At 37.2% G+C, this 63,328-nt stretch overlaps 2 protein-coding genes across 4 annotated transcripts in view; both read left to right on the forward strand.

Moving 5' to 3' along the window:
• The window catches only part of LOC113078076 (ecto-NOX disulfide-thiol exchanger 2-like), a 21,676-nt gene extending 11,350 nt beyond the window's left edge, over window positions 1-10,326 (forward strand). The window contains exons 4-7 of one of the 3 annotated variants that reach the window (XM_026250366.1): window positions 2,939-2,992; window positions 3,824-3,926; window positions 6,268-6,353; window positions 9,755-10,326. In XM_026250366.1, the coding sequence (XP_026106151.1) occupies window positions 2,939-2,992; window positions 3,824-3,926; window positions 6,268-6,353; window positions 9,755-9,886 (375 nt within the window). In that variant the 3' untranslated portion in view covers window positions 9,887-10,326. Of the gene's footprint in view, window positions 1-2,938; window positions 2,993-3,823; window positions 3,927-6,267; window positions 6,354-6,445; window positions 6,681-9,754 lie in introns of those variants that run through there. The other 2 variants (XM_026250368.1, XM_026250367.1) reach the window with 2 other exon arrangements.
• Window positions 10,327-25,790: 15,464 nt separating this feature from the next.
• LOC113078075 (multidrug resistance-associated protein 5) lies at window positions 25,791-59,388 on the forward strand. The gene is made up of 29 exons (XM_026250365.1): window positions 25,791-25,989; window positions 27,811-27,988; window positions 29,057-29,212; window positions 31,950-32,097; window positions 34,336-34,569; window positions 34,777-34,950; window positions 36,119-36,266; window positions 38,761-38,909; window positions 39,011-39,118; window positions 40,361-40,708; window positions 40,931-41,002; window positions 42,781-42,905; window positions 43,001-43,073; window positions 43,596-43,799; window positions 45,222-45,347; window positions 45,650-45,761; window positions 46,485-46,669; window positions 47,801-47,947; window positions 50,605-50,734; window positions 50,828-50,981; window positions 52,099-52,227; window positions 52,965-53,151; window positions 53,289-53,378; window positions 54,435-54,627; window positions 54,731-54,890; window positions 55,859-55,937; window positions 56,027-56,140; window positions 57,214-57,378; window positions 58,399-59,388. Exons 2-29 carry the CDS (start codon window positions 27,819-27,821, stop codon window positions 58,531-58,533), a joined length of 4,215 nt encoding a protein of 1,404 aa, XP_026106150.1. The 5' UTR covers window positions 25,791-25,989; window positions 27,811-27,818; the 3' UTR covers window positions 58,534-59,388.
• The last annotated feature ends 3,940 nt before the right edge of the window (window positions 59,389-63,328 follow it).

Here is a 63,328-nt window from a genome sequence, read left to right on the forward strand (position 1 = left end):
ATGGATGGATGTTGAATGGATGGATGGATGTTGGATGGATGGATGAATGGATGTTGGATGGATGGATGGATGGATGGATGTTGGATGGATGGATGGATGGATGTTGGATGGATGGATGTTGTATGGATGGATGGATGGATGGATGTTGGATGGATGGATGTTGAATGGATGGATGGATGTTGTATGGATGGATGGATGTTGTATGGATGGATGGATGTTGTATGGATGGATGGATGTTGTATGGATGTTGTATGGATGGATGTTGGATGGATGGATGGATAGATGGATGGATGTTGGATGGATGGATGTTGGATTGATGGATGGATGGATGGATGGATGGATGTTGGATGGATGGATGGATGTTGGATGGATGGATGGATGGATGGATGGATGTTGGTTGGATGGATGGATATATAAACTAAAATAAAATAATATATATTAGTTTAATGTTGTAGAGCTTTCATATTAGAGTTTTTTAGCATTATGTCAATAACCAAAATTATGATATTATATTATTATAAAAATTTTAAATGTAAAATTCCAAAAATTTAAAATGTTCTAATTTTATTTTAAAAAAAATAATAATAATAAAATTATCCAATTAAAACCACAGGTTTAGAGTGTATATTACAGTAGAATGACTAAATATTATTTATATTAACATAATTAAAAAACTCAAAAAAAAAATTATGTTAATATAATTAAAATTAAATTGTTCTAATATCATTTTTAAAAAAAATTACAATTCTACAATTGTATAATATTTTTTTAATAGCCATTTAAAATATTTATTAAATCCACCCAATTAAAACTAAAACTGTTTTAGAATATTTTTTGGTGAATTTTATCCTCGCTCTTGAGCTGATCATCTCCATAGTTATAGTCACAAAGAGTTTTGAATCATCTTTCTAATAATATTTCACTTTACAATGTCATCTCTTTTTTTTTTTTAGTTCTGATCGTTACTGATCTATTAACACTGTATTCGATACATGCTGACATGCATTTGCTCTCTCACACTGGTGTGTTGTGCTCTTGATGGTGTTGTATATCACGCAATCTTGAAGTGAGGAAGAAAACACTCCTTGCAAAATCATGCACCTTCCACACCATTGGCATATAGCTTCTGTTGATGGATGAGCAAGCCTATGTGGGATCCACAACACATTTTGAAAGATTTTTCCATGAAATGCAAAACAATCTTCCGTTTGGTTCTCTTGAAACGTTCAGGTCTTATTCAGGAAAACCTGGTCACTGTGCTGCCTAGGGGACCGTTCCCAACAAACGTGAAAAAAACTGCTCATTCGAGTATGAAACTCAGGAAAAGTGTCATTTAAATCAGATTGAGTTTCAAATTTAACTTCCAAAAGGTAATGACAATTTGAGAAGGCTAAATGATGCATGCCCTTAATTTGATAGCATGTTATCTTGTACAGACAGATGTTGTTATCTCACTTTTTTTCGTATCTGGTACCGTAGAGCGGATCGTTTTAGGTTAAGTTTGGGCTTTATCACCTCCGAGACTAATCATTTTGGAAATGGTTGATCAGCTACTCATCATTCAGAGCAGGAAGAGAGGAAGAAACGTCTGCATGTGTTTGATTGGCAGTCTGCGCTGGAGGTTATCTCAGCACCGCTGATCCGTGCTGAAGGAGGGTTCGAGGCATCAGCGTGTGCATTGATGAATCACCTGAGACAGACTCATTAATGGAAGAAATGAAAATCAATTTTAACGCAGCCATTCCTCCTATAGATCTGTTCCCGTGGCTTGCGAGAGCAGTTTATTGTTTTCTGCTGGATGAATGTGTTGTGTATGTCATACATCAGTCTGTACGTGTGTGTCTCAGTGTTTGCTCCTCCGTCTCTCGCTGTGATAAACTTCATTAATATTTGTTTTAGAGTCCTAGAATATCTGTCACAAGAGTTTCCAAATCTGCTCAATGCATTAAAAAGCTCTAAACCACGAGAGGCCTTTTACTTAACGGAAATATGATAAAAGATGCAAATGTTCAGTAAATAACTACAATGCATTATGAGTAGAAGTTCTAAATATTTAGATAATTATTTATTCTTTTTTTGTATTAGGACCGCCTAGAAACAGCTTATTATTATTAATAAAAAATGTATATATGTATTATATGTATATTTTTTGTGTACAAGGACCCCTTAAACAACATATTGTTATTATTCTAATTATTATTTATTAAATATTTATTTATTTATTTATTATCTGTGTATACTTGGACCCATTTATTTAGTAATTAAAATTATGTTTTTAATTTAATTTAATTTAATTAGAAAGAAAATGTCTTTGGTGCCTGGCCCTCCTATGCTTCTTACATGATTTTTTTTTTTATTATATTCTAGAGCCCCTCAGTATACTGCCATGAGTCATAAAAAAAGCCATTTAATATTCTGATATCTAGATGTGGCTTAGGTCTTTCATGAGATTTCTTCACCTGTTTTATCATAGCTAGACCAAAATCACAAATCAGAAAAGTAATAATGCCGCGTGATTTGAGATAGCTTTCATGCATGTAGCCCAGATGGTGCTAATCCAAAGTGTAATACATGGATCTGTGGTTAGTTCAGATCCCTAACCAATAAGCATGAGCAATAACAATAGTGATGCTTGTCTAAATATTCCGTCAGCATCAGTTTGCGTTACTAATCTCAGCCGAGCGGCTTGAAATGGCTTGCTTCACTCTGCGCTTCATTAGAGTTTCACTGAGCAGGACGAATGCTTTGGAGCTTTGCTGCTTATTTGGCATTTAGAGAAATCCATTTGCAAGCGTGACCTTTGGCTCTCAGCGTGTCAGGCCTGTGATTCGGCTCTCTGCCCCGCGGTGTGTCCCGCGTCCTTTAGTTTCCCCGTGTGTGAGCGCGAGCCTGTGACATATTACTCGCTGACAGCTCTCTCATTCTTTTAATTGTGTAGCTGGAGAAGGCCGAGCGGGAGGACAGAGGAGATGAAAGCACCAATCACAGCAGCGTAAGTCTCTGACTCTCATCCACATCCTCATCACACCTCGTACAGGCACAATCCTCTGTGTGCTGAGGCTTTTTAAGGGTGGAAAAAAAAATAGAATGTTAGAATATTATATATAACATTAGAGTTCTATGAGTTTTAGTTCTCCTTTAAAATTGTGAATGTGGCTTGTCACCATCAGGTTTTTTTTTTTTGCATTTAAAATTCTAAATTAATTTAAATTTAAAACTCTATATATATGCAATTGTGAATATCTATTTTTTTTCTGTATTTTTCAGCATCATTACTTCAGTCTCCAGTGTCACATGATCCTTCAGCAATCAATCTAATATGCTTGTACACCATTGTCAATTTATTTTTAGATTAAATTTATATTATGCAATTTGAAATTTGGTGTTATTGATAGAAAATCACAAAAATATGATTTAAAATTGTTTTAGAGGTGCCACTGACACCATGCTGAACCATGGTGAAGCACCTCCTTTTACTGACTATTCATTGATTAAAAAAATAAATAATAATAATTCTATTATTCTGCACCAGCCTTTTGTTCCTTCCACTCTGTTGCTCTTTCTCTCCACATTTTCCTGTCTGTGCATCACCCTACACCCAGCTCTGTTGTCCCTCTCCCCTCCTCCATCCTCTCGCAGAACATGACAGATCATTACAGGCCAATCGAGCGCTGGAGAACTTTATTTGTCGCAGGATAAATCACTCTGACACAACTGGGCGAGGAGACTGCAGCCCCATCAGAGGGCCGGGGTAATGAGGGGAGGGACAGACGGCCTGTGAGAAGAAAACAACTTTCTCTTGTGTTGTTATTTCCTTCTGTAGGAGGCGGCGGTGGCCGTGGTGTCCTGCAGCCAGGAGAAGGAGAACCAGCCGGAGAAAGGCCCCCCCAGCCCCGTCAAATCAGAACGAGAGGCTCTGCTCGTGGGTAAGCGTCAAGGAAGGCACAACGGGCAACTGGGAGTTTTTCACATTTGATCTAATAAGACACAAGACTGTAAAAAAAAAAAACCTGTTCTCATTATTTTCATCATCCACAGCTATGTCTACTAGGGTGCAGGTGTTAATTGCCCGACCAAATGAGCCTCAAATGAGTCACCTCGGATGCTTTTTAATGAGGAACTTTAACATGTCACCCACAGCACAGTTGGAGAGTGTGTGTGTGTGTGTGTGTGTGTGTGTGTGTGTGTGTGTGTGTGTGTGTGTGTGTGTGTGTGTGTGTGCATGAGAGGGAGGCTGCCAAAATCCATGGCCAAAAATTCTGCCTAGGTGGACAGCTCGCTATATTTTGAGAAACAGCCAGAAAGGGAGAAATAATTGACTCTGGACTGCTGAATTATTAAAACGAATGCACACCCTGAGGTGGCCACGCAGTGAAGAGGCGCTAAAACGTCAAAGATCCCCGAGTCAATCACGTTTACAATTTGTTTACGCTAAAAAAACATTTTTCAAGCTTTCGGAATGAGAAATTGATTGTCACGGCATAAGAGGAAGATATAATGCAGATGCGGAGGCGTGTAGTAAAGAACCTTCGGCATTCTCTGCATGTGTAATTGGCTTGGCACCGCATGTTTGCCAGGGATTTATTTGTATTTTATTTGGCTTATTTTCCAGTCCAGTGACCGGAAAGATTGCTGACCGAGCTGTTGTCCAGCACATTGCTCTCTGGTGAAGAAAGCTCTAGCTCCTCCGTCAGATCTCTTTTAACTCATGCTGTGTTTGAGGAGGAGCTCCTGTCAGAACTAACAGGGGAATTAACCATGCCCACATCCAGATATAACAGAGTCCAAATGTGCGTTGAGCATGCAAAAGCGTCTGAGCTCTTCTAATCTTGATATCATTCACCCTACATGTGCGTGCTAATGCCACAGTATAGTGAAAAACATAGAAAACCTGATGCACAATTGTAATAATGTCTTCCTTCAAGTCATCAAACATGTTTTTTGCTTAAGTGAACATAAGAATAACTTTTAATGCATGTAATATTTCGACTTATTGGACTGAAACATCTGATGTTTAATTGATTATGCATGCATAATTTAAAGAGCCATGTGATGGCCAGTGTACAGTATGTATATATGCAAATGAGAACAGAATATAGCACACAAGTCATATAAGCTGCTTTCTGTTATTTTTTAAGGTTTACAGCATCTGTTCAGTGCTGATTTTATAGTCTATGCTGAATTCTCATTTTGTGGGAAAAAAGCACACAGGTTTGAATGGCATATGAGATGACATTTTTGGATGAAGTCCCCATCTCATGGAGTTTGTTTAAGCACATACAGCATTATATCTTCTAGCAGACATGCATGAATAAATAAAACATTGCGTTATGTTATAAAAGGTCCATTTTCTTTCACATAACCGTGTTTGGCTTCAGATCAATGTGGAAATGGAAAGACGTGGTAATCCAAACACACTGCAATGAAACCATTTATAATATATAGACTATATCTATAGTCCATCGAGACTAATGGAGTATTGACTGTGCGGCACCTGTGCGCTCCTCTCTGGAGATCTGCCTTGCTTTCCTGATCAGACCATAATGCGTTCAGAATAATTAGTTATCAGCGCACACCTATCGCATTCGAGCCAGAAGTGATAATAGCAGCCGTTATTACTAGTCCATATGTTTGAGTGTGTGAATGAAGCACTCGGAAGGCAGAAGAACAGCCTTGATTATGCCAAACAGCTTAAAAACTGCAATTAAACACTCATAATCATTTAGAAAGTTCAAGAGGCAGAGTTAGCCGATGAGGACATCCACTTCTGGGAAAACAACTCAAGGACTTGGAATCATTCGCTGACGCAGAAGTGCTCTGCTCCAAAACCAAGCGAGCCGCCTACTTAAACCGCATTTAGACACCGTCTTCTTAAGATACTTCATTTGGGCTGAGATCTGAGGTGGTATTGTATTGTATGCAGAGCAAGCAATGCAAAAAGGCGACTAGAATAAATGCATTCAAGCTGGAGGAAATGTCAATACTTGTCAACACAATATTTATTAATAAAATATTTATATTTTAAATAAATATACAAATGCATACAAACTTAGATATTTAGCTAATGTGTTTATGTCTATAAATATACTTTACTCTAAATAAAGTCATTTGTTATTTATATATTATGTGTGTGTGTGTATGTGTGTGTGTGTGTGTGTTATATTTTAATCAGTCATTTATGAGATTCTGAAAGGTTTCGGAGCAGATTTTATATTTATACTGTACTGTAAATGTGTCAGTGATTAATCTTTGGCTTTTCTTCCACAGGAATCATCTCAACGTTTCTTCACGTCCATCCTTTTGGAGCCAGCATTGAATATATCTGCTCCTATTTACAGCGGCTGGACACAAAAGTATGAAACACACACACACACACACACACTTTTATTTTTACTTCTCATTTTCAGTTAGTTATAATGATGCTATTTAATTTATTTCGCTTCAGTAGTTTTCTTCTTGATAGCAGCTGTTCAATCTTTCCATGATGACAGATACTACACTTCGTCGAACAAACTGCAGCCTAAAACAACAACATCTTTGAAGTTTATGTTCAGAGTTTTATTCGTGACAATTATAAGAACGCAGCTGCAGTGCTTACTGACAATTAAATGTGCTGTAAATGTGTCAGATTTAGCAGTAAATTGTGACTATCATCACTCTGGCGTCTCCGGGGTCTTTCTGAATCACTGTCTTGAGTCACGAGGCCCACACAAGAGAACAACTAATCGCTGGATTCAACTAAGTTTGTGCTGTTCATGACAAAATGTTTGGATTATATGCAAGTTTTTCTTGTGAGGCAGTTGAGATCAACTTAAGTAGCCTCTTAACTCTTTGTTGTTGTTTTTTTGGACCTTTGATCAGTGGTGGATGAAGCACACAAATCAGATACCCTAGTGAAATATGACTTTTGTTTTCAGTTTAATGAGTAAAAGGAAACAGAGAAAAGAAACATTTGATTGCGTCCGAAACAACAAGAAGAAATCGAATCAAAATCCAATGTTTAAATCCTTTTTTAACCAATACTGAACACCGTACTGTAATTCTCTGTAATTTGTGCACATATTTATTTACAAAAAAAGTAAAAGTATTTACAAGAGCAATATTTCATAATAGACTCCACAACTATTGAGCTGTTAAGAACAAAAAGAAGAAATAGAATAAAAGCACAAGATCAGAATAATGGCAGTGACAGGTATGCAATACAATTTCAAAATGTATTATATAGGCCTAAAATTACATACTGTAAAAATATAAACCAAGCATCTTTGTTTACCTCATCCAAATAAGAGGTTGCATTGTTATTTCTACTAATCTCCACATTTTTAATGATATCCATCATTTTGAGAGATAAAATGCAAGACAGAAAACCATTTCAACTAGTGCATCTGTTGTCCTGTTTTTAAACTGTTTTTACTATGGGGTTATGGTATGGACAAGCGTATGTTATGGACAAAGACCACAGGTGCATTTCATTGATGGCATTTTGAATGCACAGAGATAATGTGATGAGATCCTGAGGCTCATTGTTGTGCCATTCATCCACGACCATCACCTCCTGCTGCAGCATGATAATGCACAGCCCCATGTTGCAAGGATCTGAACACAATTCCTGGAAGCTGAAAACATCCCAGTTCTTGCACGGCCAGCATACACACCGGACATGTCACCAATGAGCGTGTTTGGGATGCTCTGGATTGGTGTATACAACAGAGTTTTCCAGTTCCTGTCAATATCCAGCAACTTCACACAGCCATTGAAGAGGAGTGGACCAACAATGGTGATCACAAAATATACTGACTGGATTTGGACCCCCCAGTAAATAAATAAAGTAAAACTGCTCATTTTAGAGTGGTCTTTTATTGTGGCCAGTCTAAAGCCCACCTGTGCAATAATCATGCGTCTAATCAGTATCTTGATATGCCACACCTGTGAGGTGTTCAAAGCAGAAGTGCTCACGAACACTGATTTAGACAGATCTATGAACAATATTTGAGAGAAATAGGCCTTTTGTGTGCATAGAAAAAGCATTAGATCTTTGAGTTCAGCTCATGAAAAATGGGGCAATATATATATATATATGTGTTTACTTACCATTTTCATAAAATTTTTATTCGTGATTATAACATTTACACACACACACACAGTTTACTCACTCTGACTGAACATATTTACTGCTGCACACACACACACACACACACACACTGAAAGTATGACGGTCTGCCTGCCATTCTAATGTTCTGCTGAGTAAACAGCCCTTGAGCACAGCTCTCTTTCTCACAGCAGGACCACACACACAGATCTCCCACGTGTGTGTGTGTGTGTTTGTGTGTGTGTGTGTGTGTGTGTGTGTGTGTTTTCATCTTCCTGTTCTCAAATATATTCCTTAAGCTTTTCCTGCCAAAATGTTTAATGCTGAAATAAAACGCTCATCTCACTATAGTGCAGTGTTGATTACTCTTTATTTTCCGTCATCTCTCAGGCTTTATCTCGCTTCCTCGCTCTGCTTTTGCTGTCACACAGTGACTAATTTACACTTACAGATGGAGGGTGAAAATGAGCCTCTATATCTTTTTTGATTTGAGTTGAAGCCCTCCGGCTGTGGATGCCCACGCGCTCGCTCTCCGCAGCAACTCCTTCCATCAACACTCCCGCTTGTTTTCACTAAAAACAATGCGCTCCAGTGGGAGGCTTTAATTGATAAAGATAAATAACACACACACACACGCACGTGGGTGTCACAATCATGTGAAGAACACAATTCACATCATGTTTGTTCTGAGATTCATGGTGTGTTTATATGCAGTGGGGTTAAGATAATCTGAAACCACATCAAAAATTCAAACCTGGGAAATTTTAGTCAAATGCAAGGGAAATATTAAATGAAAATGGAATGTATACGATTCTGCAATATTTCTAGGTCAGATGTGGCTTGTTAATGAGTATCAAAGGAGTAAGTCAGGTTGCATATAAATTAAGCGCTTAAATACTGATTTATAATTACACAAATAATGCGTACATAATTTTACTCATTCCTAATTTTGTTAAAAACGAACACAGTCAGGGAGGGGATGAAAATGGGTCCAATTTTAAATGCAGAAATGTGAAGCATATAATTTTATGAAAGCACTTACATGAATTGTTCTGTTATTATTGTTCAACAGTTTGAGCAGTCACTAAATTTATGTGAGCATGCACATTGTTCTTGTGGCTGTGCTATTGAAACAGTGAGAGTTTACAGAGTTTCTACAGGTTTGATGAAAGTAACTTTAAGTCATTTTAAGACCCATTTACAGATTTAAAAAATAAATAATTTACCAATTTACAGATTGGCCTCATTCACTTCAGTTATAAGTGCCTCATTCTAACTCAGATTTTTGCTTTAATAAAAAAAAGGGCAAGTTGTAATTAATATTTGTGGTAATCAACATTGTGCCATTTAACTTGAATTTTTACCCTCAACATGTCACCAATGGATGGACTTAAAAGATTGCAATCATTACAATCACAAGCTTTATTAACTTCCACAGTAATGTGTTGAAGGATAGTGTCATATCATTATAACAGAATGTGTGACTGTAATACAGTATCACAGAGCTGATTTAATACAGTCTGTATCATTAAACCATGCATGTCCAGTAAAGCTGCTTTCAAACCATCTGTGATGTGATTTACAAATGACATGAATCAATTATTAGTCTCAGAGCTGCGTGATTGGTTCGTATGGGTCTAATGGTGGATGTTCTCATTGTTTCAGATCAGCACCACAGAGGTGGAGACTCTTTTGGGTCGGCTGCCCTGCACGTTCAAGCAGGAGTTGACGGGAGTCGGGGCGAGTTTGGAGAAACGCTGGAAGTTCTGTGGGTTTGATGGCATTAAGACGGCGTAGAGACACGGGTTTGGGTTCCTGCTAGAAAAACAAAAATGGGTGATGGACCCGGAGGGGTCTCAACCAATCACCTGCCAGCTCTCCGCGTCCGTCCGGCCATCCCATTGGGACACTATTGTGGAAATCTCCGAAAAAAACACTCAAGACCCGGAGGTGTGTGTGCAGTATGTTTCAGCACATGAACGGACCGTGCACTTGTACCACACAACGGGTAAAAATGAGGGTTTGCTGAACCGAGGACTGGAACTGTCAACATACATTTTCTTGTTTCACTTCTGATTTGTAAAAAAAAAAAAAAAAAAAAAAGGAAAAAAAAACACTTTTCTTTTATCTTCTGTATAGGCGGCAGAAAACAGTTGCATAGAATCCTGTAAATGTACATTTGAATAACTTGCTATTTTTAAATAATAAAAAGACGAAAGGAAATCTGGAAGCAGGCTAATTTAATAGTTTAAAAGTGTGCTTCTAAAATCTTCAAAAGTTCCACTCTGTGCACCTCTGAACCTAATTAAGAGGAATCATGGGATAAAGAGACGGGATTTCCTCTCACTTTGGCTGCATTTATGCCACACACGTCCGTTCAAACCTTCAGGCTTTTCCTGCTTTAGCTGGTGACCACAGAAGCACTCCTCCGCTCTTCCCCACGTGATCTGAGCCGGTCTGCAGAGTTTCCCTCTCTAATGGTTTGTTCTTTCATATGAATCTTCTTTAGATATGGTGTTTTGCTGTGTAGTGGCTGTGTGTGAACACGTCGAGCAGCCCTTAGCTTGTGAAGTCTAATTAACAATCAGAGCGCTGTATGTGTGTGTGGGTGTTTGTCTGTTAGTCAGCAGCGAACGTCTCGTCTCGTCTCGTCTCCAGAAGACTCTTCCGGCGGCACACTCAAGCATCCCTAATGCTCTTCTGTTGTGCAATTTGTAAGGTTATTTTTTCACGTATTGCTGAGGGGAACTAAAGCTTTATTACACATGATTGGTTCCCACTGCCCCTTTTCCATTTTCTTGGGCCATGTTTATGAAAGATTAGTTTCTAATGCTTGTCAGACATTTGGCCTCTCAAACATGAATTAATAATGGCTAATGATTGTTTCTTCCATCGTAGAATGAGCCTTAATTCATTATTATGTCTTTTTGTCATGCATTTTTAATATAGACACTCCAGGTGGACTGAAATATAAGTGAACAGAAGATGAACAAGTAGAGCATTTTTTACAAAAAGGACTCTCTCTTAAATATGAGTATTTCAGTGGTCTCTTTAAAAATGTCCCATCATTGCAACTTAATAGAAGTTTAATCAACAGCATTTGTGGAATACCACTAAAATGTGTTTTTAACTCGTCAAATCAAATTAAAGAAATACAAATCAGAATTTTGGTGAGGCACTTAAAGTGAATGGGGCCCATTTTTGAAGGATTTAACGGAAGCTGATAATGTTATAAAGTCACCTATATTTTGGATTGCATGAGCTTTAAAGTTTTTATGTTTTAAGGTTGTTAAAAAGTTGCATGCGTGTGTGTGTTTATGGTATCATTAGTTGGCCCCATTTACTTCCAGTGTCACTGTAACCCAGATTTTGCTTAAAAAAATGAACTATATATATAATTTAATTATAACAATTCAAACAAATCTTTACTATCACTTTCTATCAAGCACATACTTGCTGAATAAAATTGAATGATGCTGAAAATACAGCTGCACATCACAGAAATAAATTACATTTTACAATATATTCACATACAAACAGTTATTTTAAATTGCAATAATATTTCACATTACACTGTATTTTTGAGCAGATAAAATGCATCTTTGATGAGCATAAAAGACTTCTTTAAAGGGGTCATGAAGTGCCTTTTTTTATTATTTTGTACTGTTGGCTGAGGTGCACTGAAGATTTTTACATCAAAAACCATAAAATAAATCTGCTCTTTCCTAATGTTGGGATCAGAAGGAAGGCAACAGCTTGGCACTGAAACAGCGTCTTGTTGTTTTCAGAGCATCTTTATTGTTTGGTTTCTGTGTAGCCCTGCATATGCCTCTCTCGTTATTTACTGAATAACGGTGGGCGGGGCTAAACAGGCAGTGATGTAGAAGCAGGTGTTGATCATCTTCTGCGGAGGCGGGGTTTAGCTACACTATTATGTCATAAACACAACATGTCGTTTTAGCAGACTGGCTTCAATATAAGCTGAACCCAGAATATTCCTTTAAATGCATCAGATCTATTAAAAGCAAGAATATGTTCGTCAGCGCACTCTCATCCAGCTATTACCGGATTACAGGTTTTTAAACTTGGACGAGGCAAACAACACATGCACAGATGCAGGGTCAGCGAAAGGTCATGCAGCGAGCGTACAGTACGTGTCCTATTTTCCTTTCCTCGTTCCTCTATTTTGGGAAGCTCCAGCCGCTCCATCAGAGCACTTAGCCGGAGAGCCATGTGAGTCAGTTCACCAGCATTTATGTGGACTCCATCACTGTCATTTTTCTGACAAATGGCTGTGGTTTTCACCTCGACAAGCCACAGGTATTTTACCATTATTTTGTGTTGCTGTGATTTTTACGTACTTCTGTTCCCCGGTAGACTTTATTTACCCCCGTCAGGAATCCTCCATTTTTTTCAGATGTTCTGAACATCACACAAAACCCTAAACAGACTAATTATCTCTCTCTGTGGAGCCCTGGAGATGTTTCTCATTCGGCTGCCTTCTTTATGCAACACCACAGAGTCCTGAATTCAATTCTGAAGCAAAGACTCTTCCTCTGGAAGCTGGAGTGTCCTTCAGCACCTGGCCTTGTTTTTGAGCTCGCTTAAAGAGAGAGCGGCTCTGAATCCAAAGGGCAGCGATGTCAAATCATAAAAACACCCAAGAGTCTGGCTCATAACCCATAATCCCCTGAATGCCATGCTTCTCACATCCTTGGATATAATTGGATATGGAGTGATCCAGCTTCCGTGGATCTCTTTTTGGGGGGCCGTATCTTGATGCTTTAGCTAATTAATTCTCTCTTACCTGACTTCCTCCATTCAAAGTGAATCCAGGCAATTAGAAAGAGCGACTCCCTGGAGCGATGGTATGAGAGGGAGGTGATCGGCTCGTAAGGAGAGCAACAGAAAGCTCCTCATTACTCCACAGACGTGTCCATCTGGTTTAAGGAGGACCCCGTGGAGGTTACAGAGGGTCGTCACTTCCATAATAATGCTTATGGATAATAAATCAGAACCAATACATGGATCACAGCAGTTCATGAGCTCCCTCTTCTGGACAGAATTAGAGACCTCACAGTGAAATAAATGTCTTCTGGAGAGCAGATTTCAGTAATGTCTGTGATAAGACGAGGTATTAAGAGATCAGTTCAAGCAGGAACCGCTGATTAGCTTGAACTACGCTATATAACTGTCCGAATAAAAATTGCTGGTTATTTCAAATCTATTTTGGTGTTTTAAAGGGATAATTCACCCCAAGATTAAAATTCTGTCACTTTTTACTGTTTACTCACCCACTGTTAACGCATTTCTATTGTATGGAGTGAAAAAAAATGGCAACAAAAAATTGTTCAACAAAAGAAAGAAACTCATACAGGTTTGGAAAAACATCATGGTAATATGTAATAATATTTAAAAGATACTGTTTAAAATTGTGGGGACAGTAAGATGTTTTATTTGATTGATTTATTTATTTATTATTTTCTTTTTTGGACTAAGTCGCTTCTGAAAGCCAAGGCTGCATTTAATGATTCAAAAACAGTGAAATATTATTACAATTTAAAATACTTATTTTATATTTAAACATATTTAAATATATATATATATATATATTCCTGTGGTGGAAAGTGATATTTTCAGCATCTTTACTCCAATCAAGAGCTTGCAGTGATGTCAGCTGCCCTTGGCCTTTTAGTTTAATTTCAGGTCCTGATGTGTTTGATTTGAAATGTCAGCGGTCGTGATACCTTTGAGTAATGAACTACTGTCACAATCATCTTCATTACGCCGCTGACCTTTCAGAAACAAATGGAGAAATAGATTGCCTCCGTGCCAGTGATTGAGTGAGTTCACAACTATTTCTAAACATGAAAATAACTTCGTTTTGTTTTCGCTCCCAAAAGCACCTCTTGTTTTCCTCTTTACTAAATATGTTTAAATCTAACTTTCTCCTTGTGTTTACTGGGAAAATTGAGCTGCGTGCCTTTAAATAGATCTTATCTGTCATCAGCTGTTTCATGAAGTCTTTGAATAAAGCAGAACGTCAGAACTCTCTCCTCAAAATAATGAGTGGCTTGTTTTCCACTAAAAGCCTGTCATCTCGCACTAACAGCATGTAAAAAAAAGTATAACAGACTATTAATTAGATAGCGTCGCACTTTTACTCATGTCTCCTCACTCGAGCACTAGATTTGCTGTAGAGGTGATGCACAAATAATATCATAAAGAGTGCAACAGCAGGTCTAAAGCTGCAGCGCTGCATATTTATGAGCGAACAAAAGTTCAGTCTTGTTTGTTCTGCCACCCATGAAACCTGCGGCATGTAGAGCAACTGTCACTTCCACGAAAACTTTAACACCGTTCAAATGCACCCGTGTTTTAGCATGCATGTCTTAATGAGGAAGTCACATTGACTTAGTTCACTTTGTATAACAGTGTTGCCCTTAAGTCACATTTATTAAATCTAAATTAGAGAGGACTTTGCTTAATGAGTTTTGATTTGTGACCACACGGCCCTATAAAGATCTTAAGGATATGCAAAGACGAAATTGTCTGTGACTGTCACTTTACGCTTGAGCTGGTTACTCGCTTCTGCCCATAGAGTCTGGTCACCTCCAGTCAGTCCTCGTCCTTCTCCAACTGTTTACAGATACACACCGTCTGAATCTTTAAATGAGACTTTTGACTTCCAAACAAGTTAAGCTTTATTGACTGTGACACTAATGCCGACTCGTTCCTCCGTAAACTTGTCAAATAGTCAAACCAAAATTATGTTTGCAGTAATGCACTTACAGCTAAGTTTCTGGCACATTCTAGAGCTTAAAAACAGCAACGTTTAGCCCGTTCAGACATTTGATGATTAGACCTAAACTCTGTCATGATGACGACGAAAACCTCATTAAAAGAAGCAAAAGAAAACCTTAATGTAGTGTTTTTGTTTGTATAAAATAAAATGATGTTAATATGCGAGACATTAAATATACATACATACACATACTTTGAAAATGGTGTTAAAGTTTGGTATAAAACATAATTCAAACATATAAATACGAATATAAATAGTACATTTCTCTCTCTCTATAATGATTAGTATTGTGGCTGCAGACTTCCACTGTAAAAGTGCATGATGGAAAACAAAGTCTGATTTTTAACTTTTAATTTTTCAAACTTTGGGGACAAGTCGAAATGATTCTCGGAGCATGCCACAGATTATATGTACAGCTGAATTTATACTGAACTAGAACATTCCTTCAAGCTCACACAGAAAACTTCCTACTGCAATATAAACCTTTGCCATTATCTTCTCTAAATGCGTGCTCGAATCTGTCCAGCCTCGTGTGAGTTACACTGTATTTCCCAGACAGTCTTTTCAGTTCTGTCTACAAAAAGGGGTGAAAGACAAGAAAGAGACATCTATTTTGAGACTGGATTTGGTTTCGGAGACATATTTCAGTCTCTCTGTTGATAGCGGCTGTGGCCTGGCCACCCTGAGCTGGGAATAGACAGATAAAGGCTTTATTCTGTGGAGCGATGGGATGGCACTGGTCCTCTGTTCTCTCTGACCTCTGACCTCATGCTGCAGGAGCGATGGGATGCACCGCAGGTCAGAGAGGACGGAGCTCTGCATTGTAATGTGCATCAGCTGTGACGCTTCTCTCCATCACCCGCTCTCAACGAGAAACAGGAAAAGATGGTGATAATGAACAACTCTAATATTGGCACCAAAATAAATACGTGCTGTGGTGTGAAACAGGCTTGAAGCACGCTGCTGGAGATCCTGCATTGTTTTTCTGACTTTGCACAAGGCCAGATTCACTTACTTTTGACATGCTGGTATTGTATGTTCGATAATATTTAATGAACTTGGGCATTAAAGGGATAGTTCACCCAAAAATGAAGATTATGTCATTAATGACTCACCCTCATGTTGTTTCAAACCCGTGAGACCTCCGTTAATCTTCTGAACACAGTTTAAGATATTTTAGATTTAGTCCGAGAGCTCTCAGTCCCTCCATTGAAGCTGTGTGTACAGTCTACTGTCCATGTCCAGAAAGGTAAGAAAAACATCATCAAAGTAGTCCATGTGACATCAGAGGGTCCGTTAGAATATTTTGAAGCATCGAAAATACATTTTGGTCCAAAAATAGCAAAATCTACGACTTTATTCAGCATTGTCTTCTCTTCCCGAACTAACCCTTTAAGTAAGATTATTTGGCTGTTCATCAGTGTATCCATTCATGGCTCTAAACAGTGTGTTGCTTTAGACGTATGTCTTACGAAGGAAACTGATAGGGAGCTTTGGATGCACTTCATTGATTGTCTGCGTTCAGCAGATTTCCCTGCTCGGGAAAGTGAAACCATCTAAGTGAGTGATATCTGGACTGTTAATGTAAGACTCTCAGCAGGGTAACAGACAGCAGCGGACAAGCTTCATAACTACATTAAGGTGAGTGAGTGGCCTTAAATACATGACTCTCTTTAACCATAGTAACTGAGCTCTCCACATGCAATACAGACAAGGAGCTGTAACTGATTACATTTAATCTGGATTACGTAATCAGATTCCAAAAATTAAGTACCTGTAATTAGATTATATTACATTTTAATCAGATAAATTTAATTATGGATTACATAATTACATATTCACACAAAGCCAGTTAATTATTCATAATTTATTGATTCTTGGTATATCTTTTTTTTCTCGCTCTCTACCACAGTCTTGAAATCTTGATGTCAATTGATGTTTACTGCACTTCATGTAGTTGATAAAAAATGGAATGTGTTTTATTTTATACTTTATTATTTTTTTAATCAATATGGTACACAATAATCCCATTTAAATGAATGGGATAGACAGGTCAAAAGTAATCAAAAAGTTGTTTAAAATACATTACCTAAAATTTATAATCTAATAGATTAATATCTATTAGTTAATAACTAACATTTTCATCATATAATTTGGAATCAAGTAATCCCAGCACTGTTTAAATACTTTATATTTATTCATTTTTGAAGCCTATTTTTACCACACAAAAAAATTTCATTACAAATTTCAAATGATTGCGAATCATTTGATTAAATCTGGGGATCGCGAATCATTTGAATAAGTTCGGGAGTTCGTGGCGGGATCGCGAATCATTTGAGTCAGTTTGGGGATCGCGAATCATTTGAATAAGTTCGGGAGTTCGTGGCGGGATCGCAAATCATTTGAGTCAGTGCGGGAGTTCGTAGCGGGTTCGCGAATCATTTGAGTCAATTTGGGGATCGCGAATCATTTGAATCAGTTCGGGAGTTCGTGGCGGGATCGCGAATCATTTGAGTCAGTTTGGGAGTTCGTAGCGGGTTCGCGAATCATTTGAGTCAATTTGGGGATCGCGAATCATTTGAATAAGTTCGGGAGTTCGTGGCGGGATCGCAAATCATTTGAGTCAGTGCGGGAGTTCGTAGCGGGTTCGCGAATCATTTGAGTCAATTTGGGGATCGCGAATCATTTGAATCAGTTCGGGAGTTCGTAGCGGGATCGCGAATCATTTGAGTCAGTTTGGGAGTTCGTAGCGGGTTCGCGAATCATTTGAGTCAATTTGGGGATCGCGAATCATTTGAATCAGTTCGGGAGTTCGTAGCGGGATCGCGAATCATTTGAGTCAATTTTGGATATTATTTTTTAAATCAATATGGTACACAATAATCCCATTTAAATGAATGGGATAAACAGGTCAAAAGTTATCAAAAAGTTGTTTAAAATACATTACCTAAAATTTATAATCTGATAGATTACGTTATAGCTAAAATTTTCATCATATAATTTGTAATCAAGTAATCCCAGCACTGTTTAAATACTTTATATTTATTCATTTTTGAAGCCTATTTTTACCACTTTTTTTCATCAAGTAATTTTCATGACAAAACATTTGCCTAACTTTTCAGGAATGTTATGCAGAAGAAGAAAAAGTCTTTAAAATTGTGAAATAATATGATAGTTTGGAGTCAAAATTTATAAACACTGAAAATAAAAATGCTACAAATTCTTCATACAGAATTATTTTGACATTGAGCTGAAATGTGACACAAGTTTTGTGAAATTCACACAAAACCCAAAAAACTAAATGTAGATTATGCAAATGAAACTTTTTTCATTTTCAGGTCCCCACACTTTTGATTGAAATAATATTAATAATAATAATACAGACCAATTTGTGCATCGCTATGACCAATTCATTGAAACAATCGAAGGAAACACATCTTTTTGACTTGAATGCAAGTTTACGCACATGATGAATAAATGAAATATTTTAAAGCAGAGCGAAACTATTATTTATCTGGAAAACATTTCAAAAACATTGCACAGCTTTAGGCAATTCTCATGTAAACAGTGTGTTAGATGCCAACAGAGGTCACTGCAGCACTTGTAATTGTATGACACAACCTGAGAATGGAGAACTGCAGTTCAATCAAAACCTGTGTGCTTGACTGTAAATGGGTTTCTTTACTTGTTGCCAGGTGTGGTTCTAGGGTGAGTGGAGATCTGGGGCTTAGCCCAGAAAAATCCATGTATGTGACTTTTTATTTTAATAAATCAGAAAGATTTACCTTTTTTAAAATATACAAAAACAATAAAAACAAATTTAAAACATTTTATTTAAAGTATTGAGGAAAATACATTTGCTTTTTGCAAACAAAAATTAAGAATTGCAAAACAAATGAAACCGCGCAAAAGAAATTATTTTTGCAATACATATTTTCCATGGTCATATTTATTAATTTATTTGCAACGCTGCTTTTATTTTGCGTGTCAGTCTAGTTTGAGCTTGCTATACCATTTTTCCTTTGAGCTTCACTTTTCTGCACGTCTCTCTTTGTGGCACTGTTTTGACGTGGGGGCGGAGTCAATGGACGGGGGCGTGTACAACATGCCTCCATGGAAGTTACGTCATCGGCCCGAGACGCAGCTCACTCACTGATCCAGGTCCTGTCATGATGAGCAGAGACTTTAAAACATTGATGTTTTCGTTTTATTTACTTTATTAACAAATGTATGTGTATTAGCAGCGTTTGCTCAAGTTAAATAAGTTGTTAACATGAACATCTGCTGTTTATTTCTCTCAATGTGCACACTTTTATAGCATTATCTGTATTGGGATCGCAAATCATTTGAGTCAGTTCGGGAGTTCGTAGCGGGTTCGCGAATCATTTGAGTCAATTTGGGGATCGCGAATCATTTGAATAAGTTCGGGAGTTCGTAGCGGGATCGCGAATCATTTGAGTCAATTTGGGGATCGCGAATCATTTGAGTCAGTTCGGGAGTTCGGAGCGGGATCGCGAATCATTTGAGTCAATTTGGGGATCGCGAATCATTTGAATAAGTTCGGGAGTTTGTAGCGGGATCGCGAATCATTTGAGTCAATTTGGTACACAATAATCCCATTTAAATCAATGGGATAAACAGGTCAAAAGTTATCAAAAAGTTGTTTAAAATACATTACCTAAAATTTATAATCTAATAGATTACGTTAATAACTAAAATTTTCATCATATAATTTGTAATCAAGTAATCCCAGCACTGTTTAAATACTTTATATTTATTCATTTTTGAAGCCTACTTTTACCACTTTTTTTCATCAAGTAATTTTCATGACAAACAACTTTTCAGGAATGTTACGCAGAAGCAGAAAAAATCTTTAAAATTGTGAATTAATATGATAGTTTTTTATTAAATAAGATTAATAATAATAATACAGACCAATTTGTGCATCGCTATGTCCAATTCATTGAAACAATCGAAGGAAACACATCTTTTTTACTTGAATGCAAGTTTACGCACATGATGAATAAATGAAATATTTTAAAGCAGAGCGAAACTATTCCTTATCTTGAAAACATTTCAAAAACATTGCACAGCTTTAGGCAATTCTCATGTAAACAGTGTGTTAGATGCCAACAGAGGTCACTGCAGCACTTGTAATTGTATGACACAACCTGAGAATGGAGAACTGCAGTTCAATCAAAACCTGTGTGCTTGACTGTAAATGGGTTTCTTTACTTGTTGCCAGGGGTGGTTCTAGGGTGAGTATTTGTCATCTATTGTTTTGAGGTTGTTGTGTTTGAAGGCATGTTATAAAGTTTTTTGGTGTTAATAAAAAAAAAAAAGGAAAAAAAAGCAGCTCACTAGTGACGGGATTTATGACTCTTTGAGGGGATCCGGATCTTCACGATCCGTTCCTTTCAAAGAGCCGTTTAAAAGAAGCCAGCTTGGGGGCATCTCAGTTTATCCTGGAAATAATCACTGGGAGGAATGATGAGGTGAGATTTGTAGTCAAATAATTAAAACTCAGATATGACACACCAATACTTATGTTATTCATACAATACCTACTCACAAATAAACATCAAAAACAAAGCCGGCTGCAATTAATTTCTGTGCAAAACAGCTTTTACTACAAACACTTCCACACAAGAACATTGTTATCACACAAGAACATTTTAATAGAAAAAAAATTATTTAAAGTAGATAAAATTAGAATAAATAAAATGGAAATGTCTACATACTACATACTATTACTACTGTAAACTTTGCAAATAGGACATCAGCCCCTTCAAGTCAATGAACAATAACAAAGTGGGCTGCAATGAATTTCTGTGCAAACAGCGTTTAGTGAAAAAATTCTATACAAGAACAGTATCACAAAAGAACATTTTAATGTTTTTAAAAGAACAAGTTTTAAATGAACACAAAATGCAATGTAAATAAATACATAGCAGTTCCTTACTTGCTTTTTCTGCCTCTCTTTTTTGTCCCTTTTTTGTCCAAATTTAATATCATCACGCTATAAAGGGTTGGCCTATTCTGGGTGCGCCCCTCCCCCTATAACTGTTCTGTCTCGCGGAGGATCTCATTTGTGTGCATCTGTGTGAAACACGCATAGGAAAAAAAAAAACGACAGAAAGAACGGTGCCCCTACAGCCGCGACTCGGCTCCCATCGTTCATGTTTATGAGCCGTTCAAAAGAATCGGTTCGTTCGCGAACGCCACAACTCTACAGCTCACTGATCCAGGTCCTGTCATGATGAGCAGAGACTTTCCAGTGGATCGTTTATTCTTATTCAGTAGCATTAAAACATTAATGTTTTCGTTTTATTTACTTTATTAACAAATGTATGTGTATTATCAGCGTTTGCTCAAGTTAAAGAAGTTGTTAACATGAACATCTGCTGTTTATTTCCCTGGATGTGCACACTTTTATAGCATTATGTGTATTGGGATCGCAAATCATATGAGTCAGTTCGGGAGTTCGTAGCGGGTTCGCGAATCATTTGAGTCAGTTCGGGAGTTCGGAGCGGGATCGCGAATCATTTGAGTCAATTTGGGGATCGCGAATCATTTGAGTCAGTTCGGGAGTTCGTAGCGGGATCGCGAATCGTTTGAGTCAGTTTGAGAATCGCGAATCATTTGAATCAGTTCGGGAGTTCGTAGCGGTATCGCGAATCATTTGAGTCAGTTCTGGGGTTCAAAGCGGGTTTGCGAAACATTTGGGTCAGTTTGGGGATCGCGAATCATTTGAGTCAGTTCGGGAGTTCGTAGCGGGATCGCGAATCATTTGAGTCAGTTCGGGAGTTCAAAGCGGGTTTGCGAAACATTTGGGTCAGTTTGGGGATCGCAAATCATTTGATTCAGTTCGGGAGTTCGTAGCGGTTTCGCGAATCATTTGAGTCAGTTTAGGGTTCGCAAATCATAGCTGTATATTTTAACTAATTTAGTAGCTATTTATAATTACATTTTCCAAGCTTGTTTAGGTGTGAAATGTGAACTCGTATTTTTTGTTTAAATCATTTGCCTTTTAACAGTATCAAGTATATTCAAAAACTAAACAAATCGTTCCTAAAAAGTGCACGCATCCAGGCTAATGTAAAGTTACATGATGAAGTCATACTAGTGCGCGTGTGCATTTTGAGTGCTTTCTTTCAGTGCATTATTCGGTGTATTCAAATGCATTTATGAATGCATGAGAATAATCACAAAATTCAGGATATGAACCCTTTGTGCCAAAAGGGTTCTTTCTTGTCATTATAGAACCTTTTTAGCATAAAAGGTTCTTTGGAGTTGAGTAAAGAACCCTATGGTTCTATATAGAACCCCAATGATCCCTTTCTTCTAACAGTTTGTTGTCATGCATTACAGTAAATGTTAATTTCATAGCAAACACCAACTAAAACTACTTCAAACTACTTGTATCCAATTGTTTTATAAGTGGCTTACAGTGTTAATGACCTCATATTAATTGAATGAACATGGAATATTTGAACTTGTTGAACTACAAAAAAGCTAAAAGGGTTTTTTAAAAGTGTTGCAAAACTTGTTGAACTTGCATAGCCTTATGTAACTTAAAATCTTTGTGTTATTTGTCAACTTTTGCTGTGTTTAATTATCTTTTACAGCATGTACTGGACTCTTGTACTGCAGATAGCCATCTATGTTACTTAGAAATAAACTTGCTACCATTTGACGTACATCATATGTCAACAGAGCCCATAGGTCATGACTTATACATTATCCAAAGCATTACTGAGGTAGTAACATAATCATCTACTTTATTAAACAAAGTAATCAAGGCTATCCTGAGTGTCAACGTGTAAATATTAATAATACAACTTTATAAAATCTTTAACAAAAAATTTTTTGACAACCGTTTTATGAGAAACTCTTTTAATGTTGGAACCAATCCTCCATCAAAATGGCTTAAACCTCATTGTATATCGTGGCATGTTATTTGGATATAACCATATAAACATGTTATTTCTAATAAAGAGAAAGAAGTACTTTACAAAATTATTCACAGATGTGATCCTGTAAATGCAGCTGTTAGCAGATATATTCATAGTGTTTGGGATACATTTACTTTTTGTAACACATCAGTTGAAAATATTGAATATTTATTTTTCAATTGCCCTTTTCCCATTTTATTTTGGGTTGACTTTAAAATAGATATATAAAAAAACACAAAGCCCTTAATTTAGAACCTTATGATATTTTACTTTGTTTTAAAAACTCCTATTTCCCTGAAAAAAACAAAATTACATTATTAATCTGTTTTTAGCAAAGTTTTATAGTCAAAAATAATTCAAAAGAAACCATCATATATTACATTTTGTAACACTGATCTTGAAACCTTTTCTAATACAAGATCAAAAAATAAGAAGTTTATAAAAACAATACAAATTCTAAAACTTTTTAGACTTAGATAAAACTGCTTTTGATATGGTAAACCACCAGATTCTCCTGTCAACCCTGTTTGAAAAAGGCATTTCAGGAAACGCACACCAGTGGTTTGAGTCTTACCTGTCAGATGGGTCCTTCAAGGTGTGTTGAAGAGGTGAGGTGTCCAAGTCGCAACACTAGCTACTGGGGTGCCTCAGGGCTCAGTTCTTGGACCACTTCTCTTCTCTGTCTACATGGCATCACTAGGTTCTGTCATTCAGAAACATGGCTTATCATTTTACTGCTATGCTGATGACACTCAGCTCTACTTCTCATTCCCTCCTTACGATTCAATGATAGCTGCTCGCATCGCAACATGTTTAACAGACATTTCTCTCTGGATGACGGACCATCACCTTCAGCTCAACCTGGCTAAGACAGAACTGCTTGTGGTTTCAACAAACCCATCACTTTATAAATCTTTCACCATCAAGTTAGGCTCATCAACCATAACTCCTTCTAAAACAGCTAGTAACCTTGGAGTTATGATTGATGATAAGCTGAATTTCTCAGACCACACTGCTAAAACTGTCCGGTCCTGCAAATTCTCTTTATACACCATTAGGAATATCAGGCCCTTTCATTAAGAACATGCTCTTTGTTCAAGTCCTTTTTCTGTCCAGGCTGGACTATTGCAATGCTCTCTTGGCAGGTTTTCCAGCCAGTTCTGTCAATCCTCTACACTTAATCCCAAATTCTGATGCAAGATTACTCTTTAATGAGCTGAAAAGAATGCACGTCACACCTCTGTTCATCAATTCACACCAGCTACCAGTAGCCGGCATTAATTAATGTTTGCCTGCACCCCTTTACCTAAATTCATTACTTCAGACTTAACTTGCATTCTCTAAGTGAATAACGCATTATTGTGCATTTCAAAGAGGCACAAAATCACTTTCACTGACTTTTTCATTAACTGCATGTGTGCATGTGTGTAATTATATATATATAAAAAAAAAAAAAAACTTTCTACGTGTAGGCATTAGGCTAACCGAGAATTGTCATTAGCACTTACATATAGTTGCTCTTTTGTTCATTTTTGATTGCTTCTATTGTCCTAATTTTTCAGTTGCTTTGGATAAAAGTGTCTGCTAAATGTAAATGTAACTGCCCTTATATTATATAACACTTTTTTTATTTTTTCAGGAATTTTTTTTTCGTTTCTTAGTGCTGTCGAAAAATGTACTGTGATAAAAAAATTTTTTGTGTGTGTGTGTACTGTGTATATTTATTATGTATATATAAATACACACACATACAGTATATATTTTTTAAATATTAAAATGTATATATTTATATTCAGATAATTTATATTATATATATAAATAAATATATTCAATATATAAGCATAACATATTTTTCTTAAATATATACATGCATGAGTTTATTAATATAGGCCTATACATAATAAATATACACCCTAACCACACATATATTGTGCAGTCCTAAACAAAAACTTTTATTTTTGATGCGATTAATCGCAAGAAATAATTTGACAGCAGTACTTTTTATGTTTGTTCATTTTATGTTGTTTGTTGTTGTTATTATTCTGTTTTACGTGCTTTAAACATTGTACAGCATTGACTTATATTTGCCTTGGATCCAAAATCCAGCAGCTGGATTTGTATGAAACGCGAGTCTGCGATACCAGGATGACATAATTAAACAATTGTACACCATTTTGAATCGAGTTTTTATTTTTATTTTTTATCTAAACAAACGCAAATCTTTTACAGGTCGTTATCCAGGGTTATTACACGGCTCTGTGGAATACTTGATTCTGATTGGTCAGTCGCGACATTCCGAGGTACATTATCCGTTTATATTATATATTATATACATTATATATTATCTTTAATCAAAAATGTAAACCTACCCTCCCCCTCAAAACGAATAATGATTAGTCGTTTTGAGGGGGAGGGGAGGTTTACATTTTTGATTAAAGATAATAAGGGCACATGTATTAAAATAAATAAATAAAACGATGAAAAGCACGGATACGTTATTTATAATAAAGAGTACAGAATTCCAGTAAATAAGACAATTTTGATTTCATGCCAACTTTACAGAATTATCATTACGTAACATAATTTGTCAGGAACATTAAAATTCACAGGAACGCGGATAATTCCGTCACACTGCTCGCTCTACGTCACGTTTCATAAACATTCAGCAATTGCTACTATAAAAATAATAAGAAATAAAGTGTTTGTTGTCAAACACCACTCGTCTTCTTCCATATGCAGCAATGCTCTTCAGATGACCGGCCCAAAATAGTCTGCTAATCTTTCTGCGTGCTGTTGCAAAGATCACCACGTGCGCTTTCCTTCCCTTACAGGTCCATTTACCATAGCAGCGGCCAAGCAAATCCCCGATTGGCTGCTCAGGCGTGACGCAGGATACATTTAGGGAATTCCGTCAGCTGTGCGGCGGCGCGCTTCAAAACGCCGCGCGGGTCGAGCTGTGCGTCAAACTCTCCGCTGCGCCTCCTTTGAACGCGGTGAAACTTTTCCACCAGATCAGAGTAACGTTACGAGCTGTTTAAGAAGATGTGTCACGTGCAGCGAGGGACACAGAGAGCGCTGGCTTTCTGAATAAATCATTTAATAACCTGTGGGAACATCCTGAAGCTGAAAGTGTTTGAAATGTAAGTGACCTTCTTCAAACTCCAACTTCACACTATATATATATAACATTTGTTTTGTGTTGCTTTTACACTAAAAACACCTTAAATAGTGGGAAGTCAATATCCATGCTCACTATTGATTTGATCATGATTTGAGATAAAGGTAGAGTTCTAATAATCCATATTAAAATTTCCCATATGAGAATCCCAATGGAGAACATCTCCAGAAATGGCAGGGAACACAGAATTCTTGCTGGCCGGATCATGAACAGGAAGAAACAGAGAGGGCAAAGATGGGAAAAGTGAGCCGGTGTAATGCACAATTTTTTTTATTCTACAGTTTTTAATTATTAAAGGTCATTTAGTTCCACTGGATCGAGTCTGGGCACAATGATGGTGGTAAATTATATTATTATGGCTTTGCTTTCCTTTCAAACTGTGTGCAAATGCACAAATATTCATAGTAGTCTGAAACTGAAGGTAAACATGAACAATGCACCTTAAATAAGCCCACAATTTGTAAAATTGAAATGGGTTCATGTATGCAACGTTACCTAAAAATGAAAATGTTTTTCCTAATCTGACTAACATTAGATGATTTAGTCATTAAGTTGAGAACCGGATTAGTCTGATTCATGAATGAAACATTTCATTTGTGTTGCTCAATACAGTTTTTGAGTATCTGCCGATACTGATGTCAAATCCATACCAGGGCCGTTTTTTTTCTTCTTTTTTGTCTTAATCAGTTTAGAAAATCTACACCTTATTACCTTGCTAACTACACACCGCTCCTTAATAAATACAGAAAAAACATGACTAGGTAACACTTCACAATAAGATTGATTAGTTAACTACTATAGTTACAACACAAACTAAGAATGAACAACACTTCTACAGCATTTATTACCTTTAGTTAGTTTCAACATTTACTTATGTATTATTAAAATCAAAAGTTGTGCTTGTTAGCATTAGTTAAACAACATTAAATTGTATTGTTCGTTGTTTGTTCATGCTAGTTAATACATCAGTTAACATTAGCTATTCTAACCTTATTATAAAGTGTTACCAGTGACTGTATATACTTGACCGGATCAACAAAAATGGTTCATATCATCATAAATACCCCAAGGACAGCAAGAGTCAGTTTTCAATGAATAATGACCTAAATTTCAACATAATAATCATCACAATCACAGATCTTTTTCTGATACATTTATGGTGCTTGTGTGCTTTAAAAAAAATATCTGTTCATTATAATTGCACGAATAGCAAGAACAGATCCTAAATATTCTGAAATGAAGTCACACCGGTTTGGAATGACTAATAATGAACGGATTCTCATTTCTGTGTGAACTAGGGTCTATCCCTTTAAAATTACAAAGCATTTGCATTATCATTGTTCACATTCATAGTCTCCTATTGCATTAGTGATTTTTACCGAACTCAGGCTCTTTCTTGTACAGAGTGTAAATAATGAAAGTATGTGCTTATCTTTCTTTATCTGACGTACACCGAGCAGATACAGAGAGTCACGGTGTTCCTGGATTTACCTTATCGTGTCTCATTCCCCAGATGGATCAGTGACAGGGTCAACACACACACACACACGGCCAGCTCGAATGTCTTCCGTCTCAGTATCCACGAGCCTTGAGGCCACCCGCGGGCGACTTTAAATAGATAAACACTTGAACTTTGCAGCCATAGCGTTAGAGGAAGGTTTGTGTCACTGCACTAATATTAGTCAGCAGATCCAGACGTTCCCAGTGCTGGGAGTCGTGAGCATGGATGGGAGCTGTATTTTGTTTCGTTTGGAGTGTTGTTGAGTGTTTTTCTGTTTGTTAGAGACAGGTATGTTCTCCGATGCTTTGGAGGCCGTAGGAAGGGTGGAGGGGTTGACGCTGTCCCCTCCACAGAGTCTCCCAGACCCCGATGATGAGGTGGAACTGGGCACCGAAATAAAAAGACGAGGCAGATATCGCCATAGCTTACAAATACTCAAGCCCTTTCGGATCACGCACAAGTAAGTTCTCATATAATAATTATAAAACAATTAGCAAATCGTTCTTGCTGGTGTACAGAATGAAGAATTGACAAGTCATTTCCAACAGTATTTTAATGCTTAAAAAGTGAAAGAATCACTTGGCAGGACTTCATTAAAAAAAAACACACATACACAGTGTGTGTATATATATATATATATTGTCTGAACTGTTGATTTTATCATTTTTTTGTGTATGTCTAGATTACATAAATGTATTTTGTGATTTATAATGACAGTCATGCCACAGAACAATTTTCACAATTATGGGCGAAATCTGTGTTGTTTGCTGTCCAGCCAAATTATCTGAAACGAAACAAATGATAGTTACCCCTTTCTTTGAGGACAATAAATTTGCTTTTAGTGTCAAAATAAAGCACTGTACAAATAAAAGGTGACTTCACCTTTAATGAACCTTAAAATGAAGCTACGAGCTGCTTTTATCATCCTCCACTTAATTAATAAAAAATTGTTTATGTACATCACTGCAAATTGAACTCGCATTAAACATGACAATGAGTCGTTGACACCGTTGCTTCAAACCAAATTGTAAAAGCTTGTGTTGATAAAATAAATGTATAGTGTATTTTAAAATGTTCTCTGTTAAGTTCAGTGTGGAAAAAAAACTTAACTTACACACCTACCTCACTGCTTACACAGACCTGTTACAATGGAGCCAAAACTAACATATGCACCGAAATACTTTTGTGTGAGGTGTGAAACAGGCCTCAGGAGATGTTTGTTTCATTGCCAGTTGGACTCAAGTGACAGTCAATGAGGTCCTGATAAGAACGCTCTTATCCTTTTCTCACAGACGGCTCGATTTTTAACATGCTGACTGATAAAGAGCCGCTGAATTTTTTCACTGCTTTGTAAGAGTTCTGAGAGGGACGTGCAAACTGCTCTTCAAACACAAATGTGTGATTCATCTACTGTTTGGCCGCAGCGAGTAAAGATTTTCTCTCGTGTTCAAGGTCACGCCGTTCTCAGACATAGCACATAGCGCCTAGATGACTGATACGAGCCAAACTCTTCCATTTTCACCCCCAGACATCAGCACCCGGTGGACAATGCAGGATTTTTCTCCTTCATGACCCTGCAGTGGCTGTCCCCTCTTGCATGGAGGGCCCACAAAGAGTCCAGTCTCAAGATCGAAGACGTTTGGGGTCTGTCTTGCCACGAGGCCTCAGAAACGAACTGCCAAAGGTGAGCTACAGGTGCAAACCTTCCAATTCGTCATCAAGGATTGTCTACCGTAAAGCTGTGTTTGTCTGGGTGCAAATACCCAGTGCGCGATTTGGGGAAAATTTGGGCTGAATAGGACTGAGTGTGCATTAATAAGCACTAAACACATGTAATAGGCTGCCTGTTTCATTAAAAATGCATGCTAGAGGGCGCCCTCGCACAGAAACTCCAAATAAGCATCACAGAAGTCATAGAACTCATGACATTACAGGAAATCCCTTATATGGACAAAGTTTGCTGCAGAATAAAAAGAAGATAGGAATGCATGATTAAACATGACGCAAGTAAACACACAACGTGATAATATAGTGTTTATCTGTGTTCCTCAAACCATCTTGGATATTTTAAGTCCATAATCCAGTGCTGCTAATAGACATAGTTTTATTATAGTATAGAACGTAATTTATCTTTATTCTGTGATAAAAAAGCAACATCAGATCAGAAAATGAAGTGATTTCAAACACTTGCTTGATGCTGTGGAGTAAAATCATTCTATTAAATATTCTCTTTTGTTGGAAAACTGGTTCATAAATGCTTCTCAGTAGTTTGGGAGGATGTTTAGCGCATGTTGTCTTTTCAGATGCATGTTGTATACCTTACCCAGGTAGAACAGATACGTCTGCAAAACGTCTGTTAAAGATCGCTTCTTCTGGAAATCATCTGCTTTGTACAAACATCTGATAGATGTCACTACATTTACATATATTCTAAATCATAAACATCTTAAAGACATCTTCTAAAGGTCTTTTTGACATCTGATAGGAAATGTACTTGCAGATGTAAATGCAGACTTCAAAAAGACATCTCCGTGATGTATGTGGTCTATCAGACCATTAAGATTGTGAAAATTAATAAATGAACCGCTCTTTTTAAAATCTGACTGACATTTGTTATGACATCCCCGTCGAACATTACAATGCTCATGATAAGTAAGTAAATCCACTTCACCAGCTCATTAATCTTTAACAGCGATGCTACAGAGCTCAAAAACTAAATACTTAAGTTGGCAACATGCTAGTTTCTCCGGCACATAAACACTACTTAAATATACGTTATAGAGAAGTGAGATTTAAAATAAAAAAATCACATTCAATAATCGCGCCAAGCCAAATTGTGATTTCGGTTTGATTTTAATGAATCCTTCAGCCCTACCCTGGAGCCAAGCACAAGTTAGGAATCTGTGATATGTGCCAATGCTGAGCTGTGAACAAACAGAACTATTAGAAAACACCTCCGGTGCCAAGGTCTCACACAGTTGACGTCTTGATAACAAGGGCTGGTGTGGGAATCCCTGGAGTCACGGTGGGGAACGAATGATAGATGCTCACACAGCCCAGAGAGTTATGGCAGGTGGGTGTTATTCATAGCAAGGATTAGACATCAGAGAGAGAGCCAGTCTGCACCTTTCCTGCAGGACGGTTATGTCATTAACACGTCAGATCCCAGCCCGTGTCCTTTTCAACTAAGCCGGCTCATTAATAGAGCTCAAAGTGTTTCTCAGGGACATGGGAACATGGAAAAACAGCTATAATCTGTAACTGTGATTCGCCCACACTGCTGCAATCGATGATGGTGTGTTAAAAACAGACACCTGTATCTGCTCGTGTGTTCCTCAGTGGATCTGTAAGAAGCGGTGTCAGTTTTCAGAGTTTGACCTCAGGGTCTGTGACTCCTGTTACTGGATCCGTGTCAGAGATAGCATGGACACATTAAAGGCATGTGCACTTGTGTGTGTGAGGGGTGGAGATTTTATGGGGTCTGGACACTTTGTTTCTTTGTTTTTAAATAAGATACAGTTCACCCTTGTGAAAGATAAAAGCTGTGAGTGGATTTGGTCTTTCAGATTGATTGTTCATTCTGAGAGTGAATTTCTATGTTTTCAATGAGACTCTCCCTGAATGCTTCAAGATTGAAGATAATTGCATTACAATATTTATGAGAATTTGAACATCATTTATGATTTATAATAAATGTGTGGATGTTTTGGCTGCTGCTAAATGTGCGCCCGAAACAAGTTTTACTACCCGAAGACCCTTGAGTTTAAAATACCCCACATTTATTAATTTAGATGTGAGGGCAGGGATTATATCCAGTCAACTTGCAAAAAGACCCAACAAGGAGCAGAGGCATTTTATACTAAATTAAATGTATGCATTAAGCAGACACTTTTATCCAAAGTGACTTACAGTGCATTCAGGCTCTCAATTTTTACCTATCATGTGTTCCCGGGGATTCGTACCCCCAACCTTGCGCTTGATAACGCAGTGCTCTACCAATTGAGCTACAGGAACACTATATCATTATATCATTCAGAAGTGGTTCAGACATGACATGCATTATGAGCTGAGGTCATTTTATTATGTGAGAAGGAAGAAACAGTGAGAGTGATATAAAATAGAGTTGTGAAACCAAAACAGCTATGTAGAAAATGGGAAATTATACATTTCAGCATCATCATCCAGAAACAGTCGAGCACAGAATCCTGCTATTAGCCAATCAGAATCAAGCGTGGCAGAGAGCTGTCTAATAAAGTGACAAATGCATTTGTGATATTGCACATTTAATTTTGGTTAGGTCTAACAATTTAGCCAGTATTAATTTAATTTCTTAAAGTTGCAATGAATTGGAAGTGGCGGACAGTGAATACAGTCATTATTTTAGCTTTCTTTCTGTTGTTCTTTGGCGATGCATGGTTCAGACTGGAGTGGCTGTGGCACGAGGAGCTCAAGCAGCGAGGGAAGGACACGGCGTCTCTGTCTCGGGTGTTCTGGAGGTTCTGTCAGACCCGGATGCTGGTGGCCATCTTCTCTCTGCTCATCACCATGGTGGCTGGATTTGTTGGACCTGTAAGTTGTTGGGTTGCATTCTGACCTTTGTCCTGTTTCCCTTATCTAGACAACAGGAGAATGTTTTAGAAATAGTTTTTTTTTTTTTTTCTCATGCCATCTGTGACCCCAGAGCACAAAACCAGTTTTAAGTCTCTGGGGTATATTTGTAGCAATAGCAAAAAAAAAAAAAAAAGACATTGCATGGGTCAAAATTACCGATTTTTCTTTTATGCCAAAAATCGAAAGATTATGTTCCATGAAGATATTTAGTAAATTTCCTACCATAAATATATCAAAACTTAATTTTTAATCAGTAATATGCATTGCTAAAAACTTCATTTGGACAACTTTAAAGGCAATTTTCTCAGTATTTAGATTTTTTTGCACCCTCAGATTCCAGATTTTCCAAGAGTTGCATCTCTATATCAAAATATTATTTGATCCTAATAAACCTTACATTAATGGAAAGATTATTTATTCAGCTTTCAGATGATGCATAAATCTAAATTCCGAAGAAGTATACACTTAAGACTGGTTTTGTGCTCCAGGGTCACACTTTTCATAATGACCACAGACTTACAAGAACCAAAATGACAAAAAGCATTATTTAAGTGTGTGTATTATATTTACTAATCTATAATTACTATATTAACTTACTATAACTACTCTAGATAGGTTATACCCTATTTGCAAACTCTAAATGAAAATTGAGATTTTCCATTCCTTCTCTTACTTCAGACTAGGATTAATCCACAGTATTGTGGCATGTTTCTGGATTTTCCGTGCATGGTCCATGCTATTCATATTATTCACGTTATTGCCTACTGCTTTATTTCTGTTGCCAAATGAGCTTAGATCTTTATTCAGCAAGAGTGATTTAGTTTGGATTAAAAAAAAACAAACACATTTTTGATCTTATTAGTTTCACTATGAGGGGATTTATTTTGGTGTAGCTGGGAGTTTCTTACTGAAATGCTGTTGGGAACGCAGCTGTTAATTTTATTTCCCCACACAAGTTCGCACATGCCCCTGACAGCACTCGCTTAATAGCATTATCAGGGATTACATGTTACAAAATAGCACACTTATTTCCCTGCGTTGATTTGCTTAGTGTTGCATGGGTCAGCCATTGTCTCAGCAGCTCGTGCATTTATTTGCTGTACATTTAAGTGCTATTTTAAAGGCAGAAATTAAAATACTATAACAATTTAAATTAAGTGTTTTATTATTTGAATGTGTTTTAAATTGTATTTTATGTGTGTGTGACGGCAAAGCTTGGATGATCAAGAAATATTTCTTATTATTATCAATGATATGTTTTGTTTTTCAGTACTCCCTGATGAGTAGAGAGAGCAACAACAGCATTTATTTAAAATAATTATTTTATAAATGTCTTTTAGCATCACTTTTAATCAATTTAATGGGCCCTTACTGAATAAAACTATTTATCGTTTTTAAAAATACGTATTTGGTCAGAGGCTTAAGAACATTTTAAAAGTGAGGATGAAAAGTTTTTTTCAGTTTCATTTCTTTTAAATAAATTTTTTCAGAACAGAATTTATTTAAAATATATATTTTGTATAAATTTAGTTTACCATCATAAAAAAAAAAATTAATTGTCCTTCCTGAATTATTATTATTATTTTTATTTTTTTTATGAAACGTATTTGAAACCATCATTTAAAACAAATTACGTGTCCTTCCTGAATAAAAATATTTTTTTTTTTTTTTTTTTTTTTTTTTTTTATGAAACGTATTTGGTCAGAGGCATAAGATCAATTTGAAAAGTGATTGAATACAAAAAATTCATTATTTTTTAATGAATAGAGAGAATAGCATTTATATAAAATATATCACTTTTATAAATCCCTTTACCGTCACTTTTAAACAACTTAATGTGTCTTTACAGAATAAAAAGACTGATCTTTTTCAGAAAAAACTAAACAATTGTCAGAGTCATAAGATCAATTTGAAAAGTGAGTGAGGAAGAAAAACTTATTTTTTTTTCCTTTTCTGTCAAGTTTTTATGACCTATGAGCATCCAGGACCAGATCTGCCCGATAATTAGAATGAGAATATTTTGAAACAGAGTCAAAGACTTGTGAGAGTTGATCTCACGACCCCAGCGCAAGTCAGAGGATGTTCTGATGCCATTAAACCTCAAAGCTCGTGTAATTTTTATCCTGTTAAAAAAAAACTCTTTGTGCAGCTGTGTCCTCCCTCAGCATCATCCAGGCTGTGTGCTGTTGTTGTCAGGCTCTGCTGATCCGAGCCCTGCTGGAGTACTCTCAGTGTGCAGAGGTGAAGCTGCTGTACGGCTTGGCTCTGGTCGCTGGGATTTTCCTCATGGAGCTGACACGTTCCTGGTCTCTGGCTTTCATGTGGGCTGTCAACTACCGCACGGCTGCACGCCTCCGGGGAGCCGCGCTCACTTTCGCCTTCCAGAAGATCCTGCGTCTGCGCAGCACTAAAGACATCAGCACTGGAGAGGTGACCTGTGTGTTAATACTCTAAACTGTTCATTAGGAGCAGTTTTGCACTTTTGTAAACAAGCTTCGATTGGCTTCTCGGGTCATGCCTTATTTACTTAGAGTAACGTCTTCATGGGCGAGTTTAAGCCCACTCTTTATGATCAATTTGGGCTTGTGTTTGTGAGTGCCAGCGCTGATGTTTAAGTTTCGATGATGACTCTTTCAGCTTGTAAACATCTGCTCCAGTGATGGACAGCGTCTGTACGAGGCCGTCTCGGTGGGCTGTCTGCTGGCCGGAGGGCCTCTCGTTGGGATTTTGGGTCTGTCATACACCGTCTATTTCTTTGGACCGACTGCACTCGTGGGATCGGCCATTTTTGTCATCTTCTATCCCACCATGGTGAGATAAGCACATCTAATATTTTTGTTAATATGAAGAATATTCATCCACCCAAATTTTTTCTCGCATGTGACTTGTGACGTTTCTCAAAAGACATTGAGAAAAGATTTATTTTGATCTGAGACATGTATGTGGCAATAAGTGTGATATTATGCAATTGTGTTTTGTAATGTGACTTCAGTTTCAAATAGTAATGTCAGAATTCATGTGATTTCTAGGACAATCGCCCATAAATGCGTGAATTGAATCATTGGCATGAAAAATTTACTTATTTATGATTTGCATAGAATATTCCATTTTATATGTGCGTGTGTGTGTGTGTGTGTGAGAGTGTGTGCAACCCTAGCTTAAACCAGCCTTAACTTGATTTAAAACCAGCCTGACTAGACCTAGGGACCTGGCTAGACCAGACACCAACTTTTTGTGTTTTTTAATGTAATTTTTTCTGCCATTCTGGCAGAGGATGAATATGCATTTTCAGTAAGCCCGTCTGCTGTTTTTGTTCAGATCACTGCGAAAATCTAAACGAAACATAGCAGGGATTTTTCTTTTATCTGTAAGCATAGTATTTACCACAAGCACTTCTAATGACTCAAACCTGTGTCCTGTTTTCTGAGTAACATTAAGTATATCTCTATATATTTTTTCGACGACGCCACCATGACCAATCAGACAGGGCTTATGCTTATAACAGTAGCCTGGCGGATTATACGCTTTAAAACCAAAATAATAATTTAAGCTAGGTTTCCGTAAGGCAGATATGATTTCGCCTTGAATTTGGTAACACTTTAGATTAGTGAGCACATTGTATTCACTATCAACTAAAAGTTTTTTCCTTATTAAACTCCTGATTTGTTGTTTATTGGCAATAAGTATAAGGTAGTCGTTGTAGTAATTATTTTTAGGTTTTGGGTAGGGTTAAAGGATCTAGAATATGGTCATTTATTAATATGTGCTTTATAAGTACTAGTAAAACAGCCAGTGTGCTAGTAATATGCATGCTATAACTAGTGAATAGTGTTCCCTAATCTAAATTGTTACCTAAAATTGATACTTTTAAGTACAAATGCTTGCCTCGGTCAGTTTTACTCATGGGGTTTCCCTTTGAGGCAGAACACACTATAGCGTTGTGTCTGAGTGTGCTTCACATTTGAATTATTTCCTGCAGATGCTGGCTTCCCGCTTGACAGCATATTTCCGTAAAAGGTGTGTGGCTGTTACAGACCGGCGCGTCCGGCTGATGAACGAGATCCTGGGCTGTATTAAGTTCATTAAGATGTACTGCTGGGAGACGGCGTTTGCCAGCAACATCCAAAGTAAGACAGCACTACAACCACTCAAACAGCAGCACTGACTCAGCCAAACAGGAAGTGAGCGTATAATGATGATGCGTAGATGTCATAGTTTCCATGGAGATCAAAGGATCATCTCTGTGGCTTTGCATTGCATTTAAAGGAACAATCTCAAGTTTCCTAATCCGCTGTCTTGGCTCTGTCCTTCCTCATTCGTCCGTCGCTGAAATGTCCCGATAGTCCCTGAGCTTTCAAATTAACTTACAAAGCATTTAGCGCTCTTTCTTTCATAATACCTTTGGACAGCTTGACTTTGTTGAATGTTAAATAAGTACAATTTAGGGATGTGGTTCTATACTACCATTCAATAATTGTTTTTAATCAATTAATGCTTAAATTCAGCAAGGGCAAATTAAATTGATCGGACACGACAGTAAAGATATTTAGAATGTTACAAAGAGTTCCATTTCAAATAAATGTTGTTCTTTTTAACATTCTATTCATCAAAGAATTCTGAAAATAAATGTATCAATGTCTCCACAAAAAAATACTGTTTTTAACATTGATAATTAGGAGTTTATTTTGCACCAAATCAGCATGTTATAAATAAATGCAACCTTGGAGGTGCTTTCAAACACATTAAAAAAATCTGTAACACTTTACAGTAAAGTTCCATTTGTTAACATTACTTAGCTACATTAGTTAACATAAACTAATAATGAAAATTACTTCTAAAGCATTTATTTATCTTAGTCAATGGTGATTCCAACATTTACTATTGCATTATGAAAATAAAAAGGTTGATTTAACATGGACTAACAATGAACAGGTATATTTTTATTAACTAACATTAAAAAAGTTGAATTAATAATATAGCAAATGTGTTGCTCATTGTTAGTTAATGCTAGTTGATGCATTAAATATAGTTACCAAATAGAACCTCATAGTAAAATCTTACCAACCCCAGAATTTGAATGGAAGAGTTTCCTCATAGTACTTAAATCACCCTTAAAAATATAGGACGTTCATTGCATAGGAAGCAGAATATAAAATCTAGTGCAGTAATCATGATGATATAAACCAACGTTTTGATCAGTATATTTATTCATCAGTTTTTAATTCAAAACCACTTTTGCTTGAAAAAGGCGCTTGAACTATCCTTTCTTTAACGTCATAGGAAATATCTAACCAAGTACCATGTAAGTTGTGTCTTAAATGTTAAAAAACTTTTAGTATGCTGTGTATATGGAGAAAACTGATAATTTAACCCTTTTAACTGGGATGCGCTACTCCAGTTATCTATTTTATGTAGCTTAGCAGTAAATTAGCAGTAAATCTTCTGTTTATACCTTTTTTTGCATGCACTTATAAATAAAATATCACAAGCTGCATGGATCAACATCTTCTAAATATGAATTATGTAGATCAAGCAAAGTTTTCAGAGATAACGTCCAGCGCTTCTGGTTGTTTAGACCAGCAGAAAAACGCTTTGGCTGTAAGCCACAGAGCAGCGCTGAATTAATGTGCCAGCTTGCGGCCAGTCGGGAGCCAAATATTAGTGCAGCAGAGGGAGAGGAAATGAGACACTTGGACACCAGCCAGTGTCTCAGCATCACATCTACTGCAACATCCCATTAATGATTATGATCTCTCTTCCATTACTGTTGCACTTCTCAGTGTAGCTGCCGGATTGAACATAGTAAGGCTCCTGTAAATTGGAAACTGTGTTGTAGGATGGAAACACAATTCACACAGCAGGTTTTCCGTCTTATTTCGAGTGCTAAATATGTTTCTGTTCATGCATAGTTACGTTTTAAATGAGAATAACTAATACGTTATAAAAGTTGCACGCTTAAATCTTCAGAAGTCATTTTGAATTACATTTTGAAAGCGTTGTCTATAATTCAGCCGGGATGCTGACGTATAGAGTGATTAAATAAATGACATTCATCAATTAAATGTTTTGCAAATTTGTAAAGTTGATAATTCAAATGAAAAATGCAAAATAGAAATGAACCATGAATGTGTTATATAAAGTGGTCCACATAAAGTTTTCTGAATGCTTCTGGTCACAGGGTTTTTTTCTAGATTGATGCCGTGGCTTTTAAGGTCGGGTTGAATCTGTGGTTTCTGATTTTTTTTCGCTTGCTGGATTCTATGGCTGCAATATGCTGTGTTGTCCTGGCAGAACGCATATTTCAATGTAAAATAACTGACTGGAGCGTTGTTTTTCAGAGAAACAAGTGTGAACTTGGTATGTTTCCTCGCACAAACAAATCTGCAAAAAAATTTACATATAGCACCTTTTGTTAAAAACTAGTCTGACCAGTTAGATTATGTTTACCATGTTGTAATCTGTCTTACTTTTCAGATTCATATTAGGCAAGACTTAATGAACAACTGGATGACTAACTTGTAAGACTAGTCTTAATTATTTCATGCAACTGGCCCCCGGGACATTTAGAGACTCTCACCTGTGGACATAGTGATTGAACATGAGTCCTGTGTGTGTCTCCAGGGGTCCGGTCTGAAGAGAGGAGGGTCCTGGAGCGAGCGGGCTGTGTTCAGAGCCTGACGGTGGGTGTAGCTCCAGTGGTGGTGGTGATAGCCAGCGTGTGCACCTTCACTCTTCACATGGCTCTGGGCTATGATCTCACCGCAGCACAGGTAAAGCCATGCTAGTGCTGTTTGCTTTCTGCCTGAGGCTCGTAAACAACTGCAAGCTCGAACTCACAGAGACCTGTTTTAATTTCTGTCACACCTTGCAGGCCTTCACCGTCGTTGCTGTTTTCAACTCCATGACCTTTGCTCTAAAGGTCACGCCTTTGGCGGTGCGTGCTTTATCCGAAGGCTCCGTGGCCGTGAAAAGATTTCAGGTCAAAAACACACCCACATCCACAAATCAACCAAAAACTACTGTTCTGACATTATTTTCTAACCGTCATGTTTTTTAGTAGAGTGCAAAAGGAGAAAGTCTGAAGAATGTCCATGCAGCTCTTTTCCAATATAGCGAGCAAATGGGGAGTGGGACTCCAAAAATGACAAAAAGCACCATAAATGCATCATAAAAGTGGTCCTCGTATAGGTTTCCTGTAGCTGTGCCATAGTATAACACCAAAAATCTATAACCCTAGTCCTCTAAATAAGCAAAGGGCCTATTAGTATAATTCAGTTTTCTGGACAAAGGTCATCTTTCATGTGTTAAATCATTACTGATTTTTATAAAGTACATTTATAAAAGTAATTTTACATTTATATACGTATATTTTTAGTAATATTTCAAGATGAACATTTACTGAGATCTTATTAAAGATATCACAATATGCTGATGATGATCTGACTTATCAAAACTTGCAAACAAAAGCTATGCCCCGCCTCCGGTTCTTCTGATTGGTCCACTGTTTTGGAACTGACATTGATGAGTGGAACTGACTGTAGTAGTTAAATTTTGTATAACTTGTCTGTCCAGTGCATTTACATAGCAATAAAATGGAAAAATAGTGCACTGGAATTGAAAAACTAGTTCTGTGTGAACGGCCCCTTACTCACACTCAAGTGGTTTCAATCCAGTTTGAGTTTCTTTTATCTATCGAACATAAAATAACATATATTGAAGAATGTTGTTGAACAGGCCGTTAATAATCCCCATTGACTTCAATGCAATTGTTTTTTCGAGACAACGAGAACCATAAACAGTCCCAGTCCTCATTCACTTTTATTATAATTAAGATATGCATATTCTGCAGTATGTCTCCTTATGTGTTCACAGAAAGTCATTCGTGATTGTAATAACAGCATGGAGAGTAAATGATGACAGACTTAACGTGAGAACCTTCACATCAAAGTGTTTACCAAACAAGTTTGGGATTCCCAGATTTAAAGCGATAGTTCACCCTCATGTTGTGTTTCAGACCTTGTATTAGTTTATTTCCTCTGTTGAACACCAAAATAATGGTGGAAACCATTCAGGACCCCTCTGACTTCCAAAGTATGAAAAAATAATATTATGGAAGTCAATGGGGACTTGCAACTGTTGGTTTTGGAACAACATGTGGGTGAGTAAATGAAGGCAATTTCTGGGTGAACCGTCCCTTTAATGCCTCTTATTGTGCCCACAGAAGCTCTTCTTGATGGAGGACAGGGAGCTGATCTCAAGCAAAACGGAAGATCCCTATAATGCGGTGGAGTTTAAAGACGCCACACTGGCCTGGGAGAAGACCTGTGGCTTGCCAAAAAAAAGACGAGGGCAGCAAAAAAGAGGAGGTATGAAGAGAGTCCTAAAGAGGGAGAAACTGAGCTTGTACATCACCACAGAGAACAGCAAAGAGGAGAGCGAGGAAGCCAACGCAGAGCACCTCCTCACACACATGGAGCAGGAGAGCCCACAGAGCACCATCTCCTCCACACAGAGCATCCGACCCCCGCTGCACAAAACCCTGCACCGCATACACCTCTGCATCCGGAAGGTACTGCCATACATTATTACCAGTCCATGTGTGGATTTACTGATTACAGTGTCAACGATCAGATGCGTTTTCAACATCTCTCTTCATATATTCAGAAAAAAACTAGGTTTTCATGGGAAGCCCAAGTGTTGCATGCAGCAAACAGTTCATGAATACAGTATTTATGAACGGAACGTATCTGTGATGTAATTTGCTGGCCTGTTTTCTGCGCTGTACACCCAGGGGTCACTGCTTGGGGTTTGTGGAGGAGTCGGCAGTGGAAAGAGCTCGCTGCTATCTGCTCTACTGGGACAGGTAAGGAATTACATGCACTACTGTTCACAAGATTGGGGTCAGAGGGAATGCTGTGTGTTTTGTTTGTGTGTTTGTTTGAAGAAACAAAGCAAGAAGGATATCGATACTTACATCCAGCAAGGATGCATTGCATTGGTCAAAAATGACAGTAAAATCATTTAAAAGTTTTTAGATAACTTTTTTTTTTTTTTTTTAAAAGCTGCACTTTTGAATTTCTAATGATCGAATAATCCTTAAAAAAAAAAAAAGTTATTTCAGCTTTTTTCCAATTAACAAAACGTTTTAAATAGTTAACAGTAAAACTTCTGGTAAATGGCAGATTAAAATTATATTCTGTTATTTCTGAATTTATAATTATATATATATATATATATATGTATGTATGTATGTATGTATGTATGTATGTATGTACACATATGTAAACTAATTGGGAACTTCTTATTGTGAATCATTTGAGTCAGTTCGGGAGTTCGGAGTGGGATCGCAAATCATTTGAGTCAGTTCGAGAGTTCGGAGTGCGAATCATTTTAATCAGTTTGGGAGCACGGAGCGGGATCGCGAATCATTTGAGTCAGTTTGGGGATCGCAAATCATTTGAATCAGTTCGGGAGTTCGTAGCGGATTCGCGAATCATTTGAGTCAGTTCGGGAGTTCGGAGCGCGATTCATTTTGATCAGTTCGGGAGCTCGGAGCAGGATCGCTAATCATTTGAGTCAGTTTGGGGATCGCGAATCATTTGAATCAGTTTGGGAGTTCGTTTTGGGTTCGCGAATCATTTGAGTCAGTTGGAGAGTTCGGAGCGCGAATCATTTTAATCAGTTCGGGAGCACGGAGCGGGATCGCGAATCAGTCAGTTTGGGGATCGCGAATCATTTTAATCAGTTCGGGAGCTCGGAGCGGGATCGCGAATCATTTGAGTCAGTTTGGGGATCGCGAATCATTTGAATCAGTTTGGGAGTTTGTTTCGGGTTCACGAATCATTTGAGTCAGTTCGGGAGTTCGGAGCGCAAATCATTTTAATCAGTTCGGGAGCTCGGAGCGGGATCGCGAATCATTTCAGTCATTTTGGGGATCGCGAATCATATCAGTTTTTTTTTTAAATATCAAGCAGTTGAACTGTTTTCAACATGAATAATAATTGAAATGTTTGTAAAACAGCAGAGAAAATTCTGAACATTCAGTTTTGATCACAGCAATAAATTACATTTTAAATTTGATTCATATAGAAAATGGTTTTAAATTATAATAATATTATTATTTCATAATATTCCTGTTTTTATTTTATTTGTTGTAAGCATAACAGACTTGTTTATAAAAAAAAAAAAAAACTATTGCAACCATAGTCTTTCAATGGTTAAAGCTTTTATCTATGCAAAAAATGCTCTTTTTTATGTATTTATATATTTAAGGCTGTAATCACGAAAGACATAGAAGTTAAAATCATCAATGAATAATGTCTTAACTTTCAGTCTGTTTTTTCACAAAAAAAGTTACCGTTTGACTTTGGAAGACTTGCATACAAGTCATATGCTACAGTGTTACAGTATTTGTTGTCTTTGGAGCTTGACAGCTGTTGTTTTACAGAAAGGATGAGTGTTTCTCTTTATGAGTTCCACTGAGAGAATAACAGCATATGGGTTTGGCATGAAATTAGTGTAAATAATGAAAAACCTTGATTTTTTTATAACCACCCCTTTAACCATCATAAAGGAGCCTGGACATAAAGCAGCTGGTGCTCTCAGCAGATGTAAAGGTCTGATTCTCCTCCTTCTGTCTAGATGACCCTTCTTAGCGGCTCAGTGGCTGTAAACGGAGACTTCGCATATGTTGCTCAACAGGCCTGGATCCTCAACGATTCCCTCCGGGAGAACATCCTGTTCGGAAAAAGATACATTGAGGAGAAGTAGGGAGCGTATTCATGCATAAATGAGTTCTGCATAAAAATGACTTTAGCCTTTCTTTGAAAACTAAACTAGTTTTGTGCTCATCTCTCACAAGGTACAACGCAGTTCTGGAAGCCTGCTGTTTATTTCCTGATATTATTGAGCTGCCATATGGTGATATGACTGAGGTATCTGCATTATAACACTCATAATATGTGACTAGTTTTAAGGCGCTGGGGTGTATTTGTGGCAATAGCCAGCAATACATAGTACGAGTCAAAATTATCTATTTTTCTTTTATGCCAAAAATCATTTAGATATTAAGTAAAGATCATGTTCCATGAAGATATTATATAAATTTCATATCATAAATAAATCAAAACTTAATTTCTAACTAGTAATATGCATTGCTAAGAATTCACTTGGAGAACTTTAAAGGTGATTTTCTCAATATTTCGATTTTTTTGCATCCTCAGATACCATATTTTCAAATAGTTGCATCTCTGCCAAATATTGTCTGATCCTAACAAACCATGCATCAATGGAAAGATTATTTTATATGGCTTTGTGCTCCAGGGTCACCTATAATCTCTGACCTCGACAAACACAATCAAAGCACAAGGTCTTTCAAATCTCACTCGTATGCTATCTCTGTTTAAAAAAACCACAGTGTGATGATTACTGTGTCTGAAGTGAATGATCTGCTGTAGATAGGAGAGAGAGGAGCTAACCTGAGCGGCGGCCAGCGGCAGAGAGTGAGTCTGGCTCGAGCGCTGTACAGCGAGAGACCCGTCCTTCTGCTCGATGACCCCCTGAGTGCCGTCGACGCTCGTGTGGGATCACACATATTCCACAGCGCCATCCGCCGCATGGCCAAGAGCAGGACCGTCATCTTTGTCACGCACCAGCTACAGGCAAGAGGCTATGAATGCATTTGATGTAGTGCACAGACACAGCACAGACTGGGACAGGGGACACTGTACTGTACACATCCATTACAGTCTGTGGATTGAATACGGTTTGCACGAGATGAGCCATGTTTTATAGCAAAGGCTTGTTGTTAGCAGTCCCTTCAGCCATGACTATAACACAGCATGGCTTTAAATGCTTTAATGCACCTACAAAATCTTCTAAAAACTGTAGGCCAATACGCCAAATACACATTTAATGTTATAATGTTTAATTATTTTTGTAGTTGTTATATTAACATTTATTATATTATAAGACTTTATTATACTTTATAAGCTTGTATTTTCATTTTGGTTTAAGTTTTAGTAATTTTGTCACTTGCTTTTGTCTTTTTTATCTATTTTTTTATTATTATTATTATTTCACTTTTAGCAATTTTTGTACTTCAGCTTCAACTTAATTTGCCCCTTTAATTTTCATCAAATCATTTGAATCAGTTCGGGAGTTGGTAGCGTGTTTGTGAATCATTTGAGTCAGTTCGGGAGTTCGGAGCGCGAATCATTTTAATCAGTTCGGGAGTTCGTAGCGGGTTCGTGAATCATTTGAGTCAGTTCGGGAGTTCGTAGCGGGATCGCGAATCATTTGAGTCAGTTTTGGGGATCGCGAATCATTTGAATCAGTTCGGGAGTCGTAGCGGGATCGCGAATCATTTGAGTCAGTTCGGGAGTTCGTAGCGGGTTCGTGAATCATTTGTGTCAGTTCGGCAGTTCGTAGCGGGATCGCGAATCATTTGAGTCAGTTTGGGGATCGCGAATCATTTGAATCAGTTCGGGAGTGCGTAGCGGGTTCGCGAATCATTTGAGTCAGTTCGGGAGTTCGGAGCGCGAATCATTTGAATCAGTTCGGGAGTGCGTAGCGGGTTCGCGAATCATTTGAGTCAGTTCGGGAGTTCGGAGCGCGAATCATTTGAATCAGTTCGGGAGCTCGTAGCGGGTTCGCGAATCATTTGAGTCAATTCGGGAGTTCGGAGCGCGAGTCATTTTAATCAGTTTGGGAGTTCGTAGCGGGATCGCGAATCATTTTAGTCAGTTTGGGGATCGCCAATATATATATAAAAGTATATATTTATATTTTAAAAAAAATATTTGGCATTACATAGATAGATAATCTAAAAAAGAAAAAGTTGAGGAAATGTTAAAAAAAAAAATCCAAAAGCACTATTTAAAATATAAATAATGAAATATATCCAATAATTACTGTTACTGATTAAGAAAAAAATCTTAATTGAAAAAAAATGCATTACTGATGGCAGGTCATGCATCTCTTTAAATGAGCAAATGACATTTCTGGGTTAATGTAACATAAGGTCTCCTGCTGTACTTTCTGACACTCTTCTGTCCTTTCCTCGGGGTGTGTTTAATCTGCAGTTCTTGCCTGAGTGTGATGAGGTGGTGTTAATGAAGGACGGTCAGATAGCAGAGCACGGCTCACACGTCCAGCTGATGGAGAAAGGCCGAGACTACGCTGCCCTTTTCAACAGCGTGCAGCAAGAGGTGCGATACGCTGCCCGATGGGAAAACACCAGGGTCGCAGGGTCAAAAAACATCCTACATGTCCCACTGCAAAATTCATGAACCACGGGCTGCACAGCCATTTGTTGTGGATTTGAAATGTTAATTCATGCCGTGCTTTTGTAATTTACACGTGCATTGATCTGTAGGAGTAACTGTCGAGGGACATTGTCACTGATCTCTGTTTTAATGACCCAGCAGCCTTTGTTCTGGCTGATTTAATCAGTTGCGGGTTGCTCTTTACCAGGTCTCGCTCATTCTCTTTCTCTTCATCCTTCATCCAGAACCTAGTGAGAAAAAACCTAAAAAACAAGCCGGGGGTCGAGGACGAGAGCAGCCCGCAGTCCCTTCATGTCAGCCCTGCAGCCAAACCTCAAACTGAGAGCAAGAAAGGAGGTGAGGATGGTTTAGTCCATGCTACCCAAAAAAAACAAGCAAACAATAAACATTAAAAATGATAGAATGAGTATTTTTTGTACATGTTCAGATTGTCATGTTTTGTGATGATGCATTTGTGTTAATTTATTAATATTTATAAATACATTCCATGCATGTATGAACAACTATATTATAATGTAATTTATAAGCATATTATGGTAACATTATTAACATACATTTTTAAAAATTATACATTTTTACATTTTATGTTCATGTTTTGTAAATGCATTTTAAAATAAATTTATATATATATATATATTCATTCATATTATAATGTATTTAATTAGCATGTCATGTTAACATTAACAAATAAAATAAATTGTATAAAATTATAAATTTTGTCTATTCAGCTTTCTATGTTCATGATTTGTGGGTTTTGTGCATTTTTGATGATTTATCAATTTATAATCAGCTACAAAATAATTATTTGCAATCAACATATTTATATAAAAATGTGTGTGCATGTATGTATATGTGTTTATAATGTCAATATATCATGCTGCATTACATTAGAGTGTTTTTATCAGTTATAAATTAGTGTTTTTATCAGTTATTAGTTACAAATACACATTGTATTTGGCGCAGTCGTTGGTTTCCATTGAACTCTTTTGTGAGGTCAAGAAGATGAGTCACTTCTTTGTTGTTCTTCTCTCTCTCTGTTGTCTGATGTGGCCCTCACAGATCAGCTCATGCAGGCCGAGGAAAAGGGGAGCGGGGCTGTGGCCTGGCAAGTGTACTCTTCTTACATCAAGGCTGCCGGAGGACCTCTGGTCTTCATCGTGAACATCCTCCTCTTCCTCTTCACCACCGGCAGCATCGCGTTCAGCAACTGGTGGCTCAGTCACTGGATCAGACAGGGCAGTGGGGTAAGACAAAGGGAGGATTTAGCCAACAATAACAGCTGAACTCACTTTATCTTCCGTGGAAAACAAAAGGAGAAATTCTGATCAATATGAACGAATCACTGAATGAATCATTGAATGAATCATTCCCGTCATCCTATTCACTGGCATGATCTAACTCAAAATAATCATTTGCTTCCTCCTTCTTGCTCATGATCTCATGATCATGAGAATTAGGGTGGATTTCAATTATTTTGTGAAGGGTTACATACATCGGAATTCGATAATGAAAGGCTCTTTTGAACTGGTTTTGAACTGAATGATCAAAGTCGCTTGAGTTTGAATCAATCGGAGTTCCAGCGTAAATGACTCACTCAGTTGAATCGGTTTGTCTGTTCTTCCGCTTTTCACTCCTTTAGCTATTTGTCAGCGCTACTACTGGCTTAACTCACTAGTTTTATGAGATTAACTTACATGAGATAAAAAAGTATGATGCTAACAAATAAAACATCAAGAACTTGCTCTTCTGAAGACTTTGATTAAACCGCTCAGTTACTGTGGATTTATTCGTTTGGTCTCTTTACAAACATTTTGAAGCCTTTTTGAATCTTAGACAGAGATTTGATTAAATCAATCTTCATTTGTTTTTACGAAATTGAACTACAAGAGGGTGGGTGGTCTAAATGATAACAGAATTTGCATTTTAGAGTAAAATAGCCTTTTAAAATATATCACTTAAACAGTTTTTTGTGCCCTTATTTTTGAAGCTTGAAAGCTTCATTTCACATTCGCTTTACCTGCAAGGACAACAGAAAGAGGTCATAATCCATCATTTTGGTTTTCACAAGTTTGGAAACGACCAAAAAATGATGCAAGTTGTTATTTAGGGTGAATTATTCCTTTAAGGCGACAGACCACCCGCTTTAATCGCAGTTTTGATGCTTAGCCAAAACGAACATCAATCCCGAAACTAATTAGAAGTGCCAGACTCCACACGATTTACTCAGAGGGACAATCACGGCAACAGATGTTGCAGTTAACTCGCATTCTGCAAAATAATTGAGATTGGGACTAGTTACACGCAGTTCAGCTGGTTTGTTGGGAATCTCCAGGGAAGGATCACGTTTTCAAGGTGATGTTGCTTTGTCCCTGTAGAATTCCTCCGTGCTGCTTGGGAACGAGACCACCGAGAGAGACAGCATGCGACTGAATCCACACATGCAGTACTACTCCAGGGTGTACGTCCTATCCATGGGGGCAGCGCTCTTCCTGAAGACGGTGCGAGGGCTGGTGTTCGTCAAGGTAATCTGGAGTTTATTCGTCATTGCATGAGATTCCTCAGTCCAGGCTTCCTGTCTCCATTACACACTGCTGAATTTTTCATCAAAGACTTAAGTCCTTAGGCAGATGCATTTCTTCTTTGCTCATGCAGTATTCATCACTGCCTGAATCTACCTGAGAGTAGCAGGTTAATCTGTCAGGGGGGCTTCGCAATTAATTCATTTCTCCCACGGCGGTGTAATCTGGGACACGGTATGCTCATAGCACAGAGTAAGGATTTGTGAAATGTACTAAAATAATATATATCTCGATATGTTTTAGGATTTTTTCCGGTACCAATAATTAAACTATGTTTTGCTTAGTGTGTCGTAATTTCAGTGTTGTGGGGTAATGTGAGTTGCGCAATCAGATTACTTTTTTTGAAGTAACTATTAAAGTAAACGCACAAAAACAGATTCAGCATTCCTCAAAATCAATAAAAACGATGCAAACTCATTACGCAAACTTGCATTATTTAAAAGAAAATGTAATAACATAAATATCCTTTATGCATTTAATCCATTTAATCAATGTCTTTCTGAGTTTCTCTGAGATGCATAAATGTTGCGCTCCGGCTTTAATTGAAACTACATTCATTGGCGAAACAGCGACAAACTGACAATAATTGTGTCTAAAGTGTTACTCGATATTAGCTTCTTGTTTGTTGAAATATGAAATCAGTATCACATTGGCTCTCACAGACTGACGTGGCACTCTTGTATGTGTTATAATAACTTAACTATATCATATATTATAAATATATATTTAACTGCGTTCTAATAGGATTCATCACACAGTCAATGCTTCTGGACTCTCAAGACATGTTTGTTCTTTTGCAAAGTGAGTGACACACTCGATAATGTAAGCTCGCATATCATTAAAACAGAAATACTGCACATACTTCAGTTTCAGTTTCGTTTCCACACCGAATCCTTGCTCTGCAGTCCATGACATAGTGCTGCTTTCCTCTCTCTTTTTTTCTGCTCTTTAATTGAATTTGCCTGCAGGCTAAATCCATTTATCTGTCCAGTGTCTTGACTTTCAGCTGGAGGGGTTGAGTATACATGTCCCCTCAGGACCCCGTGCCCTCTTCTCCATTAAGCAAAGCTGACAGCACATTAGAGAGGTTATGTGTCTGTGTAATTGTCTGTCACTTGTATTCACTAATTCCTCTGTGATGGCTAATCTTTTTTGTTTTATCCAGAGGTAAGATTGCAAATTTGGGAACTCTGCATAATCCATTAATGGAATGAATTTGTCCTCTTGTGCCAGAAAGCATCCAATCCAAATGGTAACATGTTCCCCCATGAGCATAACATGAGGAATTTAGTTATGAAGGCATGTCTGGCATATTCGCAATAGTCTCCCGACACATATTTGAGAATATTTGTACTTATGTAACTGTGTGTTCATATGAGCTGCTGCAGTGATGACGTTACAATATCAATCATGTCTTTTTAAAAATAAAATAAGTCTTAGGCTCACCAAGGCTTCATTTATTTGATTAAAATTACAATAAAAATAGTAATATTTTGAAATATTATTACCATTTAAAATAACAATTTTAAATTTTAGGGTATTTTAAAACATAATTTATTCCTGTGATGCAATGCTGAATTTTCAGCCGTCTTCAGTGTCACATTTCTGATTATGTTGAAAACAGTTGTGCTACTTCATATTTTTGTGGAAACATTTTATTTTTCAGGATTCTTTGATGAATAGAATGTTCAAAAGAACAGCATTTATTAGAAATAAATTTTTTTGTATCATTATCAATGTCTTTACTGTCACTCCTTACTTTAATAAATCCTCACTTAGTGAAAATATAAATTTCTTTGGGAAGAAAAAATACTTGATACTTAACACAATACTAAACCAATGCACTTGTATGTACTCATATTTAACTAATATTAAAACAGATTCAGTATTCCTCAAAATGAATAAAAACAATGAAATACAAACTCTGAATATTACACAAACCAGGCTTTTTCATTTGCCAAAAATAACTTTTTTATATATAAAAAAAAAAACAAGCAAGCCCAACCCAGACGAGAAAAAGTAACGCAAAAGTAATGTAATGCATTACTTTCCATAAAATGAACATGATTAGTTACTTTTTTCTTTGAGTAATGCAATAAAGTTATGCAACACTTTTAAAAGTAACTTTCGTCAACACTGATAATAAATGTTATATGTGTTCGATAACTTTCATTTGCACCAAAAAAGCTGTTGACGTGGTCTCTGTCCTCCTTCACTTATTGTTTCTAACCAGATGTATCAGGAGGGAACAACTGTGAACATTGTTTGAGCTCTTTTGCTATTCTGAAAAGGGCCGTCCAAACCGATATTCCAGGAAATATCGGTTGGAATATCGGTTGTCAAAGAATGAAATTCACCTATTTTCCTGAAGATGTGGGTAATGTCTCATGCAGGGCCTTACAGAGCAGAAGCATTCCTGTATATTTGCAAAGGTTTTCCCCCATATAAATCTAGCTATTATAGCTGTGTAAATGTTTGTGTAACCTAACTAAAGAATTATATAGGTTAAATCAGCAGCTCATTTATTAGCATTCGTTGCGTCTGGGTGCATGCATTATTAACAGTGTTGTGTGTGTGTTGTTTTGTTGTTGTTTTTGCAGTGCACTGTGCGGGCAGCCTCGGTTCTGCATGATAAACTATTCAAGACTCTACTTCTGAGCCCCATGCGCTTTTTCGACACAACACCGCTGGGACGCATTCTCAACCGGTTCTCCAGGGACATGGATGAGGGTGAGCAACCTCTCTTTATCTCTTTTCACAAATCCATTCACATGCAGGATGACGGGAAGCGTTTTGATGTCTCTGTTCTTCCTCTGTGTGTAGTTGACGTGCGTCTGGCGATGCAAGCCGAAATGCTGCTCCAGAATGTGACATTAGTGCTGTTCTGTCTGGGCATGGTGGGCGCTGTCTTCCCCTGGTTCCTGTTCTCCATCATTCCTTTAGGACTGTTCCTCTTCATCGTCAACCGCATCTCCAGGTTCGGTCTTACAGATTTTATTGGGTCAAACACTTGAGCTGTGTCACTGTAAAAAGTACAAGTAGAACCAAATATATGGGTCAGGCTGATTAATCAACAAATATGTGGGTTCAATATCTGCTAGAAACATTATAGACATTATGGATAATAAACATTATCTCTATATTCTCTATGAATAATATGATTGCATTGTTTTACAATGTTTTTCTTATGTATTAACCAAATTTAACAAAAAAATCGAAGTATATTTTTAAATGTAAATATAAATTCAAATAAATATTAATAATCGAAATATTTAAATTAGTTATTATGTGTGTATGTGTAAAGTTAATAAGTTAAGTTTAATATATATATATATATATATATATATATACACACAAACACACACACACAGTTAATATAGACTGCAATTGTTTTTAATAAAACAACTATTGAAGAATGTTTTTATTGATTGACCTGATTTCAGTTTTCTACCTTTAAATTTAATGTTTACTGAAAAAAAATTATTGCCATTTGTTTGTAATTGCAAAGAATTTCTAGAACAATTTTGTAATATTATAAATAATTTTAAATAAGCAATTATAATATAAATTATTATTATTATTATTATTAGTATTATTATTATTATTATTAAATATGTCTGAAAAGACAACAGAACCACCATTATTCATGCATTTTCATAGTATTTGTCTTTTTTGCGCTTGGGCTCTTTTTAACAAAAGTATGATTTATTAACATTATTCACAAGCAATGCATTTTTCATATATGCACTTATATGCACTGAAATCAGCCTGAGTTCTCATCAGTACTGGCCTGGCTCTGTCTGACACCGCTGACTTGTGACAGACCCCATAAAGCCCCGTATAAATCAGTTCAGAAGCCAGAAATGACTGCAGCTCGGCCAGGAAGATCCCCTCAGTCTCACTGTTATTGAGCCACTAACCGTCACATCACAGACAGCTCTGTGAGCCGCACAGATAAGCAGATGAGATGAGCCAGAGCTTTGATCAAAACTCAGCCGTATATCGCCGCTCGTATTCTCAGACTGGCTGACTTTTTGTCAGGGCCTGGAAAATATATATAAATATACTTTTCCGGTTGTCCTTTTTACCCAAAGGGTTCTCATTCGTGAGCTGAAGCGCCTGGAGAACATCAGCCAATCCCCTTTCACCTCTCATATCACCAGCAGTCTGCAAGGCCTGTCCACGATCTATGCTTACGGCAGGGGGGCTGACTTCATACACAGGTAATATTCACACTACAGGATGCCCTCCATGACTTTTCTCTGAAACAAACACTGAAGTGAAACTTTACTTGAGGTCTTTATATAAACTGGCCTCAGAAAGTTTGCACAAACTTCAAACAGTGCATGGATGCCACACTCACAAATGGCATTGCATCAGAAAATCATGGAAAATGACAAACCTAGTGGCTTTTCAAGAAAGCATTTCACAAATAGAGCAATAAGCCTCAAGAAGCCATGGATTTATAACAGTTTAGGGGCGTTGTTAGGTACGATGTGAAGCGGGTTGCCTTTAAACCCCTTATTATTAGCTAGTTATAAATTTACTATAAACCACGGCTTCACAGGGTTTATTGCTTTTAAAACATGGTTATTCCACATACGTAGTAAGGTAAAACAGAGCAAATACAGTATAATGATATTAATAAAAAAAAGTATTCTTCCACCAAACAATGTAGTTCCTCGGAATCAGCTGTGGTTGCAACAAAGTGGTTGCCAAGCAACAAACAAACAAATGTAAATGTAAACAAACGTGAACATGGCTTAGCCAATCAGAATCCATGACGGAATTCTCAGTTTTATGAATAAAAATCTAATAATGAAATAAATTTTTTTATTCAATTCAATTCAATCATATTTTAACAAATTTAAGCATCTTGTATTTATATATTTAGATACAAGATGCTTATAAACTTAAAAAAAAAAAGTACTTTGGTTAAATATTGGATATATTCCACCAGGAATCAAGCCCTGCTGGACACAAACCAAGCGTGTCACTATCTGTTCAGCTGTGCTATGCGCTGGCTGGCTGTGCGTCTGGACCTCATCAGCATTTCTCTCATCACCACCGTCGCGCTCCTCATCGTCTTCATGCACGGCCGCATTCCTCCCGCTTACGCCGGTCTGGCCATCTCCTACGCCGTACAGGTGCGCCACTCTCACACAATGTCTATATGACTGCGGACGCTTGTCAGGAAGTACTGTTACTGTGCCGTTATTAATTCGCATTGCTTACTATTGCTCAGTTGTTATTTACTCCGTTTTCTTTCCCTTCCCACATCCAGCTAACCGGCCTGTTTCAGTTCACCGTGAGGCTGCTTTCTGAAACCGAAGCCCGTTTTACATCAGTGGAGCGGATCAACCATTACATAAAGGTAGAAGCTTCTGTGACACATGTGCGCTGGTTGTGTCAATGGCAAATAGAAAGGGACGGACCGTTTGTTATTCAGTTGACACAGCGCACAAAAGACATCAGCTCTTTACTTTGCACAGGTGGCTGAGCCCAGCGGTCAGCGCTGCATAGTGAGCCTGCTACATCACGCTCAGCAGGCTTCATGGCACGCGTTTATTGCCCAACAGAGCATCTAGTGAATGACACAGCTTGTTTCAGGAGGCTCTTATCAAAGCAGAACAGTACAGCTGTCTTAGCTCCCACTCAAGTGGCAGAGAGCATTTTACAGTGATTAATGAAGCCAATAATGCTCTGACTGAGTTCTGAAGGACAAAGTATCCAACTTATCTAGCAATGCAAAAGAACATTTTTCTGTGAGACTACAAAATGTATTAGCTGCTATAGGTGAATAACTAGAAGAATAAAGAAGTACAGTAAAACCATTTGATCAATCTTGCTCAATTTATAAATCATATACCATACTGAACACAGCTGAAAATAGTCTACAGGCTTGTCTTGCATTATGATAATTAGATAGGTGACCACTTTTTTCTTCAGTAGAACAGTAAAGAAGATTTTAAGCTGAAACTGTGGCCCTTGGTGATTCATAAAATGCAATTTTTGAGAATAAAAAAGTGTATTATCTTTATTAAATTAACACTTTGGCTCCTGATGATGTACTGAGGTCTTAAGAAGAGAAACGATCAGTATGTGCAAGAAACTGAACATTATTTGCAGTATTATTACCTGAAATCCAGAGCTTCAGACAAACAGTTCGGTGGGATGTCTGGTTCACAAACAAATCATTAATTTGGTTCTTTTTGAGGAACTGCTTGAACCTGTTTACTAAAATCACACTCTGGAGAAGCTACGCAGAATGAGCCTGCTGGCTGTTGTTAAAAGAGTTTAATAACATAGACAAGTTTGCGATATCAAGCAGCATAACGGACTATTTTGTACATGCCTCACATGTTCAAGTTACTAATGCCTGCAGCTGCTCTTACGTTAAAAATAATGCGGATAATCATTATTCACTCAGAACCTGGAAAGCGAAGGTCCTCGAAAGATCTGTGCCTCCTCCGCTCCTGCTTCAAACTGGCCAGAAGAAGGACGAATCACCTTCCAGAATGTGGAAATGCGATATCGGGATGACCTTCCTCTGGTTCTGAAGAATCTCTCCTTTAGTGTTCTTCCAGAAGAGACCATTGGGATAGTTGGCAGAACAGGTTCAGGTACACCTGTCTACAAGGCTTCTTTATCCTATAAGAAGTCGTTTGTGTTCATCTCTACTGTGGGTCGTATTACTGGCGTGACACAGGTTGGTTGTTTCTTCAGGGAAATCTTCACTGGGCGTCGCACTCTTCAGATTGGTGGAGCTCAGCCGGGGATCAATCATCATTGATGGTGTCGACATCGCTCACATCGGTCTGGAGGATTTGAGGAGCAAGCTGTCAGTCATCCCCCAAGAGCCGGTTCTTTTCATTGGCACTGTCAGGTACGGTCCACGTCACTTTACTAAGACAAGCCATGTGTTATCCTTCCTGGAGTCACAATGATGCAATGCATTTCACTTACACAGTCACATACAAGTGCGTTCAAGTGAAACAGAATAAATGTACAAACTAAGCATTTTAATCCATCTGGGATTGATCGGATTGTGAAAAGTGGGCAGTTTTGGATCAGTAAGATTTTTAATGTTTTTTTTGTTTGTTTGTTTTTAAGAAGTCTCTCAGATGCTCAACTAAGCTGCACTTATTTAATCAAAAAAAAAAAATCTATATATTTGAAAACATAATTTATTCCAGTAATGTAAACCACACACTAAAAAATACTGGGTTGTTTCAACCCAACTTTGGGTCAAATATGGACTAGCCGTTGGGTTAAAATTTTACATAACATTTTTAACCCAAAAGTTAGCTTTGTCCAAATTTGACCCAAAGTTGGGTTGCAATAACCCAGCAATTAAGAAGCAAAGCGTAGTTTTCGCTGCTTAATATTTGTTTGGAAACTTTGATATTTTTACAGGATTCTTTGATTAGATAAAATATATATATATATATATATATATATATATAAAATATAGACATTCTTTGTGATAATATACATGACTGTTCAAAAGTTTATCTATAATTTTTAATGTTTTTTATGTATAGTTTTACTCAGCAAGGATATATTAAATTGGTTGGAAGTGATAGTAAAGAGTTATACTGTTACAAAAGATTTCTATTTTTAAAAAATGTTGTTCGTTTGCACTTCTTATTCATCAAAGAATCTTGAAAAAAGCATCACAGTTTCCAAAGAAATCACAACTGTTCTCAACACTGATAAAATAAATCAGCATATCCGAATGATTTCGGAAGGTAGACAAACATTTGTTTCGCCTTAAAGATAACTTCTTAATGAAGCATGTGCAGAAAGACTAGGGTCGGTTTATGCTAACTAAGTTGCTTATAAATCCAACAGATCAAATCTGGATCCCTGGGATCAATATACAGATGCACAGATCTGGGAAGCACTGGAGAAAACACACATTAAGGACATGGTGAGTGAGTCTGACTCAGTATTACCATTTTAAAATTGGCTTTGGTGTACCTGTGCCTGAGAGCTTGTCACGTGCTGATTTATTTTCAGGTAAGCCAGCTTCCTAATTCACTGCATTCAGAGGTGACGGATAACGGAGAGAACTTCTCTGTTGGAGAGAGACAGCTGCTGTGTGTGGCCAGAGCTCTTCTCAGACACAGCAAGGTAACGGTTGAGATCAGATACGCTTCTCAAACCATTGTTCTGGCAAAAGTGTTAAGTGTGTTATTTGCATTCTTGGTTGTTTTTCTCCTGCTGTTGTGAAGCACTGTTGAAGCTCAGCTGTTGTAAAATGGTGAAACATTGCCACCACTTGGCAGACAGTGTATAACTATTGAAAAATCACAAGTATTAGCTTTCTTTCCAAGGTCTTCTCTCGCGGATAATGTAAACATTTGCACACCATCTGTAATGATATGAGAACGGGACATTATGTAACGGATTACGTAAAGCACAGGAGTTACGTCAGAATCATTGATAAATGATTCCTCTGTTCTCAGCATTTTGTCTCCCAAGTACCCACATTGTGCACAAGAATATTAACAGGCTACCAATCCTAGCTTTGTTTTTTAAAAATCTATGGTTTCTGTAAAATATGTCACTAAATAATTTTTTTTTTTTTTGGTTTATGCATTTTAGCAGACGCTTTGGAAAGCGACTTACATTGCATTCAATCCATCATTTTTTCCTAACATGTGTTCCTTGGGATTTGAACCTCCAACCTTGCGCTTGCTAATGCAATGCTATACAACTTGAGCTACAGGAACAATTTAAAATATTACAGATATTTTACTCATAGTTTCTACTCTAATTTAGAGCATGGCGTAACTAGAGTAATGTGTATTCGTTATTAATAATATGGGGTTTGTTTGTTTGTTTGTTTGAAATAACTTGACTTTATAGCATGTGCATATAACAAGCTTTTCCGGGTTCTTAAAACAAAGAATTAAATGAAATGAATTACGGACTAATTTGTGTGTTTACACAAAATTACAAATTACTGACTAATTTGTGTGTTTACTTGATTTTTTGAAAAATGACTAGACAAGCCATTCAGTTTATCAGTTTCAGCTTGACATATGTCAACACACACACACACACACACACACACACACAAAAGAGCATGCTTTAAAAAACATTACAGTGCTGGAGAAATGACTGGCCATTGAACAGATTTTGATGAAGATGATCATGGTCCTAGGTTTGTGCTGGATGTAATCTAGTGATGTGTGTTTCAGATCCTGCTGTTAGACGAGGCAACAGCTGCTATTGACACCGAGACCGATCGCCTCATCCAGGACACCATTCGCACCTCGTTCAGTGGCTGCAGTACTCTAGTGATCGCCCATCGCCTCAACACTGTGCTCAACTGTGACCGCATCATGGTCCTGGACCAGGGACAGGTGGGTCTCCTTCTAATGATACTGTGACCCCAAAGACTGAAAACACTCCTATAGTGTCTTATCATTCTAAATAAATACATTGATTAACCGTAAGATTAAGCTTACATCTAATAAGATTAGAAAAAATCCTTACAAAGGTAAAAATGTCCTTAGAAATCGATTTAAAGGGACAGTTCACCCACAAATGAATCTACTCACCCTCAAGCCATCCAAGGTGTATGACATTCTACTTCTTTTAGACGAATACAATCAGAGTTATATTAATTAATATCCAGGCAAATCCATGCTTTATATTGGGAGTCGATGGTAGCCCAAAATTTGTCCAAAAAATTGCACCCGTCCATTATAAAAGAAGTCCACACGGCTCTAGGAGGTTATTAAAGGTATTCTGAAGCGAAGCGATGCATTTGTGTAAGAAAAATATCCATATTTACAACTTTATACACCTTAAGTACCAGCATAAAAACACACTTACAAAATCTCCAAAATTACTGAAATCATTTTTTTGTCAGTATTGCTCACCCATATGCTTTAAGTTTCAGTGCATAGACAAAACAAAACAAAAACAAGCATAAAGCCAAGTGACATTTATGAGAAAAAGCTCAAGCATCCACAAAAAAAACATAGATATAACATTCAAAATCGAAATATTTGGAGATATTTGAGGTCATTGTTCAGGTTCATCAAACTCAAAGGTTAAGTCTGTAGAAATCTCACAGAGCATATTAAATTGTATGTGTCAGATTAGATGTGAATGTGAAAACATAATTCTATAAATGCAGTGTACGGTATATACATAGAGAGAGCTGTCAAATTAACATTAACACATTTAATTAAAATGACATGCTAATGCATTTACTGGATGTGTTCTTTCTATATCTCAGACTCAGAGCAGTAAAATCATAAAGTCTCACTTGTTTAGAGATTGCACTTGGTTTGATATTCTGTAACAGTATGGACTGCATGTACACTAATATGTCAAAGTCATGCTAATGTGACATCTTCTCATCTTTGAAATAGATTTTGGAGTTTGACACCCCTTCAAAGCTGCTGGCCAATGAAAACTCACATTTTCGTGGCATGATGCTGGCAGCAGAAGAAACACTTAGTCACACCGAAGAAGTAAGCACTCAACAGCACATCCAGAGATCCTGAGAAGATTGAAATCCTTGACGCTGCTCAAACTGAGATTTTCCGTTAGTTTGTTACTTTAACACAACGATCATATTGATATTAATACACAGAGAGATTCTGAGTTTATATAGTGGAAGATGTCAGGAAGAAGAGCTTTCCGATGGGAATGCTCCCATTGATGGCACTTTATTTGTGTTTGGTGGCTGAATTTTGCACACTGATAATCTATTTGTTTTAGCATTTATTTGCTTTGTAAAAGTATTCAAGATATGTATCGACCGTAAGGTAACCGACTGATTTGCCTTATTTGTATCTGAAGTTTTCAAACCAAAAAGATGATGTTCAGATCAGTCACAGATATCAATCATTCCTGAAATCAGCACATTTTGTGAATTATTTTTATTAGACTTATTTTGCATTATCTACTTGTGCTTTTGCTGTTATGTATACTGTGTAAGTTTTGTGCCTCTGCTGATATATATATGGCAGATATCTGTCAAAAGCATTGTGCAGATAGTGTTTTAGTGCCGAAAATATGCAATGTGAATGCTATGCAATAATTCAATTTTTTTTTTTTTTTACTTGCATTGATTGTCATTATGCTGCATGTGTTGAATATATCCTGGGAATCCAAGAAAGACTTTAATTTATGTTTAAAATCAAGGTAGTTTTAATGCACATGGAAAGGCTGGGACGAATTGAATGGTAAATATCTCATTCGTTCTTGAGGAGTGACTGTCCTGCTTCATATCAAGATTTCACTTTATGATCTCTTCAGAAATGGATGACTTGGTTGTTTTTATTTTCCAGGATGGAAAATGCACAGTGAAAATGTATGTACCTGAAACATGCAAGGCCTTTAAGGGTCTATTTATATTTTTGTATAACTATATATGGCACACTGTGCAGTATCTGTTTAGATGTTTATCTTGGAAATTGGTTCAAAAGCTTAGAAACTGTTTGCTAATCATTAAGAGTTGCCTTGTTCTTTATGATTCAGAGATTTTGGTTTTGGGGTTGTTTCACGAACACTTGTTTTATGATTGTTATAAAAATGCTTTATTGAATAAAGATTATATTTATACATTTAACCAGGGGTGGTTCTAGGGTGAGTGAGATCCGGCGCTTAGCCCAGAAAAATCCATGTATGTGACTTTTTATTTTAAGAAATCATAAAGATTTACCTTGTTTAAAATATACAAAAACAATAAAAACAAAACAAATTTAAAACATTTTATTTAAAGTATTGAGGAAAATACATTTGCTTTTTGCAAACAAAAATTAAGAATTGCAAAACAAATGAAACAGCGCGAAAGCAATGATTTTGCAATACATAATTCCATGGTCATATCTATTAATTTATTTGCAACACTGCTTTTATTTTGCGTGTCAGTCTAATTTGAGCTTGCAATTTGTCTCTCTTTGTGGCACTGTTTTGACGTGGGGGCGGAGTCAATGGACGGGGGCGTGTACAACATGCCTCCATGGAAGTGACGTCATCGGCCCGAGACGCAGCTCACTGATCCAGGTCCTGTCATGATGAGCAGAGACTTTCGAGTGGATCGTTTATTTTTTATTTCAGTGGCATTAAAACATTCATGTTTTCGTTTTATTTACTTTATTAACAAATGTATGTGCGTTAGCAGCGTTTGCTCAAGTTAAAGAAGTTGTTAACATGAACATCTGCTGTTTATTTCTCTCGATGTGCGCACTTTAATAGCATTATGTGTATTGGATCTCAAATCGAGTCAGGTCGGGAGTTCGTAGCGGGTTCGCGAATCATTTGAGTCAGTTCGGGAGTTCGGAGCGCGATCGCGAATCATTTGAATCAGTTCGGGAGTTCGGAGCGGGATCGCGAATCATTTGAGTCAATTTGGGGATCGCGAATCATTTGAATAAGTTCGGGAGTTTGTAGCGGGATCGTGAATCATTTGAGTCAGTTTGGGGATCGCAAATCATTTGAAGCAGTTCGGGAGTTCGTAGCGGGATCGCGAATCATTTGAGTCATCTGACTCTAGTTTGGGAGTTGGAGCGGGATCGCGAATCATTTGTGTCAGTTCGGGAGTTGGGATCGCGAATCATTTGAGTCAGTATGGGGATCGCAAATCATTTGAAGCAGTTCGGAAGTTCGTAGCGGGATCGCGAATCATTTGAGTCATCTGACTCTAGTTTAGGAGTTGGAGCGGGATCGCGAATCATTTGAGTCATCTGACTCTAGTTTGGAAGTTGGAGCGGGATCGCGAATCATTTGAGTCATTTCGGGAGTTCGTAGCGGTTTTGCGAATCATTTGAGTCAAATTCAAGATATGGACCCTTTGTGCCAAAAGGTTTCTTTCTTGTCATTATAGAACCTTTTTAGCATAAAAGGTTCTTTGGAGTTGAGTAAAGAACCCTATGGTTCTATATAGAACCCAATGATCCCTTTCTTCTAACAGTTTGTTGTCAGATTTAACTGTTTTGTGTTTGTGTGTGTCTAGTTCAGGTAAACCATAGTATTTTATTTATTAAATTTTCTGACCTTGTGGAAACCGTTTATAAATCATATTAAGTCATGTTTTTTTTAATGTAAAAATACAAACAATCAGTCAATACATTAAGGGGATAGAATATACAGTTTGCACAGTAAAAATCATTGTTTATTAAAAGTCACCATAAAACATGGAAACCCAGTGTGTGTGTGTGTGTGTGTGTGTGTGTGTGTGTGTTAATATCTTTTGTCAATTTTCATGTCATTTCAAATTATGCATTATTTTTAGAATGTCAAATTATTAATCGTGAATAATCACATCCAAAGTTTTAGTTTACATGATATAGGTGTGTTTACTATGTATATGTTTTATGTATGTACATGCATGCATGTATATATTTCGTTTTTTTTTTTTTTTTTTGTTGACAAACGTTATATGAACATTATTTACTAATAGTAAATTACTATGAATAATTATTGATGAGTCCATAGCACTCACTTAGGACTTGTCTTCCTAAATATTAAACACGAAAAGCATTTTTAATTGGCCTAATTTGATAATTCGTCAAAACACAAGACAAAACAAATTAACCACAACGACGCTGTGAGAAAGTAAGACCCATCAAAGGATCTCCATTTGTTGTACTGGAGGGACTTTTATGTTGTCTCGTGTTTACCCATCATTCTCGCCGGAGCGGAAGCAGCGGTGAAGCGGCGGAGCTCTAGCCGCAGAAGGAGCGCTCAGAGTCGGCCACACACCGGCTGACATGCCGCGGGGATTATGGCTGCCTTCGGCGTTCTGAGCTACGAACACAGGCCTCTCAAACGGCCCAGACTCGGTCCTCCGGATGTTTATCCACAGGACCCGAAGCAAAAAGAGGTTAGACGACTTTATAATTTCCTCTGTAACGACATTTAATATTTAAATAGCGATTTAAAGCGTGTTTTGAGAAAGGCCCTGCTTTCAGCTAACGGCCAATAACAATGAAACCAACGGCTCGCTTAGATTACCATAAAAAAACATCATTTAAGTCTCAAATGATTTCGGTCTTCATCTTTGGTTGCTGTTACAGATGGTTAGAGAAATAAAAAAAGGTAATTTCATTAGTTTAACTCCACTTTAAAATCTATTTATCGAGCTTTTTATTTAAAGCTGCTTTCTTCCAGTGTCATTAAAGAGGCCCTCATTAAATCTCCAAACGTTAATATCATTACTTTATGTATTGCAAGAAAGCAATAAAGCAGTTAAATGCAAAAAATAACGTTATTTGAGATGTAAACACTGCTAATAGCCTGTTTACTGCTGTGTTTGTTGACAACTTCTATTGAATCTATGTTTATCATGGATGCGTTTTAAAACCTAACAATCTGTCTATCTAGGCATCATCTGGGTTTCTTTAGCTTTTTTTTACATTGATGATGATCTATGCATGCCAAAAATAAAGGTTCATATGATGCCTACAATGCCTGTCAAGCTAGATACAGTCTCAGTTGTCAGCCAATGAAAGAAAAACAAAAAAAAAATGCATATTAAAGTAGATCTGAATATCTCTTTCATTATGTGGAGTGCATCATAATTTTATAATTTTGTCTTGTTATTTATTCGCATGTGACGTCTTATAATTGAATCTGCAGGTTTTATTCTGGCTGATTGCAAGTATTTGTCTTCTTGATGCATTTTGGAAACTTGTTAAAGTGATTGTCGTTTCTCTGGTTTTGAAATGAAATGAAAACGAGATATGCATGCATGCATGAGTTATTAGTAACCGAAACTATGTCTCTCTTGCTAGGATGAGTTGACAGCATTGAACGTTAAGCAAGGATTTAACAACCAGCCGGCTGTTTCAGGCGATGAGCATGGCAGTGCTAAAAATGTTAATTTCAACCCATCAAAGGTAAGATGATCAGTTTGTTTGCATGCATGTGTTTTATCAGTCAAATCCTCACTCTTTACAGATTGTCGGAAACACAGAACTTTGTCTGTTTTTGTCGGATATCTGTGGACGAATGGACGCTTGTCTCCAAAACTGAAAAAGTGTTTATATATCACCCTCAGATAAAAAAAAAACTTCCATAGTATCCCACATCATCAAGTCAACAAATGCCAAAGAGAACAAGAGCAATGGATCAAAACTAAAATTGCATGCAATTGACATTACTGTGGGTAAAATCATTTACATACACAGCTGTGGGAATTTTTTCAGAGACCACTTGAAAGTTCTCAGTTTCTCTGGAATTATAATTATGTGTTTGAGAAACACATTCTTTGTTTATTTCTGTTGACGACTAAAGACATTATAAATAAAAAATGTTTGTCATTTAGAAGCATGAAATAACAAAAAGATACCA

This window comes from Carassius auratus, unplaced genomic scaffold (assembly GCF_003368295.1).
Source record: "Carassius auratus strain Wakin unplaced genomic scaffold, ASM336829v1 scaf_tig00024172, whole genome shotgun sequence".
Classification (NCBI taxonomy): domain Eukaryota; kingdom Metazoa; phylum Chordata; class Actinopteri; order Cypriniformes; family Cyprinidae; genus Carassius; species Carassius auratus.

What these genes read in the sequence shown, in the direction of transcription:
- LOC113078075 (XM_026250365.1), top strand. Translation starts at nt 27,819, where the DNA reads ATGTTCTCCGATGCTTTGGAGGCCGTAGGAAGGGTGGAGGGGTTGACG. An exon ending in CTCCAGGGACATGGATGAGG is followed by an intron (nt 50,735 to 50,827) that starts GTGAGCAACCTC and finishes CTCTGTGTGTAG; the next exon opens with TTGACGTGCGTCTGGCGATG. An exon ending in GGGGCTGACTTCATACACAG is followed by an intron (nt 52,228 to 52,964) that starts GTAATATTCACA and finishes ATATTCCACCAG; the next exon opens with GAATCAAGCCCTGCTGGACA.